This window comes from Lactuca sativa, chromosome 8, assembly GCF_002870075.4.
Source record: "Lactuca sativa cultivar Salinas chromosome 8, Lsat_Salinas_v11, whole genome shotgun sequence".
Taxonomy (NCBI): Eukaryota; Viridiplantae; Streptophyta; class Magnoliopsida; order Asterales; family Asteraceae; genus Lactuca; species Lactuca sativa.
Window position 1 is genome coordinate 26,103,930 of NC_056630.2, and position 72,089 is coordinate 26,176,018.

Here is a 72,089-nt window from a genome sequence, read left to right on the forward strand (position 1 = left end):
ATAAAGACATGGTTTAAGTTTAATTAAATTAAGAGTATAGTTTAATTAATAGATTAAACCACCAAGTATTTTAATTGTTTAAAATACACCCTTATACTATTATTATAATTTTATTATATAGATATGTATAAGAATATGTCGTTCTTACCGTTAGTAGGCCTCATTCACGAAGCCGGTCTATAAGGGGGGTATAAGGTTGTTGCCTATAAAATGGTGACTTAATGGGTGTCCACTCTCACCCACCGCTTCCTTGATCGGTGGAGGGTCGTTAGCCGAACGTGTAAGATACGACTTTAAATGCTCATTAAAAGTATAATGAATTATAAAGTAACTATACATTATAAATTCCTTACTTTAGGAAAACGTGAAATTGGTGCTAGCCCATAAAATTACACTTTGTACCTTACCAAGTCGTTAGTGGAGCGTGTGTGGTTAACCGGCACACTAACATGGACTAGTAAGAGTGGTAAAGGGTAACTTGACTTTATTATAGATCGGTGGAGCGTGTGTGGTTAACCGGCACATCGATTAGGTAATATTGTTGAGGGTTCCAAGTCAATTTGTATGGTTATTCACACCTTGTTTGTGATCCTCGGCATCCCAGTCACAAACTTGAGAGGGCACAATCGAGATTCAAACATGCCATTGAAAGTTCAATATATCTCAAAAGATCTAGGAGTTTCAAATCCAATTAAAACTTAATTATATTTTGTTTTTCATGGTGGAAATTGGTAAATCGTCATTTACTTACCTTTAACTATTTTATAATTTGGATTACGACATCCCTCTTCCAGTTATAAATAGGTTATTGGGTCCTAGCCTTAATATTTCATATTGGGTGTTATATTAAGGACTTTAAATCAACTAACTTGAATTTCTCCCATTATAGATGTCTAGTTTAGACAGCTATGGTCTTCCCAGATCTTTAGGAAGAAGCTTCCTAATGAAGATGATATCCCAAATGGCAATCAAGGTGAAAGATCAATCCCTTTGTTGTGCATTAGTGGGACTGAAAGTCATACTTCACTTCCTTCACCTACTCCAATAAATCTCCCTATCCCACAAGTTTCAAGACCTGATAAGTTCTAAGTCACTCAATCCCTATTGGAAAACAAAGTCTATATGTGCTTAGGTCTTGGAGATTAAGTCACATATTGATAAGCCGGGAGAGTCGGATGTCGAAGTCTCAAGGTAGCTGGTCGTTGACTTGGTCACTCCCTGATGACAGATCACGACATGACCCTTAATGATCTTACCTATTTGCTTGATGATGCTGAATCAGCAATGATTTGGAGCATTGGTAAAGCAAAATTTGATTGGAAGATCAACTTCCCAAACTTCCATGGACATTGACAATGGTAACATTGGAAGTCCAGAAAAACTTTCTTTTCCCAATTGAAAGGGATTGGCCATAGTCAACTCGGTTGACAAAATGGTAAAGAGAAAGGCTAAGTCTGTGATAATCCGGTGTACCGTTTCCAAAGAGTCCATATGTTTCTGTTGCCAAAGGGAGGGCATTGGTTGCGAAACTGCCAAATTTACCTAAAAAGTCCATAAGGATAGTGAAGTCAAATGTTTGACTCTACTTCAGGTAAAGTCCATTGTCTAACTCTATTAATTTTCTATTCTGAGATTCTTATTGCATGATGTGACTAGGTCACATGTTGATGTTTTAAGAATCAAAGAAGAGTGAAAAAACTTAAAGGAAGTATATGCTGATTCTGATCGTGAAGATGGATTTCGATCGGATGGTTCGGTGATCAGAATTTTGAGTTGTTACTCAAGAGTTAGATATATTGCTTAGGAATAGATAACAACAAGTTTTCCATATGGATTGTAAGGATAAGTTTTCCGCAAAGTTTTAGAATAAAAGAAAATGGTTTTGATTTTGTTTATTTTAAGTATCCTTACAATGGCATTTGTGAAAAAGGGTTGTTGCTTATATGTTTCCATTGATAAGCAATATGGGTAAATGGATTTGATTCTTTCATTAGTGGTAGTATCATAATTTACCAAATAAGGAAAGATTCTCATCACCCAAGTTTCAGTTGGATAGAAACTTGGAATCATGCAAGTTGTATTGCGTGATGAATGAGAAGTTTTCATCTTTGGAAAATTAAGACTAATTCCTTGTTCACATGTACATGTGAGTCAAGTGAAGGACTAAAAGATTGGGTACACTTGGTTGTGTGCTGGTCAGGTCCACCACAAAGGTTTATAAGATTATTCATTATGATTTACTAAAGTTTTGTAAATATGGTTATACTTACAAGTTTAAGTATAATTCTGGATCATTGAAGAGTTTCAATGATAGACAGAATGAGTAAGAAGAATCAAATAAGGAAGAAAGACAAAAACTTCTCCAATCTGAAGAGATGGGAGAGTACTTGAGTATTTTGTTTTATGATTATCTTAGTGATTATGAAACCATATCACAATTGATCCTCTAAGGACACCTTAGTTCATTTGTTTGGCTAAGGAGAGGAATCATGAGTTGTTGAAATGGTTAAATCAAAAGATAAATCATACATCAAAATCAAGTCTTAGAGTCATACTCCAAGATTGTAACTTGAGTGACATAGTCTTTAGAAAGTTCATAACACTTGTCAAATGTAGAGTAAGATGTTTCCTATTCTTGTACATTTGAGATTGGTAAGTTGTGATGTTTTGGATAAAACAAAGACCAGCTAAGACCAATAGTGAGAAGTGTTTAACTTGATAAGAATCCGCACTAACTCTTGAATATTTGTATTGTCAAGGAATGGTTCTTGACAAAGAGAAGTCTTATATGTCAAGAGGATAGTGGGAGTCTAAAAGATTCCGAAATAGTTTCAAGAACTAATCAAGAGTTTTGTTAATCACTAGCCCACGACTTGAGGTTTGTAACCTATCGTGTTGACATATTCTATGCTCATCCCAGTTAAGGTTGGCTTTGCATTGGAGTTATGAGAGTCCTCAACTGTTTGCATAACAACCTGGAAGCAATGGTAGGCCCTTGTGCTATCGGGTGGCAAGAAATTAAGACTACACAAGTTTAGTCCATATGAATTTGGAAGTGTCACTAACCTAGTCCTGTGATTATGGTTTTGACAAAATTCACATGGAAAAGAACACATACACCATAAAATTTAAGTGTCATAAGGTTTCTCTTCGATTCATGAAAATGATGGTAAGGAAACGCTTCCACTAAGAAGATTTTAAGTAGATAGCGGTTGTGATATTTGCATTCTCATATAGTTAGTGGAGCGTGTGTGGTTAACCGACACACTAACTAGTGAGAATTGCAAAGGTCTAGACAAACATGTGAGCTATCTAAGGAAATGTGTATGTTTTTTAATAAAGTCTTATCAAAGCAATCTGGTATCAGAAATATGAACTTTGGTAAGAAAGTCAATAAAATATTGATTTCTAGAAGTCCAGTTGATTTCTAAGTACATGTCAAAGCTAGTGGGAGCATAAAGTGTTATGCTGGTAATCATTATGCTAGTGGGAGCATGATGATTATGTTAAGTATTGCAAGTTAGCAATGTTAATTATAGAAAACAAAAGTTTCAATTTGCTTTGAAAAGTTGTTTTGCTATAATTAAGGGAGAGGATTTTATACTTCACTCCAATTCTACAAGCTTAGATTGATATTTTAATCTACTTTAGTCAAGAATATATATGAATGTTATGCTGGAACGGTTCCACATAAGGAAATTCTATATATGTTGCGTTCTCAAAATTCGATTATGATTACGACATACCTCTTCATAGTTCGAATTGTGAGAACATGGCAAATAAAAATTTTACAGCATGAATCGTGTCCCATATGCTTCAGATATAGGATCGATTGAATGTGCTATAATATTCATCCATTCTAAATTTTCCAAATGTCTAGGGCATTAAGATGGAAAAAGGAATAGAACTGGAAATGACTAAAATGATTAAGCAAAATTGTCGAGGACAATCTGAGGTTTACCAAAGATTGGTTGCTCATGGACAATTAGAAGTATAGAGTAAGGACCATATTGACATATTTTGAAAAGCGGCAACTCTTGTTCAGAAGTGATGGTAAAAATGGTAATATGGAATTGTCTCCATAGGTGGAAGTTATTCTTTGAATCTGTGTAAGATTAAAGAACTTAATGCTAAGAAGGATGTTCAAAGGAATGTACTTTGAATTTGAGACTTCATTTCCATGGAATTGTTTTTCATTAGAATGCTTTGTAATGTCTGTTGCCAAGTCTTTGTGAATTCCGTGCATAGTCATTACAAGGGGATCATTGCATATAAGTTTAGAATCTAACAGATTACAGTAAATGGCAAGAGTTTGGTATTCTTGCATTTACAACAAGGATTGGAATTGTGAGATGAGCATCATTGGAATATTGTCAATTGATCTATTTCACAAAGAGAGGACCATATGTAAACATAGTATGCATACTTGGAGTATGGCATAATTGTTGTTTGGAAAACCATAGTGTACATGCTTGGAGCATGGGACAACTAATGTTTTAATTCAAGCATAAAGTTGATTAATCGAAACATAAATAATGAGTAATCAATATGGTGCTTAAATAAAAGGTGTTTTATTTACACTCAAAATGTTGGGGCCATATAAGATTTGTATTATTCTTGTGTTTCACTTTGCATGTTTTGACTTCCAGAATAATTATGTTATGGTATATATCATATTATTCAAACCATCCACAGTTAGTCATATGTTGGAAGTAGATATGAATCAAGACTTTCATGAATTTGGCTTGTATGATTTGTCTAAAGTGCTTTAGACAATGCAATGGTTGCTACAACATTCATGAGTACTCATAAGGGCTGAGTATTGGATTCAACCCACACTCACTTGCATTACTTCATGGAATTTATCTCGAGTGATCGTGAGACGGTAATATCATATAAATCTTCAAACCTAGAGATATGAGTTGTTGACTATGAGTTGGTTATTCATTGATTGTACGAAAACGCATTGGTAACTCGATGTTATAAAACGTGCCTTTGTGAATAATTCAACAAGTAGTTAGTACAAGCATATCAGTCGAAGTTCATCTGTTCCTTCTAGAAATAGAAGCGATATCTGGGCCCCTCGATGATTTGGTTTTGACCTATGTACCAGGCCCGGTCAGAACCTAATTGATGTGTTCAATTTAGTTCTATGTCGAAACAAATTGGAGATCGAGAAACAAATGTTGGACAATAAGTAAGACCATGTTCCATGTGTTTGCCCGGCTGATATCATGAGAGCAGAGGATTATATGATCACTTATCTTAAATGGCGTATCATCATCATCTCAGTTCCGAGAGACTTTGAAAGAGCTACGATTGCTAGTCGGATTTTGAAGTCATATTTGAAAATATAGTTATTAGACTTATCCAAGTGGGAGACTGTTGGATATAGTGTCTAAGTCCATAACTTTATTTGGTATGTACTTGACCCGACCTGGCATGGTCCATTTGGGTTGCATGGCATTGCAATACTTGGATAGACTAAATGAGAGAATATGGCACTTATGATTATTAATATATTATAAGTTCTAATATATTAATAATAGTGTTATTTAATTAGTATTGATCAAGTATTAATCTAGTATTAATTTGGTGATCAAAGTGAGACTAATTAAATATATAGGGTTGATTATGACAGTCATCAATTATTTTATGGTGGATTAATGATCCATGGTTTATGGGTTATGGATGTAACCATTTGGAGCTCCATGGATAGTCCATGGGAGTTACAAACCCATGGGTCGTGAGAAATGAAGAGTCATGACAATTATGGGTCTTCTTAAATGAAACCCTAATTGTGACACCACTATAAAAGGAACCCTTTGGCTAGCAAAATCGTGACCTAGTGTTACTAGAGAGGGCATAACCGATTTTGAGTGCTAGAAGTATTCTCTCAAGTTATTCCAAGTTTTGTGGTGTTGTGTGAAGCATTTAAGGCACAACATTTGGGGTGCTAGGCTCACAAAGTCTTGAAGGAATCCAATCAACATCAAGGTATGTATTTCTACTAGTTTTATATTTTATTTATTCCCCATGCCATGCTAGTTAGGAAATAACCTTGAAAAATAAATTTGCATGTATATAGAGAAAACATAGATTCAAGGTTATTAGGGTTTCATGTACACTTAGGAAGTGTTAGAATGCTCAAAACCCATCAGGCTAAAAATCACCCGATCTAATATTCGAATTTCGGGCTGTACACCGCTAATCCGAAACTTCGAAAAATCATAACTTCTTCATACGAAGTCAGATTTGGGAGTTCCTTTTATCGATGTTCTTAGTTTAACATACTCTACGATTTTCGTTTATATCGCTAAGGCTAAAACTCGCTCTATCGTAAATTCACTATTTACGCTTCCCGGTGTCGTGTCGGTTTCGTCGCAAAACTTCGACGGGTCATAACTTCTTCGTTATAACTCGGATTTCGACGTTCTTTATATGTATGGAAACCTTGTGACATATACTACAACTTGGTTCAAATTATTTATTCTAAATAATCTTTTGTCGAAAATTCGTTTTCGACCCCTATTATCTCTAAATTGACTAGCCCGGATCTACGGGCGTTACAATTATCTCCCCCTTAGAATGATTACGTCCCAGAATCATCAACGAAACAGGGCTCACGTGATGACTCCATACGTTATCTCTTCATCCTAAGTAATAATCGTAACTTTGATGTTTCTTCGAACAAGTATCTAAATCTAAGACTTCCTGACTGCAAGCGGTGCCCGATATTAGACGCGCTCTCTATCTCATGTTAGACTTTCAGTCATGATCTTCATGTCATGATCTCGATCTTTATTGGAGACTCCTTCAAACTTGAGATAAGTTTCTTCCTTCGATTATCATAATAGACCGATGGGTCATGTTCTAATGACCTCTCATCGTATGATGTATTGCTTGGACTCAGGTCTTTTAGAGTCAAATACCTACCTTCATGTTCTAATCACATCTTAAAAGGTAGAATTTATAGCAACCGTCGCGATACTTCTACTGACCGCTTTGATTAATCCTTCCGGCTTAAGTCGGGTGCTACATCGAACTTAGTTCTCTGAACCACGTAACATACTTATGGTAGTCAGACTCAATTCGATATGACCACTAGGGTCGGAATAACAACAATCTTCTTAGTCATTATCGAAATGATGGTAACGACATGCTTGAATAAAACGGAATCAATTATTGGCTTCTTGGTAACCTTGTGACTTTCCCTGATCCAAGCGTGAGTCCTGTGCTTCCGGTAGTATATGCATCTACTACTTTTCACACCTACTCATACTCGTCCCAAGTATTGTCTCGCAGTTTTCCAAGTCATCATTGAAACAACCCAAAGATACGACCCAAAAATTTCATTTTTCAACATAACCAAAAAACCATAATCTGAGTGTCATATCATAAAACCATACATGATGTATCTCAAAATAAAAATAAAACACTGTGCGGAAAACTGTATCATATCCATATCATATAAAAATCAAGAACTAAATCAACTCCCAGGATAAAAGCTGAAGCTGTGGTGTGTGCGATGCCATCATCCCGAGCTCTTCCCTCTGCTGGCGGAAGTACCTGAAACCAAAACTGAAACCGTAAGCACGAAGCTTAGTGAGCTCCCCCAAATTACCACATACCATACAATAATATATCAAACACATACTGGGGCCTTGCCCCCCTCCATCGGACCGAAGTCCGAAGCTGACTGACTGGGACCTTGTCCCCTACATCGGGCCGGAGACCGAAGCTGACATCGGACCGAAGTCCGAAGCTGACTGGGACCGTCTCCCCTACATCGAACCAAAGTTCGAAGCTAACATCGGACCGAAGTCCGAAGCTGACTGGGACCTTGTCCCCTACATCGAACCAAAGTTCAAAGCTGACATCGGGCCGAAGTCCGAAGCTGACTGGGACCCTGTCCCCTACATCGAACCGAAGTCCGAAGCTGACATCGGACCGTTGTCCGAAGCTGACTGATCATAACATAAACGTATCACTTAACATGAACACACATAATCCTATCTGAGCCACGAAGGCATCAAACGTGCTAACTACTGCATCGGATAACAATCCGGATACTACTGCTAGCTAAACGGGCCGGCGTTGCGACCTTAGACCCGTTCCTACTGAGAAGGAACTCACCTCGTGAACTGGCTACTGAGTGAATTGCTCTGAGGGCTAACTGCTGCTGCTCCGGTATCTCCCCGGCTACAAGTCCATAAACACACTTAATCAAATACTAAACACTGCACTAGGTAAAATGACTCTTTTACCCTTGGTCAAAGTCAACTGTTGGTCAAGGTCAACTCTCAGACAAAGTCAACTCTCGGTCAAAGTCAACCCACAGTTGACCTGACTCGCCGAGTTGGGCCGCCAACTCGCCGAGTCCCTATTCTCACTCCTCGACCCTACTCGCTGATACTCGCCGAGTATGGCATCGACTCGACGAGTACTCATTCGATCCAAGAACTCAGACAATCTTCATCCGACTCGCCGAGTCATATGAACAACTCGACGAGTTGTTCTTGAGCTTAAGAAGATTGCCTTGGACTCGTCGAGTTGTATGAACAACTCGCCGAGTCCTTCCATCACTGAGTCTACCCTCAAACTCGCTGAGTCCATTCCACTACTCACTGGTCCCACTCGACACCGCTCAAAAGGGAGAAATCGGGGACTCGCGACTCGACTCGCCGAGTCGTTCTTCCGACTCGCCGAGTCACCGCCATGCAACTATTCTATACTCGATTCTGCTCGAATCCAATACATATAAATGATAGATCTGAGTCCAATAAGCTGATTTACCACGTAAAGTTTCCAACTTTACGTGTACAAACACATGAACAAGGGAATAAAGGCTAAAAGATGCTTAAAAGGGGTAGATCTAGGGTTAATATGCAAAATAGACCCATAAAGGCAATAGATCTGGGCTCTACAACTCCTAAATAAACAGATCTAAAGATATCTCGGCATAATAGGGCTACCATATCAACATAAGGCTTGAGAAAAGCATCAACTAGATCTAGGAAGGGTTTTTAAGCATAAAAAGGGAAGGGAATCTGAAGAATACCTCAAAGAGCTCTTGCTTTCCCTTGAATCTCTGCTCTACAATCCTTCTCCTTGCTCCTTTCTTCTTCTCCTTCTTCAAGCCTTCACAAATGCACACAAGATCACTAAAAACACTCAAGATCGAATTAGGGTTTTCTCACAGCTTAAGAGGGTGAAGGAGGCGAGATTGGGGCTATAAGGTGGCTTAAATAGTGGGCAACCCGGGGATTTAGGGTTTCTCCCAGACGGACAGACTCGCCGAGTCGCCAACTAATCACGTGCTCGAAATCCCGACCCTACTCGGCGAGTCAGGCTATGAACTCGCCGAGTCCCTCTTGCAAAAATTCAAAATAAATACCAAGAAATTATCATACCGGAGACGGGTCGTTATAATCATACAAGAAAATCACATAACAGTTTAACACATCAGATAACAAAACAAAGGTTTTGTTATTTCTTGAAACTATTACATAGGTGTTCAAGTTCACCCTATACTATGCCTCAAATAGGCTACATCATACGATACTATGGCTACTACATGACTTGATCTTCGGATATGAAGTCCTCATCCTTGATTCCTCGCACGGTTTTCTGCTTCGTCGAGGATCATGTGGAATGCCCTTGGCCTTGGTGGTGTGTGTGGCCTTGCTGCCTCGTTTTTCTTTGGGCAGTCCCTAGAAATATGCCCTTCTTTGTTACATCCATAACACACCTTCTTGTTGGACGCACACTTCCTGGCGTAATGCCCTGTCTTTCCACATTTGTAGCAAGTCACCTCCTCGCTACATTTCCCGAAGTGCTTCTTTTTACACTTCTCGCACCTCTTCGCTTCACCTCCTCCTCCTTCTTTAGTCTTTGAGAATTTCCTTTCTTTGTTGGATTTTGAAGATCCTTCATGCTTCCTTTTCTCGCCAACTTCAGCTCTCTCCAGACCCTTTTCCCTAATCTGGGTCTCAACATTCCTGGCTGCCCAGACGACTCCTTTCAAAGTGGTTGCTTGCTTGACCATTGGTCCAAAGTCTGCTTGTAATCCATGGGCAAACTTGTTGACCTTGGAGAGCTCAGTTGGAACTAGGTAAGGAACAAGCTTCATTTTCTCCGTAAAACTTGCAGCATACTCGATGACACTCGTCCTTCCCTTCTTTAGATTCTGGAACTCATTGTTGATCTCCAGAAGATCCTGCTCAGAGCAGTACTGCATCTTTAACTGCACTAGAAAATCTTCCCACGACATCTTGCTCGCTTCTCCTTTGGGCATCGAATCAGCTAATAGCTTCCACCAGTTTAGTACTCCATATTTCAACAGAGGAACCGCGAGAGCGGTCTTTTGCATGTTGCTACACTCGCAACTCTCAAACATCGTCTCCATCTCGGAGATTCAGTTCATGACTTCCACTGGCGTCGGGCTCCCGGATACACTCGGTGGTTTGGATGCCATGAAATCCTTTTATTTGCATCCACGTCCGTCATTTCCTCCATCCTGGTGGTTTCGCCTAACTATCAGTGGGTTGGCTTGACCAACAGTCCCACTGTAGTTTCCTCCTTCTGACTGCCCATCATTCAGCTCAGGCTGTTCAATTGGTACCGTAAGTTCTTCTCGATTCTGTTGAAGTAAACACATTGTTTCCTCCATTTGTCGGTCGAATATCATCTGGATCATCGCTTGCATTCCGGACATCGTGATTGGCTCAGGTGCTACTTCTTCGACAACATGTATTTGTTCAGCCACTGGGGGCCGTTGATTCCTATCTCCATTTGCGTTCTCGACTCCACTTCGGGTTCTAGCCATTTTGATCTATACACCAGATCAGATGTTCGATGCGAAATGGCAAGAATTAAGATAGGAAATATTTTATTTACGATTGACGTGTAAATCTCCTTATTACGCCGAAAAGTTACATGTCAGTTCTAATACCGTAATTAAACGTTTAGAAATCTGTACACATAAAATTTCCAGATCCGGTCGGAAACAGACCATAGATCCGATCAAACGATAGCATAAAGCATCACAAATCATTTAGCACATAAAAGCAATTTAGGCATCATTCCTAAAACAAGCCAGTGCTCACACCTCACAATCATTGCTTAGCATTCTAAGTTTAAGTCCAGAAATCCTACAAATTCCTAGTTCGCTTAAACTAATGCTCTGATACCAACTGTGACATCCCCATTTTCACGGCCATAAAATACCGATTTTGTTTATGCTTTATATAAATCAGAGTACCTCTTTTAATAAAAATGTTGCGGAATTTGTTCCCAGTAAAACATGATAAATACGTTATCAAAACATTTTCGAAGAAAAGTATTTTTATTCATTTTAAAACATTTGGGATCTCATTGTCAATACAGAAACATAAGCATAAACAGAACTTACATTCATTATCACTAGTGATTTACATCTTCTTAAACTCTCAGTGTAATGTGACATCATAACAACACCTGTGATATAATTAAACTGAGTGGGTCGGGTTGGGAAACCTGGTGAGTACATAGGGTTTTCAACCCACAATAATATAATTATTATGTTTAAACAATTAAGCAATAAAACCAATTACCCATCCCCATTATCTTCTTTATTCTTAAGGATCTACCCTAAAAATCAGCTTATTTCTCATTCACTCATTCCTAAGGATCATCCTAAGGAATCGGCACAAAGTCCATCGTTGCCACGGTTTACACAACGGGCACTAAGTCTGCATAGTTGCCAGGGTTTAGGCATCAAGTCTGCATGATCACCAAAGTTTAGGTATCAAGTCTACATGATCACTAGGGTTTAGGCATCAAGTCTGCATGATCACCAGGGTTTAGGCATTAAGTCTGCATGATCACCAGGGTTTAGAGTACACCGGGTGAACACATCGTTCACAACACCTACAGGTTGCGAGCCTGCTAGTGTTCCACTAGACTGTCTAGGATAGTCTGTGGTTGTCATCCATACTCTGCTGAATGACGGGGCCATCGTTTGGGAAAAGGCTTCTCACATCGTCCACCTCTCACCCTCACCTCGTGGTCTATAGCACCTCTCAACTCATCATCCAACTCATATTCCATCTACCCATGTTTTACCCCAACATTATCATAGATATAAATTACATATACAGTTTAAATCATTTAAAACATGTATAAAATCGTTCATCCAGCATAGACAGCAAGTATTCAAATAATATGCACACATAGCACGTAATTTATATAAAATACTTCATATCTATGTGTAAGATGAAAGTAACTATGCACTCACATAAGTTATGCTAAAGATAGGGTAGGCGTAGCTCACTTACAACGGGTTTTCTTGAAAATCGGGTTTCGCTGGAGCAGCGTTTCGAAACCGAAAGACCTTTTTTCTCGGGACTCCGGGAGCCTCGGGGCTTCCTTTGGGTGCTAGGGGTTCACCTAGACTTTAGGGAGGGTTAAAACCCTTAGAGAGAGAAAGTAGTGAGAGAAAGTGTGGAGAAAGGTGTGAGATTTCCGAGGGGTTCACATGGTGTTTATATTGTTGGAGCTGCTCGGATTACGCTGGGCGTACCGAGGGTACGCTGGGCGTACTCCTCAGATATGGATGCCAGCCGAAGCCAGCTGTCTCGCACTCATCTTGGAAGGATAGGGCCGAAGGTACGCTGGGCGTACCGGATTTCGTACGCAGGGCGTAATGCGAAGGGAGACGTGTCTGAATCCAAAGCGCGTTTCTTCATCAGCGATGGGTGGCCCAGATGCTGCCACGTCACCAGCTCCTCACCACGCTTCGCAAATTGCACACTCAACTTTAAAGATTCGTAACTTTCACATACGAGCTCTGTTTTCGACGTTCTTTATATCCATGCGAAGGCGGGAACGTACTCTACAACTTTCGTTTAGACTCCGTCGGCTAATTTTGATTATATTTTAAAATTTATATTATTAACAGGCCGGGACAAGATTGGTCTGTTAAATTCTCGTAACTTCTTCATCCGACGTCCGTTTTCGCCCATCTTTTTTCTCGTTACGCTACTCTTAACGAGATTTTCGATTTTCGTTTAGGTCGTGTCAGCTAAAAATCACCCGATCTAATATTCGAATTTCGGGCTGTACATCGCTAATCCAAAACTTCGAAAAATCATAACTTCTTCATACGAAGTCAAATTTGGGCGTTCTTTTTTTCGATGTTCTTAATTTAACATACTCTACGAATTTCCTTTTTATCGCTAAGGCTAAAACTCACTCTATCGTAAATTCACTATTTACGCTTCCCGATGCCGTGCCGGTTTCGTCACGAAACTTCGACGGGTCATAACTTCTTCGTTATAACTCGAATTTCGGCGTTCTTTATATGTATAGAAACCTTGTGACATATACTAAAACTTGGTTCAAATTATTTATTCTAAATAATCTTTTGCCGAAAAGTCATTTTCGACTCATATTATCTCTAAATTGACTAGCCCGGATCTACGGGCGTTACAAATATTAATGAAGAATTGTAATAGTATGACACTTGTCAATAGGAGAATAAACCTATTCTTTTATTAGCATAGGGATGAAGATTTATCTATCTACAAACTAATCTATTCTTAAATTATTAGCTACTTCTTTAACAATAGTTGAACTTATGATTTCTTAATTAAAAAAGACACGTTACCACTAGACCAAAGATCGTTTGAAAATTTAAGCCAATTGAACTATATAAATATTTTTTATATACATATTTGAATAAAATGATATATATATATATATATATATATATATATATATATATATATATATATATAGAGAGAGAGAGAGAGGCTAGGTTATAATGTGGATTGACAACTATCGTGCGGACGTGTGGACAATGTTATTCTATGAGAATTACATATAGAATATGTTGTTTTGTAATTTGAATATGTTCAACTTGACACAACTATCGTCATTTTCATGCATTTTCACTAACTCTTATTCATTTTTGTTCTCATGTATCGTTTTTTCACTCATTTTCATTCTTATAGAATACGAGTCAATAAACATTCTTACTAAATGAGAATAATAATAATAATAAGTATATAATAACCTTATAGACGACTTAATTAGTGAAATTGTGTGATAATGACAATAGTTATGTAAGATTAAACGTATTCATATTATCAAACAACATATTTTCTTTGTCATTCTCACAGAATATAATTGTTCATACGTCGTCACAATAGTTGTCATCTACATTTGAAATATATATATACAGAATCAATCATATATGCACACAATAGATAGTTAGAACACAATAACCTAACCCTATATATATATATATATATATATATATATATATATATATATATATATATATATATATATCTGCTTAGGGAATATGTGGTTGTTATATACCTAATATTAGGTATGGAACCATTAAAAATACATATTTTAACAAAATTCAATCAAATATCTCTACCATATTTCTTGTATCTTCTATTAGAGCTTATATTAGGCTTTTTATATATATATATATATTTTTATGGAGTTTTATAAATTTAATTTTGCACCACAAACCATGTATAAGAATATTTTATCAACTACATGTAGTTCGGTATATTGAAATTTATTATAGAAAACTATAGTAAAAGATTGAAATTGTTCATTAAAACCCAATCAACCTTTTCCCATAATCCATAAAAAAACAATGCAAGTATACATAAGGTAGGTATCGGAGAAAGTTATGAAGCTTCTCCTAGAGGTCTAATAAAAAAGACATTTAAACTATGTAGATGTTAGAGATGAATTACAAAATAAAAAATAGAAAAAACATCATAAATGGTCCCTGTGGTTTCCCCAAATCTGAAGTTTAGTCCCCGTGGTTTAAAAACCTCATAGATGGTCCCTGTGTTTTCAAAACTTTTGACGATTGGTCCTTATTGCTGACTCCGTTAAGTTTTGAATGTTAACTAAAGGGCATTTTCATCATTTCACTAACACAGGGACCGTTTATGATATTTTCTCTTATTTTTTAAATTAAAAATTATTATTTAATATATAAAATGTCTCACCCTCTCTCACTCAATCCACACCTCCATCTACTCTAGATCGTCTTCTTCAATTCCTTTTCTAATTCGCTACCTTAAGAAGTAGAAAGAACAAGGAGGATAGATGCATAGTAAATCGATTCTTTGATTAAGGAAGGTGTATTACCTTAATCATTTTTTTCTTTATCCACATCGACATCATGAAGTACCATCGATTTCATCTGTTTCATTACTTATGAAATCGAAATCCAACCCAAGCATTCAAGTAAACGAAACCCACCTTCAAGGAAGTGTTTTTTAAAATTGAATGTTACAGTTCTTTGAAATCGAAACCTGGAGGTTATGTGAATCAGAATTAAGGGGTGAGGGTGCTTTGTTTTTTTCGTGAGGTTACTGCAAGGTTGATGATTGATTCAGAATGAGTGGTTGATCGATTCAAGCATAAGGAGTATAGAGATGAGGGATTCTTGTTCCTCACTTGTTTTTTCAATTTAAGTTCATGGATAAATCGAGAATCGAGACCTACTAAAAGGCACTTGGATCATATCATGTCATTCATCAATGGTACTTCAAAATCCCCAAATTCTTCCATCCTTATATGTACCATGTACACGAATTCTATCTGAGGAATTAGGGTTTTAATTTTGGTTTTGAGGGCATTGAATGAAGCATTCAAGAGAGTGGTGATCTATGGATTGTTGCCAAACATGATATTCTATCTGATGGAAGTTTTGTAACGACCTGTCCCCGGTATGATGATTCCATAGTATTTAATTAGAAGTTTGCAAGAGGGACTCGGCGAGTTCATAGCCTGACTCGCCGAGTAGGGACGGTATTTCGAGCACGTGTTAGTCGGCGACTCGGCGAGTCCATATTCAGGACTCGGCGAGTCTGCCTACCTGGAAGAAACCCTAAATCCCCGGGTTGCTCACTATTTAATCCACCTTATAGCCCCCAACCTCGCCTCCTTCACCCTCAGAAAGCTGTGAGAAAACCCTAATCCATCCTTGAGTGATCTAAGTGTTCTTGTGTTAAATTTTTGAAGGCTTGAAGAAGGAGAAGAAGAAAGGAGCAAGGAGAACAGGTGTAGAGCAAAGATCCAAGGGCAAATCAGAGTTCTCTGAGGTATTCTTCGGATTCCCTCCTGTTTTATGCTTTTAACCTCCATTAGAACTCTTCTAGATCTAGTTTGATGCTTCTCTCAAGCCTTATGATTGTATGGATGCCCTATTATGTCGAGATATCCTTAGATCTGTTCATTTAGGAGTTGTAGAGCCCAGATCTATTGCCTTTTTGAAGTTACCTTGCATGAAAACCCTAGATCTAGCCTTTATTATGCTTTTTGAGCCATTTTAGCTTCATGGATGCATATGGGCACGTAAAGATAGAATCTTTACGTGCTAATCGAGTTAAGGGAGTCCAGATCTATTAGTTTTATACACTGGATTCAAGCATAATCGAGTTTTGAGTTGCTGCATGCAAGCGACTCGGCGAGTCGGAAGAACGACTCGGCCAGTCGAGTCGCGAGTCCCCGTTTTTCCCCTTTTTAGTGATGACGAGTGGAAGCCTGTGAGTATTAGAGTGGACTCAGTGAGTCGGAGAGCAGACTCAGTAATGGAGGGACTCGGCGAGTTGTTCATACAACTCGACGAGTCCAAGGCAATCTTCTTAAGCTCAAGAACAAGTCGTCGAGTTGTTCATATGACTCGGCGAGTCGGATGAAGATTGTCTGAGTTCTTGGATAGAGAGAGTACTCGTCGAGTCGATGCCATACTCGACGAGTAGCCACGAGTGGGGTTGTGAAATGAGATTAGAGACTCGGCGAGTTGGTAGCCCAACTCGGTGAGTCAGGTCAACTGTGGGTTGACTTTGACCGGGAGAGTTGACTTTGACCAAGGGTAAAAGAGTCATTTTACCCCAGTGCAGTGTTTAGTATTTGATTGAGTGCGTTTATGGCCTTGTAGCCAGGGAGATACCGGAGCAGCAGCAGTTAGCTTCCAGAGCCATTCACACAGCAGCCAGTTCACGAGGTGAGTGTTCCTTCCAGTAGTAACGGGTCTAAGGCCACAATGCCGGCCCGTTTAGCTAGCAGTCAGCTTCGGACCTCGGTCCGATGTAGTAGTTAGTATGTTTGATGCCTTCGTGGTTCAGACAGGGTTATGTGTTTATGCTAGATGATATGTTTATGCTATGTTCAGTCAGCTTCGGACTTCGATCCGATGTAGGGGCAAGGTCCCAGTCAGCTTCGGACTTCGGACCGATGTCAGCTTCGGACTCCGGTCCGATGTAGGGGACGTAGGTCCCAGTCAGCTTCGGACTTCGGTCCGATGTCTCAGTCAGCTTCGGACTTCGGTCTGATGTCCTAATTAGCTTCGGACTCGGTTTGATGTAGGGGACGAAGGTCCTAGTCAGCTTCAGACTTCGGTCCGATGTTTCAGCCAGCTTCGGACTTCGGTCCGATATAGGGGGCAAGGCCCCGGTTAGCCGGACTTCGGTCCGATGCAGTGGGCAAGGCCCAGTATGTGCTTTATATGTTATTATGTGGTATGTGGTAGTTTGGGGGAGCTCACTAAGCTTCGTGCTTACAGTTTCAGTTTTGGTTTCAGGTACTTCCGCAAGCAGAGGGAAGGGCTCGGGATGATGGCATCGCACACACCACAGCCACAGTTTTTATCCTGGGAGTTGATCAGTTATCTTATATATGTTTTGATACAGTCATGACACCGTTTTCTCATTTGTATTTTAGTATGGTTTTGAGATTTGCAACGCATGGTTTTATTATGATATACTCCGTTTTATGATTATGGTTATATTAAAAATGAAATTTCCGGGTCGTATTTTTGGGTCGTTTCAAGTTTATCACATGAAAGTTGATTGGAACAAGCATACTCTCCGTCTGGTTAGAACTTTCAAACGGTCTCTCTATTTTTGGAGCTTTCATTACTGATTCTTAATTGGGTTCGTTTCAGGGTTCTCTCCACCCTTGTCGTAATTCTTCCGCCTCCTATATTGATTCTGATTTTGGGGAAACATAGTAATGATCGATTAAGTTGTGAATATGTAATCAGAGAAATTGTTGTTTGCTTCGATGGTATTCTTTTCCATTTAGACGATGGAATGAGTGGAGGAAGAAGGAACGATGATGGGCTAATGGAGAGAGAGAGAGAGAGGGGTGGGACCCCTTGCATATTAAATTTCATTTTCTTTTTTTTCAAAAAAATAATAAAAAACATCATAAATTGTCCTTATGGTAGTGAAATGACGAAAATGTCCTTTAGTTAACGGACAAAACTTAACGGAGTCAGCAAAAAGGACCAAACTTCAAAAGTTTTGAAAACACAGGGACTATCTATGAGGTTTTTAAACCACGGGGACTAAACTTCAGATTTTGGGTAACCACAAAGACCATTTATGATGTTATTTCTAAAAAATAATATGAGTTCAAAAGTAATAGGAAAAAGCTAACAGTGAAAGAAAATTTTGTTTTTTAATCAAAATAAAATAAATTTAAATAGTTCTATATAGCCCTGTCGAAAATACCCGTTACCCGAATTACCCGCCCGATTTTTTCGGGTATCGGGTAAATCGGGTCGGGTAAATCGGGTATCGGGTTAGCTTTTTCGGGTATTCGGGTAACCCGGTTTTTTTTCAGGTCGGGTAAAGGGTATCTTAGTTGGGTTTCGGGTTTACCCGATTACCCGATTTTTCCTTAAAAATAATGGCCCAATACTAAAACCCATTTATGATCCCTGTATGGTATATGTCCGATTGTCTGTAATCCGCCTAATTCCCCTCCCAATCCCCTCATTCTATTCTCTTTACTCTCCACAACTAGATTTTTTTTTATTAAAAAAAACCCTCGTCCGTCATTCCTCGTATCGTCAACACCGGTCATCAATCGTTGTCGCTGGTCATCAGGTCATCGTCACCGGTCATCAGGTCGTCGCCGGTCAGCAGCTCGTCATCGCAGGTTAGTTCTCAGTCTTGTACCGGTCATCAATTCTCGCCATTTATTTTAGTTAATCATATGATATTAAGGTGTGCAATCTTGGTTTCTAAATCTGATTACTTCGATTTTAGCTATACACTTTGATTTAGTGTGAAAAATCGACCACCAAATATAACTAACGATTTCAATTTTGAAGTTAAGGTTTTGTAGTGTGCATCTATTTCTTTTTTATTTTTAATTCCTTTATGCTGTGTTGCTCTCCTGTTTGCATTCTGAATCTTGTTACCTGGTTATGTTCAACTTTTGGTGTTCTATTTGCATTCTTGAGTTTTTTTATGTCAAACAAATGAATGGTGGATCGGTGTACTGTAATGTAGTATAATAAATTTGTTATAAAGATACATTATGGGAATTAAACATCTTTTTTTAAAATAGATGTTTAGTAACGACAATTGGAATGTAGTATAACAAGGGTTGTTATAAAACTTCTCTCACAAAACCTATCACATATGATGGAAGAAGAATTACTGTGAGACACCAAGTTTGGCACAATAAGTTAAATGAGTTCTAGATATCACCTGCTCTATTTTTTTTTTCTTTTTGGGTAATGTAATAATAGTGAATAATGACGAATTGTTGTTTACTCTTTTCAAATTTATTCATCTTTAGACATGTAATAATTTTGTTTTCTACCGAAGTTTTTATTATCTTAAACAGGTAAGTTGGATAGATAATATGTTAAATGATCTTAGTCAAATTGTGTAATTTTTTATCATGATCTTATACCGATTTAGACAATAAACTATTATGATCTTTTTTTTCTTCATTATTATGTTTTTAACAGTTTTTTTGTTTTGATTTTTTTTTTTGTTTTAGATGTCAAAAACGGATGAATATATTGAAGTGGATGATGAGACGATTGAAGTTGAAAATCCAACCAATGATCAAGTTCCACAAGAAAATGTTAAAAAAACTAAAGAATTTAATCCAAGATCGAAAGTTTGGAAAGAATTTGAAAGGTATAAGGACGAAAATGGTGTGCAAAGATGCAAATGTAAGCATTGTGGTGGCGGGAAATACAAGTGCGAATCAAGTGGTTATGGGACCAAAAATCTAGGTTATCATTTGACTAAATGTAAAGCTTACTTGGATAAACTTAGTGGTGGGCAAACACAACTAGTTTTCCAATATGGTGATGAAAACAAATTGTCAACTTGGAAATTTGATCAAAATGATAGTCGGAAGGCTCTAGCCCACATGTTAGTAGTTGACGAACTTCCATTTAGCTTTGTAGAAGGTGCGGGCTTTAGGTATTACAATAGTGTTACTCAACCATTGTTTAAAGTTCCATGTAGAAGTACAAGTGCAACGGATGTCTACCAATTGTTTGTAGATGAAAAAGAAAAAATTCGTGAATTTATTAAAAAAAACATTGGTAGAATATGTTTGACCACTGATACGTGGACTTCTAAACAACAGTCATGTTATATGTGTCTCACCGCCCACTTTATTGATAACGAATGGAAATTGAAAAAAAAAGTGTTGTGTTTTTCTTCTCAAGAGAGTCACCGTGGGGTTGATATTGGAAAAATGGTTGAGAAATGTTTAATGGAGTGGGAAATAGAAAATGTTTTAACAATTTCTGTTGACAATGCAAGTGCAAATGATGTGGCAATTGACTTCTTGAAAAAAAGTTTTCAAAACTCCAACAAGTGTCTTCTAAATGGGAAATGGATGCACATTCGATGTGTTGCCCACATTTTAAATTTAGTGGTGCAAGATGGCATAAAAAAAGTTGATAAGGCGGTTGAGATAGTTCGATGGGCGGTTAAATGGATTAGACAATCACCTTCTAGAATTCATAAGTTTACCGAGTTTGCTAAGGTTGCTAATCCCGGTATAACAAAACACTTGAAGAGAGATGTTCCAACAAGATGGAACTCTACTTACCAGATGTTGGAAATTGCCCAAGCTTACGAAAAAACTTTTGAGAGATATGATCTTGAGGAATTTGATTTTCGGTGTGAAATTGAAAAGGCGGGTTTGTCAATTCCTTCATCAAGCGATTGGGAAAGGGTTAGGAATGTATGTCATTTTTTAAAACCTTTTCATGATGTTACATTGAGGATTTCTGGGACACTTTATGTGACATCAAACACATGCATTGAAGATATATATTCCATTCGTACGCTCTTGGATGATGCTATTTCCGATTCTAGTCTTTGTGATATTGCATTGGCCATGAAAATAAAGTTTGATAAGTATTTTGGCGACATAGAAAAAATGAATTTATTGCTCTACTTTGCTTTGATTCTTGATCCAAGGAACAAAGTAAAGTATTTGGTTATACTACTTGAGGATCGTTATGGAGAAAAGGGGGTGGAGGCCAAAAAGAAATATATCATGGATTCTATGTATGAATTATATAATGATTATATTAGAATTCATTCTCCAAGTTCTACTTCAAGTACCGCCGAGTCTACCACTTCATCATCGATACTAGGGAAACGCCAAAACCCGGAGTTTATGGCACCTAATCCCCCTTTGAGAAATAAACTAAGAGAAAAGATGAAGACGAACATAGTTGAATCAATTGGGGAGTTAGAAAAGTATTTGCAAGAGAGTGTTGAAGACGACTCAGAAATGTTTAGTATTCTAGATTGGTGGAAAGTGAATAGTCCAAGATTCCCGATTCTATCATTGATGGCAAGAGATGTGTTCGCCATTCCCGTCTCAACCGTGGCTTCGGAATCCGTTTTTAGCACTAGTGGGAGGGTTTTGGATCCGTTTAGGAGTTCTTTGACTCCTAAGATTGTTGAAAGTTTAATTTGTACACAAGATTGGATTCGGGGTAGCATAAGTGACACAATCGATTATGAAAAAGATTGGGAAGAAAATCAAAAAATTGACAAAGGTAAATGTTTATCGTTGATTATTTTAATGACTGTAAATTTAATATCTTTTCCTTTTAATACTAACACTATTTGACTTTTTTTTATATAGAATTGAGCAAGATGAAGTAGTGAAGGTGCAAGAAGAACGAGTAGTTGCAAGAAGAACAAGTATATTTATGAATGTCTTTTTGAACATGACATGTTATTATTTTTATAATATGTAATGGTTATCTATGTTTTCTAGATTTAAAACCTGAGTTTTTTGGTAAATGCAAAATACATGCATATACATTAATATCAAGTAATTTAAATGGTTGACTTTGGTTGTTATTATTTAATCAAAATGCATTTGTGTATATTTTTCTTTGTCATTCGATTTTGGCTTATTTCTAGTATTTTAGTTTACAAATCTTTCATCTAAAACAATGTATAATAAATCTAGTGTAAATATTAAACTATTTTTTTATTCTATTAGATTAGATTAAATTGACTAAAAAATCTCAATGTTCAAAGTTAGATCATGACATATTTTTTTCATTGAATTTATTTTTAGATGCCAATAAAATCTATTCAAAAAAAAAAAAATCGGGTAATACCCGAATTACCCGAACCCGACCCATTACCCGAATTACCCAAACCCGAATTACCCGAATTTAATTTGGGTCGGGTAACGGGTAATTTTCTTAACATGAAAAACCCGAATTACCCGACCCGAATTACCCGAAACCCGAAAATTTTACCCGATCAACACCCCTAGTTCTATACCTAATATTACATACATGACAGCTATATATATATATATATATATATATATATATATATATATATATATATATATATATATATATATATATATATATATATATATATATATTGAGAGAGAGAGAGAAAGAGAGAGAGGTTCTAAAATGTGGACCGGTTCATGTCTATCTTAATTGTTTTTGCTACTTCACTATTGAATAAATGTTCGTTGACTTGTTTTTTGTATTTTAGAAGAATTAGAAAATGGATATTTACAAAAATAACGATATTATATTGTAAAATTAATGTATTTTATCTTTTTTTTTCTTTTGTATTTTACATAACAATCACTGTCTTAGGAACAATGTATTCCATACTAAATTAAACGTATATATAATTTGTATTTTTTTCCTTATTTGCAATAAACCTTTTTAAAATTAAAGCATTGATATCATATCTAATTCGTAGTTTTAAGTTAAAATAACCTATCATAAAACATGATGATCTTTTTTTTATAAGTTAAAGTAGTTGGTCACTTCGTATTATCACTTTATTTATACTTTATTTAATATTTATAATGGTCATTTTCGCTAATATCCTATTATAAAATACAGCTAACATAAAGTATAACTTTCATGTTATAAGATACTTTGCATTATGGGGCACAATCAGTATAACAATAACTTATTGTTTTTCTTTTATACAGCCGTTGATTAATAAGAACATGTTGCTTCAGGGATATAATCAAGGCGCACAAAAGTCTTCTTCCATCACAAAATCTTTATAATAAGGTATTTATTAATCACATAATAGCTTTCACGAACACATAAAAAAAGTCTTCTTCCATTCAAAGCAACATGATAAATTAATAACTACCTAGCTTATTATATATTAATAAAAAAAAAAAAAAAATAGAAAGGAAATCAAAAGATCTTATTGATAAAAAAGTTACAACGTACACTGTTTTGAGTCATTACGATATGAAACATGCATGTATGAACAAAGAACTTAATTAGCTACTTAGATTTGGAATTCATGCACTCATGTAAAACTTCACACATAAGAAAACTAATTAGAAAAGGCAAGAAGCTCAGGATCACTTTGAACAACGGCCAAATCTTGCTTTCCCAAACACACGAGTACTTCAATGCCATCTCCGTCTGGAGCATCCATCATAATAAAGCTATTCTTCCTTAGATCTCCGGCCATGGTTGCTTTTACAGGCTTTCCCCACCCAAAATCAATCTCATATGTAGAATACCCACACAAGCTTGTAGAAAGATAAACACTATCAAATCTTCTTTGACCTTCTTTTACAGTAATTCCCGAAAGAATATCAAACGCGGTTTGGATATCTCTTATGCCTTGGAACATCTTCTTTTGCTTCCGGAGCTCGCTGAAGAAGGACTCCGGCTTCAGTTCACTTTCGTTGTGTGTTAGAGTATCCATTATCATGAAGTAATTTCCGATGCTCTTTTCAGGCAACTTCTCCATAAATCTGCTTCTCATGTTTGTTAGTTGACCAACACCGGTGGGTTTGAAACACCCTGAATTATTTTTGGTGGCTGCTGTCACTGCAGAATTATAAAGCAGCCAGTTCAAAACTTCAATGCGAGTAGGGTCTGTGATGGGTTGTCCAGCTTCTGCGGTCATGGCTTTGACTTTGAGTTTAAGCTCGTTTATCTTTGCTTTAGGGAAAATGAAACTCTTTGTAACACATTCATCGGATCCAAGTGTAAACCCATTATAATTTAGATTCATGTATTCATAAGGAATAAAGTGGGGGTCGTCGGGAAGTCCATGTTTCTGCTCTCTCGATGATAACAATTGTGTCGTTTTAGCCCAGTCGCTTAAAAAATGAACAAAACTGTTTCCATCTGCTATCTTGTGGGACAACGACATAGCCACCGCTACTCCTCCACATTCAAAATGGTTGACCTGAACAGCCAGCGGGATCACTCCGTTGCTTTGAAGATCATCATCATCTGGACGATTGGATCTTTGATTTACGAGACCATGTGGAAAGAATTGGTCCAGATCTTGATGCTGCGAGGTTTTAAGGAAATCAGAGAGCGAGCTATCAATGGAAGCTTCAAGAAACTCAGCTCCTTGGTCGTTGCAATCTACAAAGGATGGTGCTAACTTGGCGAACCTACCAGCAAAAGGGTAGTACTTGGTTAATGTTTGAGATAGCGACTTCTTCAGGTCAAGTGTTTTATCATGGGAACTTGGATAAATTCCTGTGTTAGGGTAGAATGTAACAAACGGGACAAACGTGCTTATGGTGGCTTGATCGATGAACGAGAGATTGTGAGTTTTGAGGTGTGAAGGGGTCGGGGAAGAGGGTTTAATGATTTCTTTAGAGATGATTGTGTGAAGCTGCCTTCTACCAGATCTTATCAGGTTGCCAATCATAGTCATCTTCACTGAGAAAGAGAGGGCTTTGAGCCTTTAATGATCTATTTTACCTCTTACTCACATTTTATATGGTCATTTGCCATATATATTAATGCACACACGATACACACACGTTGACTGTTTCTTTATACAAATTGCTACTTGTCGACCGTTTATATGAGTATTGTATTTTATATTATTCTATACAAATACGAGTATTGCATTTTATATCCTAGGTAGTTTTGTTATATGTATTTTTCTGGGACATTTGTTTTTTAATATGTTGACTATTATTTTTGTGTCGTCACATGGTCGTTAAATTATTGTAAATTTTAAATAATAGTTTTGATTCCTATTTATGTAGTTTTCACATTTAGTCAATTTTGAAATTAAGTCATAAATATTAATTATATTTTGTTAAAGTGATAACAATAATATAGGTTTCAAATTAGCGAATGTGATTAGACGACATTTGAATGAAAAGTGATTCATATATTGCTTTAAGCTTAAAAATATGTTCCAAATTTCATGTAGCATGTAAAAAAATATATATGTTTCAAATTATAATTATTTCAGATAGGTGAGGTTTATAATCTTGCAAAATACAAAAGCATTTATAGGTAAAATCTCAATCTTGTGGATATATATATATATATATATATATATATATATATATATATATATATATATATATATATATATATATATATATATATATATATATATATATATATATATATATATATATATATATATATATGGTATGTTTTTAAAGCCGTGCTTAGTACGGCCCACAAAGGGTCATCTAGTACCTAAAAAATAAAACTACAATGTTATAATTGTTCGAATTTTTCATCGTACAATGTCATAAAAAGTAAAACAATATATAAGTCCTAAATTAATAATATTTGAATAAAATTTTCAAAGATAAAGTACATTATTAAAAAATAATCAAGCTATTCATGAACTTAGTTGAAAGCCAATCAAACCTTCTACCAAACAAAATCATCTTGATTCCATATAAAAACCTCAACGCCTACAAAACCGTAAATCCTGAACTTTTCTGTAGAAAATAAAAGTTTTGTTTAGTGTTATCTCTAAATAACAGTAAACCATCTTTCTTCACCATTTTCAATATAAACAGGAAATAAATTAATCATTAATCGAAACCTATCTTGTAACCTTTGAAAAGTACTAATTAACCTAGATTTTAATTATCATGATTATTAAGAATTTGACATATACTGTATTTTCTTTCAGATCTACCAAACTAAATCATAAACAACAAAGACAGAAACACAAATATTTTCTTTCAGATCTACCAAACTAAATCATAAACAACAAAGACAGAAACACAAATAAATAGAGAAGTCGATTGAAAAAGAACCTCTAGTCTCATGTGGACCAACATACAACCAACTGCAAATTTATCAAAATCAAATAGAGTAAATTATAATTTTGGTACATGATTGTTGGTGTTTGCAATTATGTTGGTCCATGGGCCAAGTAAGATGACTTTACTGCTCTTAATATCTTTTAAATTTCTTTTTTTTCTTTATCTTTTTTTTTGTGATAGTACTATATTACTTTGGGACACAAAACGTTATAAAAAATCTCAAATAAGAACCAAATTTACAACTTGATGTCCCTGAAGTCCAAAACCGAAAAAATAAGGTAAACTCAACCACGAAAATTATAATTCCAAATAGATGATTAAGATGTCTCCTAATACTTGTGAAGAGAAACAATTTTTTAATCATCATTGGAGATAACTTCCCAACCACCTTTGCATCTGTAAGAAATGACAACTACATTACATATTCAAAGTAAAAATGTAACATCCCAAGTTCAGAAGCAAGAAGTTGGAGGGTGCAAAGTGTAAATTTAGGAAAGTGACTCGACGAGTAGGTCTGCTTCCTCGCCGAGTCAGAGCGGGATTCTGTCGCGATTTAAGTGGCCAACTCGCCGAGTCGGCGGCTTGGACTCGACGAGTTGGTGTTGAAGAAAGAAAACCCTAATCCCGAGGGTTGCACCCTATTTAAAGGACTTTATGTCCTTCTCCCAGCCTCCTAATCCCCCTGAGAGTTCCAGAAACCCTAATTTTCATGTGAGACTTCATTGTTGAGGAGATTGGAGCTTGGAAGAGGAATTTTGTAGCACCTGGTTCCTGGTATGTAAGATTTATCTGAGTATTTTGTATTATTGGCCTGGGACTCGGCGAGTTAGAGGCCCGACTCGCCGAGTAGAGACGAGACTTGGGACGCGGTTAAGATGGCGACTCGACGAGTCCGCGCTGTCTGATGAAACCCTAATTTCCACGGGTTTTGTAACACCCAAATTTTGGAAAGCCAAGAAAGGAAAGAAAACCCCAAATTTTAAGGGGAGACTCGGCGAGTCCAAGGAGGGACTCGGCGAGTCCGAGCGGGATCCGGGTTAAGGTGTAAGCGACTGACTCAGCAAGTCAGGCCTAAGCAAGGAAAACCCTAAATCCGGACTTGGAGCCTATTTAAACGTCTCATTCTCCTCCCTAGGGTTCCTTTACTGCCTCTCTACCCCGTAACACCAAACCCTAGCCACCATATCCGTTTTTGAGCTAGATCTTGCCTTGAAGAGTGCACTAAAGCTTGGAGAAGGAAGAAAGGCCTTGGAGGTGCAAGAAGGGACTGTAGATTCGGGATTGAGAAGACATTTCAGACCAATTGGAGGTAATAAGCTGTTGCTTGGACTCCCTTTGCACCTAGATCTATTCTTATGTGTGAGTTTTGGACATTTTTGGCATGATAAGTAACCATTTCGAGTTAGAGGTCTAGATCTGAGGTTGCTACCTCAGATCCATGCTTGTTTTGGTTTAGAATCCCCTAAAGTATCAGCCCTTGGTATGTTGAAGAAGTATGTTTGCCATAAACCCTAGTTTGAATGTGTTTTTAGCCTAGATCTCTTGATCTACACGTAAAGTTTGCCACTTTACGTGGGGGATAGGCCTTAGAAGTATGGATCTATGAGTTGGAAGCCCTGTTTGGCTCGAAAAGCCACTGCATGGATTAAGGACTGGATAGACTCGGTGAGTCCTTCGAGTGGACTCGGCGAGTAGCTTGAAGATGAGGAGGAACTCGACGAGTGGGATGAACAGCTCGTCGAGTCGGATGAAGTTAGGCATGAACTCGGCGAGTTGGAAGAACAACTTGACGAGTTGGTTGATGATTGCCTTGGGCTCGGCGAGTCTATTCTTGGACTCGGCGAGTCGGGTCGTGAAAACCCCAAACCCTTCGAGTTGAAACTCGAATCAGTGAGTCGGGTGGAGACTCAGCGAGTTGGACAGGTCAGGACTCGGGAATAGTTGACTCGGCGAGTCATGGACTGACTCGGCGAGTCGAGTCGCGAATAGAAGGACCCTGAGCATATGAACTCGGCGAGTTATTAGGTGGACTCGGCGAGTAGGGTTGACCTGGAAGGTTGACTTTGACCAGGATTTTGACCTTGACTAGAGTTGACCTAGTTGACCTTTTGGGAGGTCAGTTGGACTAAGTGTTATCTTGGCATTGGTAGCTCGAGGAGCTAGTGGAGCAGCTGTTTGGAGTCGGAGGTCAAGTAGCAGTCAAAGGATTAGCAGCATCAGTTCAGCAATCTCAGGTGAGTTTCCTTCCAGTAGGAACGGGTCTAAGGCCACAATGCTGGCCCGTTCAGTTAGCCGTAGTTTCTGGACTTCGGTCCGATGCAGTAGTTAGCATGTTTGATGCCTTCGTGGCTCAGACAGGATTTATGTGTTATGTGAGCCGGGCTACGGCCCGATGTAGTATATGTGTGTTCATGCTAGTGGATATGTTCATGCTATGTTCAGTCAGCTTCGGACTTCGGTCCGATGTAGGGGACAAGGTCCCAGTCAGCTTCGGACTTCGGTCCGATGTAGGGGACAAGGTCCTAGTCAGCTTCGGACTTCGGTCCGATGTAGGGGGCAAGGCCCCAGTTAGCCCGGACTTCGGTCCGATGCAGTGGGCAAGGCCCAGTATGTGCTTTATATGTTATTGTGTGGTATGTGGTAGATTGGGGGAGCTCACTAAGCTTCGTGCTTACGGTTTTCAGTTTTGGTTTCAGGTACTCGGTTTTCAAAAGAGGAGCTTGGGAAGATTGCAATGCACACACCATAGTCAGTTAGTCTGGGAACGTTTGACTCTGATAATGATGTTATGTTTTGATTTAATACTCGAGAAATTATGTTATGACTTATGATACGGTTTTTATAAATATGATTTTAGTAATGTTTTAAAAGAAATTTTTAGTCGTGATTTTTGGGTCGTTCCAGGTTTGCACCCTATTTAAACGACTATTTGCGCCCCAACTCCGCCCCCTTCACCCTTAGAAGCCCTCCATACGTTCTAGCCCTTGTTCTTGTGAGTTTGAGGCTTATTAGTGGGTTTCCTTGAAGATTTTGAGAAGGAAGAGGAGTAGATCAAGAGGAAGGGAAGGAAGCCAAGCATCTCTGTTTTTTCTCAGTAATTTCTTTGAGGTATAACTCGTTCTCCCTCTGTTTTTATGCTTATTACTCCATTAAAGTCCTTCTTGAACCATGTCCCAAGCTTGGTTGTGCATTGTTGGTTGATTCAAGTTGTTAGCCTTTAGATCTAGACCCCATTCAGTCCCTAGAGCTTGGATCTACTGCTTTTATGGAGTCATATTGCACACAAGTGTTGGATTAATGTCTAAGTCCATAACTATATTTGGTATGTACTTGACCCGACCCGGCATGGTCCATTTGGGTTGCACTTCACCGACACAATTTATATGGATAATCTTTTGAGAATAGTATGTTTATGATTAATATTAATATGTTATAAGTTCTAATATATTAATATGGAATCATATTATTTAATTAGTATTGATCAAGAATTAATTCATAATTAATTAAGTGATCAAAAGGAACTAATTAAATATGGACTCTTATATATATGGAATGGGCCAAGTTCATTTAGGTTGGGCTAAGCTTTCATGGATAGTCCATGGAGTGTTTAACCCATGGATCCTAGGAAATGAAAGGTCATGGGTATTAGGGTTTAACCCTAATCCTCCATACTATATAAAGATGTCTTTGGTTGGTGAAATAGGCACTAGTGTGGATACACTAAAGAAGGGCTAGCCAATTTCACTAGAGAGAACCAAGTAATCATATTCTCTAAAGTATTCCAAGGTGTCTTGGTGATTTGTGATTCCACTTGAGGCTTCCACACTATTGGGGCTAAGCTCTTAAAGCTTAAAGACATCAAGCTACATCAAGAGGTATGTATTCTATCTTGTTACATTCATAGTTTTTGTATGCTAGATTAGGATAATACCTTGGATGTTCTTATTTGCATGTATAATAGAGAAAACATAGATCCAAGGTATTTAGGGTTGCATGTACACTTAGGAAGTGTTAGAATGCTAAAAACCCAACAGTGGTATCAGAGCCACGGGTTGTTTTCTGTTATATTGATGCAAATATTTTATTTTCAAAGTTGAAAAAAAAAAAGAAAAAAAAACATGAAGTTCGTCAAATTTTAAGATAATTACTTGTTCTTGTGAAAAACTAATTATTTGTAAAATTTGAATAATTTGCTTTATGAGTTGAATTAGGTCAAATTTAATAAAAGATAAAATAATATGATTATTTTATTAGTTTTAAAAGTTTGATCTAAAGAGTTTTATTTTTTGAAACCTCCATAAGTTATGGATATGAAAAGGTTTTAAAAAAAAATTGATTCAAAGTTTTATGGAGTTACAAAAAATTTGGTGTTAATGTTTTAAAGGATTCCATAACTTAAGAATAAGTTATGGATCACCAAAAGTTTTTTGTGTTACTTTGTTTTATGAGTGAATTTAGATTAATGAATAAAATTATGTGATAGTTGGTTTTAATCCAAATTAATCTAAGAATTGATTCTAAAATGTGTTTTTGTAACTTGTCCTCAAGTTATATGAAAAGTCACATTTAAGAATCATAAAACTCATAAAAATTGGCAAAGGTTACAAAAATGAAGAGTCTAGTTCTAATTAAATGGTTTTATGACTCCATAACTTGTCCTCAAGTTATGGAGGACCAAGAGTCTCTTCATTTAATAAAATAAAATAAAATAAAAAAAAAGGTGTAACCTTAATTAATTCCATAAGTTATAAAATAAAGAAAAGTTAATTCTTTTATTAGTTTAAAGTCTTCCATAACTTGTCCTCAAGTTATGGAACTTGAAGAGTTTTTGGATTAAAACTACTTTAAACACATAAGTTATGGAATTAATTAGTTTTGAATAGTTTCAAAACTTGCCCTCAAGTTTTGGAATTTGTAAAGTTTTCACTTATGAATACTTTAATTCCAAGTTAGCCCTTAGAATTTTAAAAGTTAAAATTCAACCCTTATACTTTATAATATTATAAGTTAATAATATATATATATATATATATATATATGTATAAGAGTAAAGTCAGTCTTACCGCTAGTACGCCTCATTCACGAAGCCGGTCTATAAGGTGGGTATAAGGTTGTTGCCTATAAAATGGCAACTTAATGGGTGTCCACTCTCACCCACCGCTTGCTTGACTGGTGGAGGGTCGTTAGCCGAACGGGTTTGACAGGACTAGAATTCTCCCTTCATTAAAAGTATTAATGAAAAATACTAAGTAACTAAACTCTTAATAATACCCAATCTTAGTTACTTAGGAAAAATGTGAATAAGGTGCTAATCCATGAAATTACACTTTACACTTTGTCTAAGTCGTTAGTGGAGCGTGTGTGGTTAACCGGCACACTAACTTGGACTTAACAAGGTAGGTAAAGGGTGACTTAATATTTATCATAGTATCGATGGAGCGTGTGTGGTTAACCGGCACATCGATTGAGGGGTAATTTATTAAGGGTACCAAGTGATTTGCATGGTTACTTCACACCTTGTTTTGTGATCCTCGGCATCCCAGTCACAAAACCTGAAGGGCACACTCGAGATTGAAACATGCCTTTGAAAAGTTCAATGAATCTCAAAGATCTAGGAGTTTCAAAACCAATTAAAACCTAATAATTCATTTCGTTTATCTTGGTGGAAATTGGTGAATCGTCATTCACCTACCTTCAAATATTTTATAGCTTGGATTACGGCATACCTCTTCTAAGTTATAAAATAGTTTGTTGGGTCCTAGCCTTAATATTTCATATTGGGTGTCATATTAAGGACTTTAAATCAACTATCTTGAATATCTCCCAAAAGATGTCTGTAATAGACACCTATGATCTTCCCAAATCTAGTGAAACAAGGTTTCCTAAATGAAGATGATGTCCTTTGGAAATCATACTTCTTTCACCTCCTCCAATTATTCTCCCCAACCCACAAGTTCTTGAAAAGTTTATGGTCACTCAGGCCCTATTGGCAAGGCAAGGTCTAGGTGTGAGCACATCTTGGAGATGTAGTCACATATTGACAAGCCGGGAGAGTTGGGTGTCAAAGTCTTGAGAAAGTTGGTGGTTCAATCACTTTCTAAGTCACATAGTGAGTTCCTTTGGGACACCTATGAAACAGACTATGTCAAGACCCTTAATGATCTTATCTATTTGTTAAGATCAACTTCCTTAATACTTGATGGACATTGACAATAGTGACACAGGAAATCCAGTAAAGCATTCTCTTCCCAATGGAAAGGGATCGGCCATAGTCAATTCGGTTGACCAAATGGTAAAGAGAAAAGCTAAGTCTGTGATAGTCCTGTGTGTCTTTATCAAAGGGTCCATATGTTTATATTGCCAAAGAAAGGGCATTGGTTGCGAAGCTGCCAAATTTACCTAAGGATGTTAAAGTCAATAAGTTTGACTCTACTTCAGGTAAAGTCCACTATCTAACTCTGTTAAGTTTCTATTCTGAGATTCTTGATACATGATGTGACTGGGTCACATGGTGATGTTTTAAGAATGAAAGAAAAGTGAAGAAACTTAAAGAAAGAATATGCTGAATCTGATGGCGTAGATGGATTTCTATCGCGTAGTTTGAAGATCGGATTCTTGAGCTACTTCTTAGGAGTTATGAGATATTGCTTAGGAATAGATAACAACAAGTTTTCATATGGATTGTAAGGATAAGTTTTTCCGCAAAGTTTTAAAATAAAAGGAAAATTTTTGATTTTATTTATTTTAAAATATCCTTACAATGGCATTTGAGGAAAAATTGTTGCTTTTATGATTCCATTAATAGCAAGAGTGGAAATATGAAATTGATTCTTTCATTTGTGGTAATGTCTAAATTTACCAAATAAGGAAAGATTCTCATCACCCAAGTTTCAATTGGACCGAAACTTGGAATCATGCAAGTTGTATAGCATGATGAATGAGACTTTCAAGTTTTGGAAAAATTAAGACTAATTACTCGGCCACATGGATGTGTGAGTCAAGTAAAGGACTAAGGGATCGAGTACACATTCTTGTGCACTGATTAAGTCCACCACAAAAGATTGATAAGACTATTCGTTATAGTTTACTAAAGCTCAGTAAATATGATTATACTTACAAGCTTAAGTGTAACTCTGAGACATTGGAAAAAAGGTTCCAATGTAAGGCAGAGCGAATAAGAAGAATCAAATAAGGCAGAAGGATAAAAGTTTCTCAAATCTGAAAAGATGGGAGAGTACTTTAGTATCAGTTTTGTGATCATCTTAATGATTAAGAAACCATATCACAATTAGTTCTCTAAGGAAATCTTAGTGCATTCTTATGACTAAGAAGAGGAACTTGAATTGTTGAAATGGTTAAATCAAGAAGATGAGTCATACTTCGTTCCAATACAAGTCTTAGAGTCATACTCCAAGATTGTCATTTGAGTGACATGTCTTAAAGAAGGTTTAAAACACTTGTCAAATGTAAGAGTAAAAGTTTTCTACTCTTGTACATTTGAAATTGGTAAGTTGTGATGTTTTGGATAAAACAAAGACCAACTTAGGCCAATTGGGTAAAGTGTTTTTCTTGATTAGAATCCGCACTATCTCTTGGATGTTTGACAAGGGAGTCTTATATGTCAAGAGGACAGTGGGAGTCTTAAAGGTCTTGAAAGTCTCAAGAAATAATCAAGAATAAAACCTAAAGTTCTTCTCTAGCACACAATTTGAGGTTTATAATCTATTGTGTTGACATATTCTGTGCCCATTCCAGTTAAAGTTGGTTTTGCATATGAGTTCTTAGAGTTCTCAATTTGTTGCACAACAACTTGGAAGCAATGGCAGGCCCTTGAGCTGCCAGGTGGCAAGAAGTTAAGATTGAGTTCGGTCCATATGAGTTTGGATTTGTCATTATCTTTGTCTTGTGATTATGGTTTTGACAAATTCATATGGGTAGGAACTCATACACCATATAAATCTAAGTGTCATAAGGTTTCTCTCCGATTCATGAAAATGATGGTGAGGAAACACTTTCACTAAGTAGATTTTATCTAGATAGCAATTGTGATATTTGCATTCTCAAAGTCGTTAGTGGAGCGCGTGTGGTTAACCGGCACACTAACCTGGACTTGTGAGAAGTGGCAAAAAGGTCTAACCATTATGATTACGGCATACCTCTTCATAATTGTTTAGACTCACAAGTGTGCTATCTAAGGGAAGGTGTATGATTTTGATACAACTTTATCAAAACAATCTAGCATCAGAAATCTGAACTTTGGTAAGAAAGTCAATGAAGTATTGATTTCTAGAAGTCCAGCTGATTTCTGAGTACATGTCAAAGCTAGTGGGAGCATAAGTGTTATGCTAATAATCATCATGTTAGTGGGAGCATGATAATTATGATAAGTATTGCAAGTTAGCAATGTTAATTATAGAAAACAAAAGTTTCAATTGGGAAAGAGTTGTTTTGCTATAATTAAGGGAGAGGAAATTATACTTCATCTCAAATCTATAAGCTTAGATCGTGAGGTTTTAATCATTTAGTCAAGGATATATATGAATTTCATGTTGGAATGGCTCAACATAAGGAAATTTTGTATATGGGTCCATTATTTGCGTTCTAAAATTCGATTATGATTACGGCATCCCTTTTCATAATCTGAAATATGAGAACTTGGCAAATAGAAATGGAAATATTATAGCAAAAGACTAGTTTAGTCTTTATGTAAGACATCATGAATCGTGTCCCATATGCTTCGGATATAGGATCGATTACATGTGCTATAATCATCCGTTCTAAAATTTTCCAAATGCCTGGGGCATTAAGAAGGGAAAAGGTTTAGAACTGGATATGACTAAAAGGATTAAACAATTGTCGAGGACAATCTAAGGTTTACCAAAGATTGTTTACTCAAGGACAATTGGAAGTATAGTGATAATTCTGGAAGGACCATATTGACATAATCTGTAAGGAGGCAACTCTTGTTCAAAAGTGATAGTCAAAATGGAATCTGGAAATGTTTCAAAGTTAGAATTTTTCAATCTGTTTAAGATTAGGAAACTTAATGCAAGAAGGATGTTCCCAAGGAGCTGATCTCCTTTGGAATGGTCTGTAATGGTTGTTGTCAAGTCCTTCTGACTTTGTGCATAATCATTACAAGAGGTTCAATGCATGTAAGTTTAGAATCTAACAGATTTCAGTAAATGGCATGAATTTGGAATTCTTGCATTTGCAGTAAGGATTTGGGAGTGTGAAAAGAGAATCATTGAAGCTATGTTCAATTGATCTAGTTCACAAAGTAAAGATCATAGACAAACATAGTATGCATACTTGGTGTGTGGCATGACTAGTGTTTAAGAAAACATAGTGTACATGCTTGGAGCATGGGACAACTATTGTTTTAAATTCAAGAATAAAGTTGATAGCTGAAACAGTATACAATGAATAATGTGTAATCATATGGTGATAAATAAAAGGTGTTTTATTTATGTTCAAAGGGTTGATACCATATTGGATTCAATTATTATTGTGTTTTATTTTGCATGTTTTGACTTCCCGAATAAACTGGGTTATTCTTCCTGAATGACTAAGTTATTCAAACATCCACAGTCGGTCATATGTTGGAAGTAGATATGAATTAAGACTGTCATGGGTTGGCTTGTAGAGGTCTAAGGTGTTAGACAAAGGGCTACAACACTCATGAGTGCTCATAAGTTCTGAGTATTGGATTCAACCCGCGCTCATTGGAATCACTTCATGGATTTTATCACGAGTGATCATGAGACGATAATATCTTATATTCTTCAAACCTAGAGATATGAGTTGTTACTATGAGTTGATAGTACATTGATTGCACGAAAACGCATTTGGTAACTCGGTGCTATAAAACGTGCCTTTGTGTATGATTCAACAAGTAGTAGAACAAGCCATATGAGTCGAAGTTTATCCGTTCCTTTTACCTTCGGGATAAAAGCGATATCTGTGGGCCCCTCGATGATTTGATGATGACAAATGGAAGTGCTCGGCCGGGCCAGGACTGATTTGATTTGTTCAATTAGTCAGTCGTCATAAATCGGAAATCGGGAAACAACAAATGGACAGAGAGAATGATTATAATCCATGTCTCAGTCCATATGATATCTAGAATGGAGGAATATATGATCCCTTATCTAATGGACAAGTTCGTTGACAAGATCAGAGTTCGACAGCAGCTTTAAGAGCTACGATTGCCAGTTAGGTTTGAAGTCATACGCAATAATAGTTTTAGACTTATCCAAGTGGGAGACTGTTGGATTAATGTCTAAGTCCATAACTATATTTGGTATGTACTTGACCCGACCCGGCATGGTCCATTTGGGTTGCACTTCACCGACACAATTTATATGGATAATCTTTTGAGAATAGTATGTTTATGATTAATATTAATATGTTATAAGTTCTAATATATTAATATGGAATCATATTATTTAATTAGTATTGATCAAGAATTAATTCATAATTAATTAAGTGATCAAAAGGAACTAATTAAATATGGACTCTTATATATATGGAATGGGCCAAGTTCATTTAGGTTGGGCTAAGCTTTCATGGATAGTCCATGGAGTGTTTAACCCATGGATCCTAGGAAATGAAAGGTCATGGGTATTAGGGTTTAACCCTAATCCTCCATACTATATAAAGATGTCTTTGGTTGGTGAAATAGGCACTAGTGTGGATACACTAAAGAAGGGCTAGCCAATTTCACTAGAGAGAACCAAGTAATCATATTCTCTAAAGTATTCCAAGGTGTCTTGGTGATTTGTGATTCCACTTGAGGCTTCCACACTATTGGGGCTAAGCTCTTAAAGCTTAAAGACATCAAGCTACATCAAGAGGTATGTATTCTATCTTGTTACATTCATAGTTTTTGTATGCTAGATTAGGATAATACCTTGGATGTTCTTATTTGCATGTATAATAGAGAAAACATAGATCCAAGGTATTTAGGGTTGCATGTACACTTAGGAAGTGTTAGAATGCTAAAAACCCAACAACAAGCCCTAGATCTACCCCTTTTGGTGCACTTTAAGCCCTAGAACCTTTATTGGTGATGATCTACATGTAAAGTTCGAAACTTTACGTGTAAACCAGGCCCTAGGAGCCCATATCTATGAATGGCATGGACTGGATTCGAGCAAAATCGCGTATATGGCTTTTGCATGAAGCAGACTCGGCGAGTCGCTCATCTGACTCGACGAGTCTGGTCGCGAGTCTCCGAGTTTGTCCCCTTTTCGTTGTGTCGAGTTGAGTAGTGAGTCTTGGGTGGACTCAGTGAGTTGGTAGCCAAACTCACACATGAAGGAACTCGGCGAGTCAACGCCCTGACTCGGCGAGTTCAAGGCAATCTTCTTAGATCAAGATCAGACTCGGCGAGTTGTTCATACAACTCGGCGAGTCACAGCATAAATTTTTCATCGGATGAAGATGAACTCGGCGAGTTGTTCATACAATTCGGCGAGTAGGATGAAGGACTTGGGTATCGGTTTAGAAGGAAAACTCGTCGAGTCAGCGCCCAACTCGACGAGTAGAAACGGGGTGCAGGACAGTTGATTGGATAAGGAATCGGCGAGTTGGGGAGCCAACTCGGTGAGTCGGGTCAACTGAAAGATGACTTTGGCCTTGACTTTTAACTTGATCAAGGGTAAAATGGTCAATTTACTCGAGGGTCAGTTAGCGGTGTTTGATTGAGTGTTTTGGTGGGAATTATAGCTGGAGGATTTCCGGAGCAGCAGCAGTAGCAGACAGTCAATTCCCATACAGACCAGCAGCTATTTCGAGGTGAGTTTCCTTCCAGTAGGAACGGGTCTAAGGCACCAAGGCCGACCCGTGTAGACGAGATGTTAGTACTAGAGTGTGGGTCGAGCCCGTATCTCTTGGTTTAGTTAAGTATGATATATGTGCCAGTATGATAGAGTTGCCTATACTTGTTGTCTGTGTGATACTTGTATATTATGAGTTAGCGGTTGAGTGTGGGCAAGGCCTGTATCTCTCCGAGAGTGGAGTGTGGGCTAGGCCCGTATCTCCCAGATAGTAGAGTGTGGGCGAGGCCTGTATCTCCCGGCTACCGAAGTGTGGACAGGGGCCGTATCTTCACGAGTGTGGGCGGGGCCCGTATCTCCCGGCTAGCAAAGTGTGGGCAGGGCCCGTATCTTCCCGAGGGTGGGCGAGGCCCGTAACTCTTAGCTGAATGTTGTATGTTATATGCTTGCATGGTATGAGGTATTATGGGGAAACTCACTAAGCTTTGTGCTTACAGTTTACAGTTTTGGTTTTAGGTACCTCTTCATCGAAGGGGAAGGAGCTTTGTGCTTACAGTTTACAGTTTTGGTTTTAGGTATTATGGCTGCATGTTATAGGTGACATATAAATGATAAAGATATGAAATAAGCCAGATCATTTATTTTCAGTACAATCAAACTAAAAAAACGTGCAACATGGGATATAAAATGTTCTAGCGAGAAGTTTGCAATGTGAGATTAAAGCAAATAAGTGAGTACTGATTAACATAAAAAACATCAAAATCAATAACAGTGGTTATGATTAGAATAGTTGGTCAAATCTTGGTTATCATCAGTCTTATATTCGAAAAGATCTAAAAGAGATGTTAAAAAATAATGAATGAATGAATTATTTAAACGTATATATCGCGAGTGTCATGTATAAGTAGATAGATCAAAGTCATAAACACTAAAAAGGCATAAAAATATAGTAAAATGGACTAATTGATTAATCAACAACATTTATGGACTTACATCCTCAAGGTATATTTCACTCCATCACAGTGGCAGACGCAGAACATTTTCGTAGGGGTGATACTAAATTTTTTTCCAAATAAATCTATATTAGTAATGTCACTCGTGTTTTAAGCTGGTGCACCCAATAGAAAAAACATTAATTTTTTTTTTACACTACGTGCCGGCGTCGGAGCAATGGCCTGGGACCCCTGGGGCACCACTAAGGTCCGCCACTACTCCATCATCGTCCAACTCTTTTGCACTTATCAATATATACTAGATCGAGCAGCTGACATTCAAGATTTAATTTTTTCCATTGATTAATTAATGTAACGTCCTAAAAATTAGAGTAAATTTTTTCACTTTAAAATAAAAATCCATAAATCCACAAGTTACCAAAGCATTGTTTACAAATCATAATAAGACGAAATATTGAATCAGAGTATTAATCAACATAAATTGTGAGATGATGTGTATAATGACGCCTTCTTTTTTCCCCGCTCATCAGAAGTACCTGAAACATTAAAATCCAAACTGTAAGTCAAAGCTTACTGAGCTTCCGAAAATACCCCACAATACAAACAAATACATATACAATACAAGCATGCATACATGCTTTGTTGGTCCTTGACCTCAACCCAATTATATCGGTTTTGTTGGTTTACAACACATAGCAGTAAAACCTCAACATGTAACACCTCAAATAATAGACCAAAATTTTCGTTTTAAAATTTACCAAAAACAAGTTTCACAACCAAGTTATCAAACACATAATTATCCAAAACAACCATTATCACAAAATGTTAGAGTTTCTCAAACTGTCCCAATAGCAATCCTCCTAGCGAGTGTGTACAATCAGACCTTTGCCTTCTGATGGTCCTTAGAAGTACCTAAAACACATAAATTAACAATTTTAAGCATGAAGCTTAGTGAGTTCCCCAAGCTACCACATACATCACAACATGAATAAACATATTTTGTTATCAAATATCCGTATGGTATTTTGGGGTCTACTTACTAGCTCCGACTGATCGTACACTCTACATCCTCCTTTAGTATTTGGAAAACCATTTTGAAAACATTTTCCTTAGTTTGAGACTGGATTCATACGAGTGTTCATCTAATTCACTAAAACTAAGGCTCTGATACCAACTTGTAACATCCATAAAATTCATGAAAATTTAAAACTTTTTCAAGCATTCAAAAACCATTATTTATTACAAAATGTTTTCAAAATAGTTTCATATCAGAGTATCCCATAAATCAAAATCATAAAATGCGAGGAAGTGCACGATCAAGCCTTCTCCTTCCCGAGATCATCTGAAGTGCCTGAAACAAAATCCAAAACTGTAAGTCCGAAGCTTAGTGACTTCCCCAAAATACCAATGCCATACAAACCATAACCATATCATAACAAACAACATGAATATAGAGTCTGCAGTATGCTTGGACCGCCCTCACCGGGCCTTTAGTCTATCCGGCCCACTCTCAAAACCTCCAGCATGTCTGGTCCACCCTACCGGGCCTTCAGCCTGTCTGGACCGTTCTCTGGGCCTTTTACCTGACTGGTATGCCCCATTGGGCTTGCAGTCTATCCCGGCTTCCCTAGGTATGTTGGCCTACAACACAAAGCAGGTCCACCTCAACCCACCCCTAAGCATACAATCAACACATAGATAACAAATGCTAGCATATACAAACAGTCAGACCGATCTAAAAGATCACTAATCATAGCATCATCCTATAAACCAGGATACCGACTTAACATGTCACTAAAGATAACAACATCCTATATACCAGGATACCGACCTAACATGTCACTAAGCATATCATCATGCGATAACTAGGATAACAATCCAAAAGGGCCGACATTGGTGCCTTCGACCCTATCAGTATAGTGAAGAAAACTCACCTCAAAATGTCAAACAAAACTGAAAAGATCAAACTCCCAAAACACGACTCCAAACACCAACACCTACAACCACCATTGATCTAATTCCATAAATTCCCAAATCACCAAGATACCCTCAGAAGTCAATCTTGGTCAACCCTTTGTCAAAGTCAAAGTCAACGGTTAAGGTCAACAGTCCATGTTGACCTAACTCGTCGAGTTCAGCTTACAGACTCGTCGAGTTCCTTCGGAACTCAAAAAATCGTGAAAACCCCAGTCAACTCGCTGAGTTACCAGACAACTCGTCGAGTCAATGTAGTGTCCAGAAAATCGGGGAAACCCTAACCAACTCGTCGAGTTATCTCACTAACTCGCCGAGTTCACTCAGAATCCAGAAAACGGGAAACCCTCGTCCAACTCGTCGAGTTGACTATGCAACTCGTCGAGTTCTTTCAAACCTTTTCTCATTCAGACGATCTTAAGCTAAACCAAGGCTCCAAACTATAGATCTAGCCTCCTAGGGTGTAGTTACCACGTAAAGTTGCCAACTTTACGTCCATGCAAGGCTTCAAGAAGCTAAAACACTCAAAACTAGTCTTAGGAAGAGGTTTAGGGCATGGAAAAGGGCCAAAGCTTGATAAAGCTTGAGTCTTTATGTCCATGAGGGCCCAGAGGAGTCCATATTTGAACTCCTCACTTCAAGATGTGCTCAATACTAGATATGTCTCAAGAATAAGCTAGAAATGACCCTAAACTCTTGAATGAAGAGATCTAACAAGAAAATGATCAAGGTAATGACTTTTTACCTTCAAATGAATTCCAAAATGAAGTAGATGCTGGATCTATAAGTTCCTTCTTGTTCCAAGCTTCTCAACCTTCAAGTCTCTTCAACAAATGCACCAAACACACACTTTTAGCCTCGCACACACTCAAATAGTAGGTTAGCTCAATTAGGGTTTGATCCTGGACGTGAAAGGTGGTAAGGAGGCTGGAGGGAGGACTTAAGGTCCTTTAAATAGGGTGCAAACCCTAAAAATTAGGGTTTTCATGTCCAGCTTCAACTCGTCGAGTTGGGTCCTCTAACTCGTCGAGTTGGGTCCTCCAACTCATCGAGTAGGTTCTAGAATCCATGCGACTTTATCAGTTTCTACACGACGAGTTGGGGCAGCTAACTCGTCGAGTAGGTCTATAATTATGAATATATAGGCTTTAAAATTTATACCTGGGAGTCAGGATGTTACAAACACATATAATGTATCAACATGTAAGGGTATTTTGGGAATCACTTACTTGAGCTCCGAATGATTGCACATATCACTTCCTTATTTTTTTGTAAAATTTTTTCAGAAAATGTTTATGTAAAATGAAATCCTATAGTCCTCAGTTTGAGTTCAGACACATTGTAAAGTGCGCCATAATCCCTCAAACTAAGGCTCTGATGCCAACTTGTAACATAATAAATTTAAACAAAAATTTTCATTTAAAATTAAAAGCATTTGTTCTAGTTACAACTTCAAAGATCTAAATAAAAACCTATTGATTCAAAACATTTATCAGAGTATATACATGAGAGTTATTAAGTGCGAAGATCTCTAATGGGTGTGATGAAATCAAGACACACCCTTCCTTTAATATACAACAAACCTAAATCAATTTAAATATAAACCCGTAAGCACAAAGCTTAGTGAGTTTCCCACGATACCACATACCATACATACAATGGGCCCAATCCTAGGGGTATATTTTCAACCCATGTGAATGTTATGATCCAACCATAATCTTACAATTACTTCCATTGCTACAGCCTAGCTGCAGCCTTTCCTGTCGTGATCCAATCATGGTCTTTCATGCAAGTCACAAAGACAAACATACATACAATGACACATGTTGTGAATGCTATGATCCAACCATAGTCTTACAATCACTTTCGTTGCTACAACCCAACTACAGTCTTTCCTGGCATGATCCAACCATGGTCTTTCTTGCAAAAGTCAAAAAGACAATCTAGCATATCAAGACACCTAGTGTCCTACATAGTATAGTGAGAAAACTCACCTAAACTACTCAACATAAGCTTAACATCTACCTTATCATCAAAACAACTAATCCAAGCTAAATGCTAAAAACGAGACCATTTCTTAGCCAAACATTCAATCATAGCAAGGTTTGACCAAAATCCAAGCTGGTTAAAAAGTTAATAGTCAACGGTCAAAGGATTACCACGTCGTGGCCAAGATAAAAAAAATTAGACGTGGGGCCTTTCGTCCACTGCACCGTGGCCAACGACCCTCCATGTCACGGTTTCTCCGCTCAATAGTCTTTGCTTTTAAGGACTTAATCCTTTAAGTCCAAAGGCACAAATCTTAGATCTAATTATTCTAAGTGACTTAATGGATAAAGTTTCCAACTTTATCCATTCCCATGGTTTAAACAACCAAGATTTGGACTTTAAGTCCCAAAGATCCCAATAATGCATCTTTCTTGTCTTAATCTAATAAGTCCAAGTCTTCCACTTTCATATTTGAATCAACATGATGTCTAAATGGATAAAGTTTCCAACTTTATCCATTATAAGTCCACAAACTTCCAAGATCTAAAATTCTAAGTTGAGAAATGGCCAAAGATCCATCTTTTTTTTATGATTAAAGTAAAGATAGCTCTTGCATGCACCCTCTAATCCACCAAATGACCATATATCATCCCAAAAATCAATCAAATGCTCAAGAACTTTACAAAATATATGGAAAAAACCACCATGGGACCAAAACTCAATAAAATGGAATAAAAATTCCATATATTTATAGATATAAAGATAAAACACAATAAAGCTTAGAACTTTGTAACTTATAAAGGCCTAGAAGGTGAATGGAGGTTGAATACTTCAAATCCATAGCTTCAAAGACTAATCTTTATTTTTATTCTTCCTTTTCCAGAGCATTATACCACCAAAAGAAAACACCAAATGGACATTAAGAGAGTACCAAAATGGATTTAGGGGAGAGGATGAGTTCCAAAAACTTTAATGGAGGCTAGGGTGTAAAATCCTTAAAATTCATACCACATTAAAACTTTTTCAACGAATTAAAACCCATTAAGTTATTACAATTTGTTTTCAAAATAGTTTCCTATCAGAGTTCCCAGAAATCATAGTCATAATTCGAGGAAGTGTACGGTCACACCTTCGCCTTCCCGCAGTCCTCCGCTGCACCTTAAACAATAATCGATAAATATAGGCTCGAAGGCTTAGTGAGTTACCCCTAAAATACCAACCTCATATAACCATAATCATAACATATCATATAAACCAATACAAAACAGCCATGTATCTCGAGTCTAGAGTGTGACTGGTCCGCCTGCACCGGGCCTTCAGTCCACCTGATCCACTATTTGAGTCTACAGTATGACTGGAACGCCCGCACCGGACCTTCAGTCTATCTGGCCCACTCTCCGAGCCTCGGCACATCTGGACCGCCCTCTCGGGGCCTTCAGCCTATCCGGACCGCTCATCGGGCCTTCGACCTGACTAGGTGCCTTCATGGGCCTGCAGTTTATTCGGTCCGCCCTGGGTATGTTGGCCTACAACACAAAGCAGGACCCGCATCAACCCAAACCCCAATCAAACAACCATGTGCACATATAACATATAATCACATAACAGTCCATAGACAACAAACCTATCTAACAGATCATATAGCAAAGCAACATCCTAACCAGGATACCGACCTAACCGGTCACTAACATAGCATCATCCTATATACCAGGGTACCGACCTAAACCAGGTCCCTAACATAGCATCGTCCTATATACCAGGATACCGACCTAAACCAGGTCACTAACATAATACCATCCTAACTACCAGGATGCAGATCTATCAGATCAATAAACATATCAAACAACACCAGGATACAAATCCGATAAAGGGCCAACCTTGGTGCCTTAGACCCTGTTGATATAGTGAGGATAAATCACCTCATAATGCTGATCTGATATGAAGAAACGAACTCCCGAACCGCTAGCTCATTGGAAATCCCGAACTATCACACAATAAATACGAAGTCATTATACAACATAACAAACTTGGCAAAGAGGGTCCACTCAATCCATCATGTCCATTCCCTTATATTGGGTCAAGGACCAATTTCAAGTCCATAACCTTGATAGACCTTATGCAAGGCCCATTATTGGCCCAATTTACTAAATTGGGCCCAACCTCCTTATTGGGCTTAACCCCATGATCCATTATCACTAAAACTGCCCCAACACAATCTACTCAGAAAGTCCAGCAAGGCCTAAACCTTACTAGCCCAAAAAGTAGCCCAAACCCAAGGCCAAATCACCAAAAGTCCACAAAAAATGTACGTTGGGCATACCCCAAAGCTACGTGGGGCGTACGCGAGTCTCGCCTTGACTAGAAAACATGCCATTGACTTAGTACGCTGGGCGTATAGAACCTTATGTTGGGCGTACGCATGGTTTCACCAAAACCTTAATAAGTGCTTAATGACTTAAGCACTTAAGCCCAAACTCCATATCCATTGACCAAATGTGCCTAGGACTTATAAAGTCTCGAACTTTATCACTTTGGACGTCCAGAAAGCTTTTAATCCAAGGTCTTAATCTATTAAGACCTTTATACTACTTGCATGGGACCTCATTTTTATCACTCAACACCCCATCAAGAGTCTAGAAGGACAGATCAACTCGTCCAAACCACAACATACATCATCTTGGAACTTTTAGGACTAAAAATGGTTCCAAAATGCTAGAATGGCTAGATCAATGATATACAAGCATAAAGTTTGAAGGTTTTTTTTTTACCTTCTGGAGCTTCTAGGACACAAACTAACTTCAGATCTATAAGCCAATCTTCTTCTCCAACTTCTTAGTGCAATGTATTCACCTCCAAGAGCTCAAGATACCCACCAACTCACACTCTCACACAAGAACTAGGGTTTGGGACGTTTTTGGAGGATGGAGGCTGAGAAGGAAGAGAGAAAATGAGCCATAAGTATGTTTATATAGCCCCCAACCTGAGATATTAGGATTTTCATCCTTTATGAGTACGCCCAACGTACACAAGTATACGCCCAGCGTACTGGGGCGCGCCTTAGTACGCTCAGTGTACCCTTATGTATGCGCAACGTACTCCTCCTGGTCCCAAAATTACAATTTAGCCCTTAGGCTCTTCCTGGCTTTACCTTTCCATCCCCAGAGACTTCAAATGACAAACTTGGGATGTTACATAGGGTTTCATTAGAGGTGTTTTAGAGGAGGTGGAGGCTGAAATGATGAACCCTTAAGGTTAATGGCCTTTAAATACTCCAAAAACCCTAAAAAAAATATGTATCCCACTGGGTGGGGGGAGCCCCGCGCTTTTAAAGGGCCCTCCGCGCTTTCCGATAAATTCTTGATTTTTCGGTTTTTAGCTTTAACTTCAAACAATCATAACTTCTTCTTTCTAACTCCATTTTCATTGATTCTTATATGAGTGCAAAGTTATTGAAAGGCCCCACAACTCTCACCACTTACTTTTAGCTTAAATCATACATAAATTAATTTATTAATACACACAAAAGTACATAACATTACTTTTCCCATTTTACCCCTTTGGCTTCAACTCACAATTCAAGGGCTTAAATCACTTAACCAACATTATCAGCATCCAATAAGCTCTAAATTCTATTCCCTTGAATTCCAAGACATTTGCTCGATCAAATTACGGTCCACTATCTTGAAATCAAGAACATCCGAAATTGGATGTTACATGTTTTCATTTTATTATATATTTTATCTAAAATTACTATTTTATCCATAGTTTGATTTTTATAGTATTTGATTTATATTAATATCCTAACCCACGCCCCAATACTACCAACAAACACTACACCTATGAGGGTTACATCTCTTGGTTTTCTTCCTAGTAGTCACAGTTTAACGTTGTTTGTTAGATGCATGGGCACATGACATATTCTATTATCCTTATATGTAGATGACATGATTATGATCATTAATGACTATGATGGTATTAAGTCTTTGAAACATGATTTGTCTCATTATTTTGCTATAGACTTGGGGTTAGACATTACTTCATAGGTATTGAGGTTTCTCAATCTTAGAAGGGTTATATTATGTCTTAGAGAAATACATATATGACATTTTAAATGTGTATATTTTTCTGACAATAGGACCGTTGATATGATTCTTAAGATATATGGTTGATATTACCCGACTAATGGTGTTATGCAATTAGATTCATGCTTATATCGTACTACTATCAGTAATTTGGTTTATCTTACAATCACTCATTCGTATTCGGTGGTTTGGTTTATCTTATAGCTTATGTAGTTAATGTGATTATCAAGTTTCTTACTGCTCCTTCTATTGTTCACTATGGAGCTATTCCTTATATTTTTGAGATGTCTTTATGTCACTTAGTTTCAGAGTCTTTTGTTCCCTTTTACATATTATTTATGGTAGTGTGCCTACAGTGATGTTGATTGGGACAGTCATCCTAATGGTTACAAATCCATTACAAATCTTTTGTTGTAGTTGTAGGTGAGACTTTAATTTCCCGATGAGTTTCACAAGGGAGACATTGCAAATGTATTGTTGCTCGTTCGGAAATTTTCTCTCAATCTATTAGCTCATAATAAGATCGACCTCAAGGTGTGCAACGATTGTCATAGTCCTTTGTAGTTGATAGATATTATATGTTTGGAATGATCATCAAACTGAGTAAGAGTCATCTACTTATTAAACTTTCAAAAAAAAAGTGAAGATTCAGGAAACCATCAAGGATGGCATGGAGAATTAGAGAACGTTCCCAAATAAAAAATGTTTTTCCTTATTTCATGTTTTGAAAAAATGCACTAATGAGCAAACCATCGGGTATGGATCCAAGAAGTAGAATATGCTTTAGAACATACTTTCTGTCTAATTGAGTTACTAACCAAAACTATCAAACCGTGAAAAAGTCGAGGATGACCTGGAGGAGTAAAGGATGCTCTCAAAACTAAACCTCTTGGTAAATAGGGATTTTTTTTAATCTAAAACACCAAATCTAAGAAGTCATCGAGCATGGCTTAAAGCCATAATGACGCCTTCTTCTAAAATATAAAATTTTCAAAAAAAAATCATTTTAAGCTTGTATCATTGGTTTTGATGTTTAGGACCCTTGTCCTAACTTTAAGCTTTGCATCGTCCTCCATGCATTAAAAATAAAAAAATATAATAATTAAAAATTAAAATAATAAAATAAAAAGTAACTAGCCCTCTATTTTCTTTGGGATACTCAATTGCAATAAGCACGTGCAATAAGCCTTTTAAACACCTTGATTTACAGTGGACGAGTAAAGGCTTGTGAGGGATTGTAGTGAACATATCCACAGAGTTTAAGGGATTGCTATCGAGTCAAGATCATATCAATATCAATTTGGAAACGCATACTTATATATTTCTATATGGAAACATAATCGAATTGAGATTATTATGAAGGACCAACAGTTCGACTAATGTGAGTAATCACATGACAAATACTACTATACTAGACACTTATCTTAAGATATAAACTTCAAACCCTCAAAATAGATAAAATTAGGTCTCATTGCGACTCTTTAGCAATAACAAATTACGATTACATCCATGTATGCATTATTGAATGGTATGTTGAGAACCAGCAAAACATTAATACTCGGGAATCATATCGAGTTTTATTAGACGGAGACCATGAATCTATTATTAATATTTCTCACGAAGAATAAATTTGGACTTGCTGAACTTTATACGATGCTTTATATCAAAACATCAATATCCGTGAATCATATCGAGTGTCATTAGACAGTAACCGTGAATCTGTTATTAATATTTCTCACGAAGAATAAATTTGAACTTGCTGAACTTTATATGATGTTTTATATCAGGCCTAAGTTTTCCGCCGGCTACATTTTCATATTTTTACTATTGTTTTATGGTAACATGCTAGCACAAAATATGATTATTTTAATGAATAATTTCATAAAATTTGTATAAGATTCAAACTTTCTTAGACGAACTTTGTATAAGATTCCAGATTTTATTAACAAATTTAACTATATATGGGTTGAAAATATATTATTTCTTAACTATGATGGATGAATGTGAAGTTAAATACGAAAGCCTTGATGCGATTGACACTATAAAAGCAAGGAAACTAAAAATCCCCTTACCGAAAAACCCTCGTTTGACGTCCGGTCCCCGAGCTGTCACACCGCTACCAGTTCGCCACTAATCGCCTCCGCCTTCTACGTCTCCTTCATCTTCTACTCTCTACTGACTATCACCGCGAATTACTACAACTACAATCGCCCATTCCCAAAAACACAAGCTAATTCACCAAAAGAGCACGCACTTTTCAGGATCCCTAATCCTCGATTAATTAAAATTCACCGTCTCAGTCACCATTACAGTAAATTGCTATTTGATTAATCCGGTTAGTTACCTGAACTTGTGCCGCTCATTTGGAACAGAAGATTGAATAGAGATGGGTGATATCGTGCCCGAATACAAGGTAAATTTTCACTTGATTAAAAAGTTTATGGTGTTTTTATGATCAGTGTAGTCGTAATTGACGTTTACGGAGGTTAATTTTGATTGATTTGCTGCGGAATGTGAATGTTATGCCGTTGAATTTTCCCTTGTGATTGATTTTCGAATAAATTACAGCTATCGGGGATATTGTTATGTTTTTTGCCCATATTGTCTGAAATCACGCAGAGAAAAGTTGGTTTTCTTGGATCCCTACGGACTCGGTGCTCTTGAATCCCTACGGACGTGTCTGTGACTGTATATTATGTATGTATCTATGGGTGTATAAATGTCTGTCTGAGTGTGGGTAACAATCGGTGCACATTTTCCTTGCTTTGCTTAATTCTTCCATTGCTAGTATAATGCAAGATGTATAACTGTAGCACAGTGGACTATCAGTATCAATTTAGCATCCAGTGTTTGAACAAATGGTCGAACCATACTGCTATCTGTAAAAATTTCAGGGACTAAGTTCTGTAGTTAGATGTTGAGTGGGCTATCATGTATGTCTTTGTAATCAATCTTCATAGTGATGTGATTATTTTATAAGTTTCCAAAATTAGTAACTGCATTTCCCTAGATACTCTATTATTTATCTATCTTTTTGTGTTACTACTATTATTGACATTACTTTTTTTCTGGATTGTTCTATGTTCATGTGTTTTCTTTTTTCTTTTTACAGCATTAACTCTTTTCTTTTGTATATACATTTTTCATTTTTTAGAAAAGAATGGCACGTTTTAGAATCCAAGAACTCAAGGATGTCCTTGGCCAACTTGGTCTTGCAAGAACCGGGAGGAAGCAGGTATATCTAATTATTTATAATTTATACCTGTTTATTATTTTATAATATTCATTTGATTATACCTTCTATAATTTTTCCCATTTCCTCCACATATTTTTAAAAATTTGTGACATGTTTACTTTAATATAGGACCTCATGGATAGGATACTGACTTTGCTTTCTGATGAAGAAGGTATAGGATTAGGACCTCTTGTTTTTTAACCTTTTTTTTCTCTTCTTCTTCTCACATTCCTCCTGATTTTGTTTCTATTATTAGATATTCATGGTCCACAAAAGAATAAACTTATCCGAAAGGAAGATGTAACAAAGATAATTGATGACATTTACAGGTAAGTTTGTTTTTTTTTTTTTTTTAAATTTTTTCAAATAAGTCCACATCAGTTGTTCCTACTTCCTATTTATATGTTTTTATTGTTACAGAAAAATGCCACATACAGGGGCAACTGAACCAATAACAGGTGGACATTGTGTCTCTGATAGTAGTAGCATTACACAAAAAAAGGAGATTGTGGATCAAAAAGTTCGTTGTCCATGTGGCAGTTCTCTGAAAACAGAGTTCATGATTCAGTGTGCAGATCCACAATGTCATGTTTTACAACACATTCCATGTGTTATTATCCCATTAGAGTCTACTGAAGAAACTCCACCTGTTTCTTCTCAACATTATTGTGAAATCTGTAGAATCGATCGGTGTGACCCGTATGTATAATCTAATCTACCCTCTTATTTATCTGATCAATCTGATTATGTTATTCTGTTTTTCTGTATTTTATATGGGTTATGATTATATTAATATTTATGTAATGGGTTTTGTTTTGAATTTTTATTTGATCAGATTTTGGAAGAGTTTGGCTCACCCTTTATGTCCTGTAAAGCTCAGTGTCTCAAATGTTCTGGATGATGGGTAAGTTATATATATTTTTGATCTTCAATACAGTGATTTTACATATTTTGCTTAAATCTTGAAAAACTAAACTGTTTTCTTGTAATACAATATTTGTGTTTGTTAGTGAATCACAGTTACTACAGAATGTGGAAACAAGTTTCCAAATTACAAAAGCAAATGTACATTTACTTGAGAAATCTGGATATGATGTACAGGTTTGATTCTTTTATCATCATATTACATTTTCAAATAGGTTGGATCATTTTTTTTTTTATTTAATTAAAAAGTTTGTGTCACATTTCTTGAGCAGGCATGGTGCATTTTACTCAATGATAATGTTCCATTCAGAATGCAATGGCCTCAGTATCCTGATCTAAAAGTCAATGGTGTGTTAGCTTTTGTCATTATACTATTTGATTTTTATGCTTTGTATTTATAATTTATAATTTATAATTTGAAATTTAAAATTCCAAGTTGTGGATTTTCCAGGAATTCCTGTTAAGACAATTAATAGGCCTGGATCAAAGACACTTGGAGCCAATGGTCGTGATGATGGTCCTTCAGTAAGTTATTTTATGATTGATTCTTCTGTATGAAGGAATGGAATCACAAATGAATGAATGGAATTAACAACATAATACAATGAGGAATGGAATGGAATTAAAAATGTTTATGAAAATGAAAATAAAATGGAATTAATTTTATTTTCTTTTCAGATTTCGGTGTTTCTGGTGGAGGGACACAACACAATATCTTTATCTGGTTCTGATGGTCGACCTTTTTGCTTGGGTGTCAGATTAGTAAAACAACGTACTATTCAACAGGTACATTCTTTATAAAGTATACAAATTTATCTGAATAATTAATAATAATAATAATAATAATAATAATATTAAATGAAGGTTATCAGCATGATTCCTAATGAACAAGAAGGTGAATCATTTACTGAAGCTGTTTCCCGTGTGTGTCGTTGCATTGGTGGAGGAATGGCTGCTGCAAATGATGATAGTGACAGTGATTTGGAAGTTATTGCAGATAATGTCACAATTAATCTTCGTTGCCCTGTAACTATTCTGATAAAACCATTATTTAATTTGCATAATTTAGTAATTTAAGCTTATGTGGTGGTTTTATAATATATTTTTTTGTTGTTTTTTTTTATATGAATGGCAGATGAGTGGGTGTAGAATGAAAACTGCTGCTAGATTTAAAGGATGCATACACCTTGGATGTTTTGATCTTCATACCCTTGTCCAAATCAACCAAAGATCTAGAAAGGTAACTGTTATTATTTTTACAATCTGTATGATGGAATGGAATGATCTATTCCATTCCCTTTCCGATTGGTGTATACCTGTAATTTGCATAAATGATATGTTTTTGTTTGCAGTGGCAATGCCCTATTTGTCTGAAGAACTATTCCTTAGAAGACATCATCATCGATCCCTATTTAAATCGTATCGTGAAAATGGTATTATTTATTTATTTTTAATTATGTTACATTCTAGAGCAAATTAGATTTTTGCTCCCCAAGTATAACTGATTCTTTCATGTTTGATCCTAAAAGTTTTTCCCTTGCAGTTTTGGTCCCTGTTCCTTACTAAGGACCAAAAATATTCATTTTACTTGGAACAGGGACCAAAAGCTCTACAAGAACCAAAATTGCAAAAACCAGCTACACTCAGGGACCAAAAATGTAATTTATTCAAAATTCTAATTTAATTTTTGTATTTTTAAATAAAAGATGCAAGCTTGCGATGAAGACGTAACCGAGATTGAAGTTAAATCCGACGGATCATGGCGAACGAGACTGAGTCGTCCATTTATGGATCTTGAAAGATGGCATCTTCCGGAAGGATCTTTATCTACATCTAAATTTAATATTAATTCAAATTCAAATATGGAAATCTCTGAAGTGAAAAGCGAACATGAAGGAAATCAGTTAGAAGAATGTGTTACACCTTATGGGCATGAAGTAATATCAATGAGTAGTGGTTCTTCTGATAATAACATGAAAGAAGATGATAATAATGAGATGATGGATTCCATGCCATATAATAATAATTATAACCAAACATCCGGAATCACAAACAGAAGTTCTTCATCTTCAATCGGTGATCCAAGTGTGATTGTTCTTAGTGATTCCGACGAAGACAACTGCGATATAGCTTCTGCTACAGAAGATCCTGTAGTAGTTCCACCTGGTATGACTTTTTTACCCTTTTTTAAATATAATAAAATTAATATATCTTCTTTTTTTCTAAATATGTCACTATATCTTATTAATGAAGGTTCATTGGATGTTAAAGCGGAATCTAGCCAGATGAGTAATGGGAGAGGAGGAGGGTTAGGGTTAATTGGAGGCGACCCTTTTACATTTCCTCGGCAACCTAGGACTGTAAGAAACCATCATGGGACAAAAGATGTAGCAGCAGCCGACTAAAACCAAAAAGTAATAATAATGATAATAATAATAACAATAGTAATTATTATTATTATTATTTAACCTATTATAATATAATTATGCTTTAGTCTTTAGATGTAGTTATAAGTGAGACAAACAAGTGTGGTTTATAGATGATAGTGGAGTAGAAGTAGGTGGTAGGTAGGGTGGGTATAGGTTCTCATCGTTTTTGTAAATCGAAGGTTTGATCATCGGCCTCTTTTCACAAATCTTCGTATTTTTGTTTTTTGTTTTTGGGTTATCAAGAAAGAGCTTTGTAAATCGTAAGTAGTATCTGTTTTGTACATATGGCGAACTGGACCCTACCTTTTTTTATTTTATTTTATTTATTTGTGGCTATTTGCATATTCATTTTCCATTGATGATGCTATTTGTTACATGTTGCAACTGCTTTAAGCACGAAGGGTTGTGTAATTTTGTTCATCTGAATTCAGTGGTAAATCGATTCACTGTATGTAATGTAATCGAAAGGCTATGAAGATAAATGTGTAATTGCGTTTCTTCAATTGCTAATATAAATAGTCTATCCTTATAGCTACCATCACTTTAGATGCAACAAAACGGATAGGTCGACTAGATTGTGTAATTGCGTTTCCAATCCTATTCTAGTATTCATTTTCTTTGTTCTTTGTGCAACATCTCATGTTTGAGGCTATGACACTCGGGATTAAATACCACAAAACATGAGGTTTTTATTATGAGATACAACTAAGGCAACAAAAAGCACACACCAAAAGAATCCGTCCAATTTGACTTCATATGAGAGAGTTATGCGTGTTAAAGTTGAAAATTTATGGTAAGAAAGAAGTGTTAAAGTTGAAAATTTATGGTAAGAAAGAAGTATGACAATGTGGTGGCTTCCTTGAAATTTTAGGAATTCTATAATCTTTAATAGTCAAAATACTAGAAGAAATTCCTTAATCGAGAGATTAGTTGATTATTCATATAATTGGTTTGTAAATAGAAATAGGAAGTTAATGGAGTGTTTGAGATTACTTTTTGAACCCAAAAGTTTTTTTTTTTCTTAAAAGTTCTTTTAAAAAGTAAAGTTAAAAGTTGTTTTTAAAAAATGTTTGGATAATATTTCTTGACTTTTAAATGTTTTTTACCTTTTAAAAGGCCAAAAGTCACAAAACAATACAATTCCATGATTTTTGAAAAACCCTTTTTTTCTTTTTGACAAAAAGTTATTTTTTAATTTCAAAACATTTTTTGAATTTTTTTAACTTTTTGAAAAAGTTAAAAGTCAAAAAGTTATTTTAAAAGCAATTCCAAACACCCTCTAAGTCTTAGTAGAGGGTCTTGGTTAATAAACCCTATTTTATCGATTCCTATGTAATTTTTTATTAGCTTTTTGCTAATATATTTTTAATAAAATTAAGTTGTTCAAAAAAAATCCAAAGTCCAGAAAATTTAAATTTTATGTACCATGTTAAGGACTATGTAATTTAGGTTATTTTTATCAAAACCAGTTGATTCTTGAATGTAAAATCACTAAAATGTAGCCAAGAAAGAGAAAGAAGATGCAAGAAAAAGAATCAATCCAATCCAAGTTTATATGGGAGTTATAAGTGTCCAAACATGAGTAGAAAATTTGATTCGATTATGGTTGTTACCCAAACCTCGTGACACCGAAGTCGAAAGTCTCGAGATCTAAATTTCATGGTTTCGTGGAACCAAATATGAAATCGCTTGAAATTATACGGTATGGTTCGGTTTAGTACTATTGTTTTTTGCTCACCCATACATTAGGTCCCCTTATTGGTGGTTTTTTTTATAATTATTATGTATTAGGTTTTCATATTATTTTTTCCGAACAATATATTGTAATATATGTCTTTTTGAAACAATTTATTGTAATTTTTTTAGTTATTTAAAGTATGATATGTATTTAAAAAATGACTAATTAAATGAGAGTTTTATATAACATTTTAGATAGGGGTAAATTAGTTAACTTTTTAAAAAATATATATATTAAAAAAGGTCAACCATTTAAATATCATTTTATTAAAAATTAAAATTAATAAAATGACGAAGATGATAACAATCTTGAGTTATAATACAAATTGGCCATCAAAGATAAACCAAATAAAACATTGCAAGTAGTAATACAGGAACAAAGTGATTTTTGGATGAACACTTACAACGAAACTAAAGTGGAAATGGAACAAAATAATCAAGAAGGCGACTAAAACAAACATTTTCATTAACTAGGAGCTATAAATGTACTTCGAGTATAAGTAAAGGGGTAATTTACGTAATTTATGGGAAAAATTCTGACACGCCTGCGCTACATATATACGAGCATACAATCATCCCCGAGAACCTCTGTCATTCCCCTCCCACAAAAAGCCGTTACAAAAATGGAGGACCAAATCATCGCCACCAGCAAAACCGTCGGCGCCGTGAAGGCTAACAACGGCGGTGGACAACAATTGCTAGAGACGACCAAATCAGAGAGACACGTATGGCTCATGAAATGCCCTCCAATTGTGTCTCGTTCACTTACGCAACAACAGCAACAACAACAACCGCAATTATCGACGCCTCTCGATGCTTCTTCAGCTCCAATCGGCGCAAAGGTTGTCGTCACCGTTGATCCTCTCCTCCCTAACAACGATTTCTCATCTACACAGGTACATTGCCGTTTCGTTTTGTTACACGTTGTGAAAATGTCAACCCTATAATTGTATTTTTCCTCCTGTATATGTATCAAACGTATGTTGTTTAGTTTTGTGATCGCGATTGTGAATAAATCTAGGTTTCGATTGATTTCATTAGATCATATCTCCGTTTAGACGAGTAGAAGTTCAATTTTGCATTTATGTATGCATGCGACGTGTAAATGAAGCGCGGTGACAGTGCTAGAACAATAAATTCATGTTAATCTATAATCCTCAATGTTGCTGAATGATATCTGAATTTTACAAAGGGTTCTTATATGCGTTTATTCTTCTTGATGATTCATAGCAATTTGGGCCTCGTATCAATCAAAGATCTCGTGAGCTTCAGAGCTTGTTACTTCATTTCCTTCTAATTTATGCAATTCTTACATGATATGGTCAGTTTACCATGGAGTTGCTTGGCACTGAATCTGGGAGAATACCCAAATGTTACTCCATGGACATGTCAACAGATTTTATCCCAATGTCTGTATTTTCCGAATCCAAACAAGGTAAAAGCATTAGCATTCTTCAACTTTTTGTATAAATTAATTACAACTACAACTATCAATCAAGACATTGTATCTGGGACAACAATGGCAATGGTAATGACTAATGTGACACTTGTGGATTTCAGGAAGGCTTTCTGTTGAAGGGAAAATATATCATAAATTTGACATGAAACCTCATAATGAGAACATAGAGGAATATGGGAAGCTCTGTCGTGAAAGAACAAACAAGTATATGACTAAAACTCGACAAATACAGGTCTCTTTACTCTTTTCTTTTCTTTTCTCAAATGAAATGTAAATTAAAACAAAAATTTAGATATTTCTTGTAATCATTCATATCATTCTTCTTTCTTGTTTCAGGTTATTGACAATGATAATGGAGCACATATGAGACCCATGCCAGGGCTTATTGCATTCAGACCCCCCTCACAAACTGTAATCAATGCTGCTTTTTCTCTGTCTTAATTAATTATTACCATGTATTTAGAAGATTTGTTTCTTTTTAGTCTATTTTATAGTTTATACTGAGTTTCTGTATTATTCTGCCATTTTTACAGCAGAGGAAGAAAGCTCCAGTGAAAGGATCAGACACAAAAAGAACAAGAAGGGATCGTGGAGAGATGGAGGACATTATGTTTAAATTATTTGAGAGACAATCCAATTGGACATTAAAGCAGCTTATTTCTGAAACAGATCAACCTGAAGTATGTTGTTAACTTAATTTCCTATTCCTTTTTTTTTTTTTTTACAAAATTAGATTTTAATAAAGAAGCTAATTTTACAAATGATGGAAAATCATGAAAATGTGTTGTTTTGTGTTCAGCAATTCTTGAAAGATATGCTTAAGGATTTGTGCATCTATAACAACAAAGGATCAAACCAAGGGACTTATGAACTGAAGCCAGAATACAAGAGAACCACAGAGGAACAAGAACCTTCTTCAAAATAGCTCTCTATTTTATTGTTCTTGTGAAAATATTAAATTCCCACTACTTTTCATTTAGTTGAGTTTTGGTGCCACGTCAACAAACCAAAAAACTTAACAAACATTCATTGTAGTAGAACTTTTTGGTTGTGTTTCATTACTTTGGATTAATATTGGTAACACTTAATGTATGTTTTTTTTGGATTAAAAATCTTGAATTTTTGCTTAATTCTTGTTGGCCACTTAAATTAGGCAATTTTCTTGTAAAATTATTTAAATTCTAAAATCCATTATTGTTATAGGAATTAAAACTCAATAGCAAACAATAGATCAAACATGTTGGAAATACAATACATGTTGTAGGCCTTCATGCTTGTGAAATAGATCAAACATTGTTGGAAATACTTGTAAAAAACGTAATACTATCTTGGATAAATAGCACAAAAGACATTAAGTTTATATTAAAATTCTAATTTGACACTTTGTTTTTTTTGTCTCAAATTTGACACTGTGTTTTTTAATTTTTTACAATTCTTACCACTTGACCGGTCAACCCGGTTACCTGTTGACGTGGCATGATGACGTGGCATGCTGACATGACATGTTGACGTGTCAAAATTGAAATTTTTTTCCTACAAAAGACATTAAGATTTCACATTTTTATTTTTTTTTTTATTTTGACACTAAGTTTATTTTTTTCTTTCAATTTTGACATTCTGTTTTTTTGTTCCAAATCAAACATCATTTTTCCAATTTTATTTAGTTTTGACCATTTTTCATTTGAAACTGTATAAATATATTTTTTGTTACATTTTAAACCTATAAATACAATTTTTTCATATAAACACCACATTTTAATTTAAATACAAGGTGATTCTTTTTACATTCAAAGCATAATATAAATATGCATTATATATATATATATATATATATATATATATATATATATATATATATATATATATATATCATGAGAACCGAACTAATCATAAGCTTCGAATAAGATGTAAAAATTTCACGGGTTGCAAAGGTCCCATTTAGGCCTTGATCGACTATACGCCTCCAAACATTCAAAGTCATTTTAAAGTTGCGTATTCAATATAAAATACAATTTTTATATAACTAATACATATTTAAACATAAAATTATGGTTTGAATGTAAATAAGAAAAAAAAATCATTGTATTTATACAAAAATATGGTTCTTAAGTGAAAAAAATATATTTATATGGTTTAAAAAGTATTAAAAAATATTTATACAATTTCAAATGGAAAATTATCAAAATTGAACAAAATTGGAAAAATGATGTTCGGTTTGGAACAAAAAATCGAGTGTCAAAATTGAAATAAAAAATTAAACTTAGTGTCAAAATCGAAAAAAAGTGAAAACTTATTGTTTTTTGTGGAAAAAAAAATCAATTTTGACATATCAACATGTCACGTCATCAAAACTGACACGTCATCATGCCACATCAGTAGGTAACTGAGTTAACCGATCAAGTGGTTAGAATTGTAAAAATTGAAAAACACAGTGTTAAATTAAAATTTTTATGTAAACTTAATATCTTTTGTGCTATTTACGATACTATCTTTCAACTGAATTTAAGAGCTTATTTAAATAAGTAAGATTAGATGTAATTAAATAGTTTATTTTAGTTAAACATTTTGACAAGTAAAAGGGCAGTAGAGTTTGTTAACATCCTTTAATACTAAATTAAGTCACGATTTGACTCAAATGTTAGTCCAAGTTTAATACACAATTCAAGATTGAATGTACCATTGGATGTTTTCCCTATTTATCTTTCCTTTTACATATTCATTATATGCTTTTTTTTTCATACACCCACTTTTGTCATTTTTATGCCAAAATTCAATATCACATTATCCTTTAGGACACAAACCCTACTACAATTATATTATTTATTTTGTGTGCACCTCTTAAAATCTTAAAGCTTATTTTAACGTCCAAAATTATTTTATTCTTTTTATTTGTTGTTTGAGAACCTAACATTCATACCCAATTATAGGGCTGTTCACTATTTGGATAAAACCGAATTGTCCAATTGGACAATTTGGATTGGAGTATTTTGTTCGGATATTCGGATTTTTGGATTGGTTTTCTACAAAACCGAATTATTATTTTGGATTTTGGATTAGTTTTGGTTTATAAACTAAGAACCGAATAGTCCAAAAAAACCGAATAACAATTTGTTATGTTTTTATTTTCAATATATATATATAATTATTTATTAATTTTATAATTTTTTTAAATAAGTTCAAAAGGTTTTACCTAATAAAAGACATTAATATGTACTTTCTGTTAAAAAAAATTGATCTATTAAATAATAAACTATAATATTCCTTCTTAGTGGTTGTTTATAAATTTTAAATCACAAGTAAATAATATGTTTTTGCTTTTTCAGTAGAATTAGATCATATTATAATTCTATCCTTTTAAAATGTTATGGTTTTTGAAAACCAAATTATAAAAACCGATCCAACCGAATTGTAATTGGATCGGATCGGATCGGATTTGAATTTAGTTTGGACTATTTGGATTCATATTTTGAAAACCGAAATCCATTTGGATTTACTTAATTGGATCGGATCGAACCGATCCATCCAAACGACCACCCCTACCCAACTAGGTATAAGACTCATGTACTATATGAGTTAATAAAAAAAATTTTAATATAAAGATTTAAATATTTAAGAACTTTGGATTTATAAGAAAATAAGAAAAATTATGAATTATTAAAACTGAATTTTTTTATCTTTTAAATTTAAATAAATAAAAAAAGTAAACTAATGAGCTTTTAATTTAGAAATAAAAATGTAATTTCATTAATGAAATTGATATTCATTTATTAGTACATTTATTGTAATTATTACATTAAAGTATTATGTGGAATGTATTAAAATAGAAAAACCTATAAAATGACATGTAAAAAAAATTAATTCAAAATAACCACAAAATTTGGCAAATTGAATGACAATATGACATGTGACAAAATAAAATCTTCATTTATTATAGTAGATACTATCACTAAATTTCGTAAACTAGAGACAACATAATGTTTTAAAAATGTTTATAGTTTCAAACTCGTTCTAATGTGTTTCAGAATTTGTTTTTTGTTTGTATAAACAATAGAATTTCACTACATAGAAAATGATTACTTCATTAGTGCTATCCATTCGGAAAAATAATAATTCATAACCTTATTGGATATAATTCTTTTATAGTTTCAAAATACACAAGGGGAACACTATATATATTGTGCATGCCATTTATGAAAGTTTTTAACATTTTATATAGGGGCACCAGCAATCATGGAACTCGCAAACAATTAATTGCCAAAATGTTGGTAGTTATATTGGCAAATTTAAAAAAGATGGCTAAATTATTATATGTAATTTAAAATAATGGCTATTTTGATGTTAGTATATATAAATAAATTTTAGTATGTGTAAATAAAGGTTAATATACAAAAATAAACGCTAGTATAAAATATAGAAATTTATTAATAATCAATACCTTTTTCTAACCAACTGTTAGTTGAACCCGCTAGATAGTTGGTTATATTATGATTAAAATATCACGACCAAATTTATAAAACCACTCATGCTACCATAAATATATAAACAATAAATAAATATTGAGTCAGAACACCATTAAAGATTGCAACTTTGACAATGCGTTTCCAGTCGAAAATTGTCAAAGGAAGGCAGCAACTAAATCAACAAAGAAAGAATGGGTCTCGTCGTCGTTTTATATAATTAATGCATCTTCCATGCATATTCAGCCCCCAAGCTTTGACCAAGTGCGTGTGTACATCACGCTGTCGTTTTGGGGGTCTTCGAGAGTGTGGAATGCATATTACCCCCCTTCCCTCCTTTGTATTCAACGCATCTTCTTCCCTTCATTACTCTCCTTCAACATTTTTTTGATTCTTTCATCTGTTTTCTTCATCACATACACCAACTCGTTGATTTTTCCCTCAATCCATCTTCCCGCATCACCATCTTCTAAAGGTATATTACGGAATTACGCTTTTTATTTTTCCCTTTTGAATGCTTGATTTTGATTGTGTGATTCGTTTGAATTTAAGTTTCAGATTGAATTGTTGATGGGTTTTTGCTCAAATTGAGAATTATTAGGGTCGATTAAACTCTGTATTGTTGAAAACTATCTTTTTTTTTTTTTTTTTGAATTAAGCATTTTCTGTTCGTTTTAAGGAATTTGAGAATTAATTCACTATTATTTTTTTAGGTTCCGAAGGTCAAAATTCTATTTGCCAAAATTGTGATCATGATGTAATTTTTTCACAATTTGAACACAAATAGTTTCTGTTTATAGTAAATATTGTATCTTTATTATGGTAGAAAGTGAAACATATTCCTTAATCCATATGAAATTTCAAACGAATAATAGTTATTTGTCATTTGTATAACAATTTCAAAACATTATGATGTTTATTTACATTTTCTTTTTTCTCTTGCAGATCAAATTGCCATAAAAAATGAACTTTTTTGGTAGGAATATGACCGAGGAATCATCAACTTCTCAACGAGACACTCTTAGTTGCCCATTTTTGCATAACATTAACGAACCGACTAATTTCTCATTTTCATCTTCCATGGCTATCCCATTACCGGTAATTAAATATTTTGCTTATAATTGTTATTAATATAATTCAATGACTAAATCGCTAAAAAAACAATAATTCAATGACCAAATCGATAAAAAGATGAAGTTACATATTGTGTTTTCTGTATTTTGCATTGAATCAAAATTTGGTTAAATCATTACAAAAAACAATTATTGTATAAGATATGGAAAATTGGAAAGTTTGTTTTTTTGTTGTTGAAACCGTCCTCATAGTTTCTTTTATTGTGATTAGGCCCGAGGAAGGGGAGCAACAAAAGGTCCTATATTTGAAGATGGTCCCAATTTTGATAGAGCATTTAGGGTTTTCCATGGCCAAAATGGTGTGGTTCCACTTTCCGATTCTGAGCCATCATCACATGGGTCCGAACCGGGTCCACAACGGTTCAACCCGTTAGCGGCTAATGCGGCTACAATTAGTCTCTCAGGGTTTGGTGGGGCCTTTGGTTTTGATGCCTTTAACGAGATGTTCAAAAGTCAACAAAGAAAACATAAACCATCCAACAAGAAAAAGGTACATTAGCTAACAATAAACAACCTACTTTCACTTTTCTAAAAAAAACACAACATACTTTTTCAAACATATATAACGTAAAAAGATCTAACATGCCTTCTTATAATAATTTTTTTTAGAACAAAGACTCGAATCATGAAGCAATGGGTGAAGAATGGCTACAAAATGGGAATTGCCCGATAGCAAAATCGTATAGATCAGTGATTAACATCCTACCAATCATGGCCAAGGCACTTAAACCACCATCGGGCATAAACTACAGGTGCCCGCCGGTCATCGTGGCAGCCCGGGCAGCTCTAGCTAAAACTGCGTTTGCAAAAAACCTCCGGCCACAACCGCTGCCCGAAAAAGTACTGGTGATTGGAGTTATGGGCATGGCTGCTAATGTTCCATTAGGGATATGGAGAGAACATACCAAGAAATTTTCACCTTCTTGGTTTGCAGCTGTTCATGCAGCCGTTCCATTTATTGCCATGCTTAGAAAGTCGGTTTTGATGCCTAAATCAGCCATGGCTTTTACTATAGCGGCTTCTGTTTTAGGTCAGGTGATCGGGTCTAGGGCTGAACGGTATCGCCTGAAAACGATAGTCGGTAGGGATGGGCGGTGTGGGGAGACAATTGAGTGGGAACCTGCAACTCTGCAGGTCACTGGACCTGCAGTAGTAGCCTGAGTCCAATTGTCCAATTCCAGTATTGGACAACTGGAGTCATCCTTTATTGGATGAGTGGATTTTTTTTTGTTAAGTGGGTTGGAAATATTAGTCTTTTATAAGATTGTATTATAAGTGTTGGAGGGGGTTTATTAACGCAAACTAAATATGGGAGGTGATTGGAATTATCATTTTTTGTATTGACTTAAGTTGTATTTAAGCTAATAAAATGAGTCTTTGAATGAAAGATTAATTGTAAGAGGTTTGATTTTACTTTAATTTAAGTTGTTTTACAATAAAAGGTAATATTAACATTTTATTCCAAACCCCAAAAACAGTATAACACTCATCTTGTGAGGTAAATCAATTACTAACTGTTAGTAGAGATATTCATTATTTGGATAAAACCGAATTGTCCAATTGGACAATTTGGATTGGATTATTTGGTTCGGATATTCGGATTTTTGGATTGGATTTCATCAAAACCAAATAGTCCAAAAAACCGAATAACAATTTGTTATTTATTTATTTTTAATATATCTATAAGTATTTATTAATTATTTTATAATTTGTTTTTTTTTTAAAAAAAAAGGTCAAAAAGTTTCACTTAATAAACAATTTAATATGCATTTAATCTCAAAAGCTTTTTATCAATTAAATATTAAATTATAATATACCTTCTTAGGATTTGTTTATAAATTTTAAATCACAACTAAATAATTTGTTTTTGCTTTTTCAGTAAAAATTGGATAATATTATAATTATATGTTGTTTTAAAATGTTATGACTGTTGAAAACCGAATTACAAAAACCGATCCAACCGAATTGTAATTGGATTGGATCGGATCGGATTTGAATTTAATTTGGACAATTCGGATCCATATTTTGAAAACCGAAATTAGTTTGGATTTACTTAATTCGATCGGATTGAACCGATCCATCCAAACGAACACCGCAAGAAACTATCAAAGACAAGGGAAGTTACAATTGGCGAAACCTCCACTTGGGCTTGAACCGAGATGGTGTTTGGATGTGCTTCTTGAAGTGATTATTGGCTTATTGATTTTTCCGAAAAACTAATAAGTTAAAAAAATGTTTGATAAGGATAAAAGTGTTTTTTAAATTGCTTTTTGTAAATGGTTATAAAGCTCAAAATGAAAAACAAGGGGCATGTGACTTTTTAAATGGGTGTTTGGTTTTTTGGCATTCAAATTACATTTGTGCCATTAATAACCCTTTAAAGAAAAAAGGTCTTCCTCACATCGACGCACACATTTCCTCCAATTTACATCAACGCACGCCATAAGTACAAAACCTCTTCTTTCTTGTTCTTGAAACGGTCACGACAAGCTTCTCTCGTTCTTCTCCAGCGATTTCCCACATCGGTGACCGAAAGAAAATTTAACTATCGCCATTCATCATTGCGAAATATCATTGAACAAACTTTTTGGAGTGTGGAAAGCTAGGTGGACGTTATTAAGAGACATGCATGTTAAGTATAAAATATTATATGTAAAGTAGTAAATGCTTCTAAATATATAAGCATGTCATTTTTGTTCATTTTACATGTAAAAGCTAACCCAAATATTTTTTAAAAAACAACTTACTGATTTTTTGATTTTTGCCAACACAAAAGCTAATCCAAATATATATATATATATATATATATATATATATATATATATATATATATATATATATATATATATATATATATATATATATATATATATATATATATATATAAACTCCTTATAGGAAAAGCCATAAATCAATAAACATTTGTCAAAAAAACACTTTTGATAATAAAAGCATACCTAGACATCCTCATAATCTCTTTGTGAAATGCATCTTTTTTTATAAACTTATTTTTGTGGGTGTTCCAATCTAGTATAATCTTGACTATCTTTTTTCTGATTTAAGGTGATTTTAGATTCACAAATTCTTTTATGAAATTTATTGTTGTGAATTTTAAAGATTTTTACGAAGATATGTCTTGCGGTTCTATGGATATGAATCATTGTTTCGTAAGACTTGATATCTTAATCTTGGAGAATGATTTTTTTCGATGGAAATGAAATCACAAACACGAAAACTAACTTCTTTGTATCGAAAGGACGTGAGAGATTGAGAGCTTGTTAATGAGATTTTACACTACATATTGTTAGAACATCTCCAAACCAACGTCATTTTTGGTGTAAACATTATGTAAACCATTTGCATACAACATCATTTTTATTAAAAAGAATGATGTTATTAATGGTATGATTCCATATTTGGAGTATTATCGTTTTACTATTTATTTATATCCAACTTATTGTTGAAGTTTCACTTCTTATATTTGGTCATTTCAAGACTAAATTTATAGAGTTAGTTTTTAATTTGTTTTATTTTAAATATAATAATTATTTCTATAAATAAATGTGTATTATTTTAATTTAGTGTGTTATGAATATAAGTTTTTTTATATAATTAAATGTTTTTTTTATAATATGAGAATTAATTTGAATTATTTAAATATGAATTACTAGTTTTTTTGTTATATTTATTTACCAATATAATCCTAAATTTATTGTAGCAAAAAGATTTTAGAAAATTTTCTAAAAAACCGGGAAATAAAAGATGTATTCATGAAAAATCTAAAAAATTAAAAAAAGAAAATATACTTATAATATATTTCTTTTCTTGATTTAAAATGGTTTAGGATGGAAAACAAATCACTATATGTATAATGTTTTATGCCAAATTTATAATTCACTCATATACATATATAAATTTAGAAAAATAAAACTAAAAGTACTAAATGTGTATCCTAGAATAATCTCATTTTCTATTCCGACCTCTTCGTTTATCGACCCGCCGACACCTCTCATCCATCTCCGTTAACCAGATTGCCTCCATCAATGGACACTACAACTAAAACTCCCTTGCCTATCCTCTTCGGACACACCCCCTTCTCTTTCAACCACCGCCGCTAACCTTCCACATCTTCAGTTGCATCTCCATCTTCAATGTATCTCCGACAACCGCTCTCCTTCTCCACTACACCATTAAAACTCCACCACATTTCCTTCTCGGCCCAACACCACTAAACATATGACACCTATCCTTATTCTCTGATGCCGATGCCAGGTACAAAGATAATGAGGGGAAGTCTTGGGTTTTTCTTGCCATCTACCGCCCTAGTTCATCGTACCTCAAATATTTGCTCATCACGTTGTTAATAGGTCATTTCTAGACTATGGTGATGTTGGTAGCTTACTGAAGACAATGATAATGGTGGTGGTTGACGGATATGTTTAGAGACGATGGTTTGCATAGGGAGAGTTCTAGGATGTAGGTGGGGTAAGATAAGTTGGAACTATGTGTTTATTAATTAAAGGGTAAATTACACCAATCGTCGCTCGTGCATGTGCCAAAACGCACGTTTGGTACATATTTTCAAAAATTAATGTTGACTGTCCCTTATATCGTAAAAAGGTGCACGCTTCGTCCCTATAAACATAAAATGACTATATTGCCCTTTTTATTTCCTTTTCATTTAATTTTCTGGTTATTTATCATTTTTAGATTAAAAAAGAAAACAAACCACATCACCCACACCCAACCCACCCTCCTCCTTTTGTTTACCCTTTCCTTTTTCCTTCTACATTTTTTGAAACCAGCACCACCAGAACCACCATCTACCATCGGAAACCACAGTCCACCACCACTGGAACCCACCAGATAGCACCGCTTTTCTCCTTCCATCCCCCCTATCTCGCTCTTTCTATTTTATATCCTCTCTCTAAACTATGCCACCACCCTCTCTTCTATACACTATTTCTCAAATCTGACAGTGGAGCTCGATCTGAAACGTATGGAGGTTATTTGGAAACCTAGCGATGACGATCTTAGATCTAAGACCCTAGGTAGCGATGGCTTTCACGATCAGTCAAGCAGAGTAATTCGTGAGTGTGGCTTTCACAATCTATGCCCTTTGACGATGTAGTTGATGATCTTAAACCATTGATTCGAAACCCTCGACGGTTTGAAACCCTAAACAACGTCGATGGCGGCGCACATTTGACGAAACCCTAGCCGATGGAAAATGTGTTTAACTTACCTGGTTCCTTTTGTTGGAAAGATACTCATCGCCCCTTCTGCTCCGATCATCTTCTTTGTTGCCGCCACCTATAAATCCCTCAATCGTCGGAAAACTCTCGACCGATCTTTGTTTTTTGTCTATAGATTTCATTTTTTTGTGCGTGTGTGTTTCATATTGAGAGAGAGAGAGAGAGGTGGGTTGTGGTTTGTCGATGGTTGGCAACTCTCTTCTCTGGCGAGATAGTGTCTTCTCCGTTGGTGGTTTTTGGTTGCTTAGGGAAAATTGGGTTAGGATAAGGTGTGCAGGACACATTTTTTTTTTTTTTTTTTTTTTTTTTGTACTTTATAAATAATCATAGAAGGATAAAATAAATCCAAATAATAATAAAAAAGGCAAAATAGTCATTTCATGCCTCGCAAATGATGAAATGTACAAATTTCAACTAACGAGCAATAATATATGCAATTTTTAACTAATCGAAGGACGATCCGAGTTAATTTGTAAATTAAACATAATAAGAAAGACAAAATAATAGATACGAAAAGAGGGAAATTTTCTCAGGTGTTGTTTGTTTTTTTGAAAAAAACCTCTTCAGACCTCTTATTGCTGCTGCGGCGCAGCAAATGTGCAACACTTTTCATATCGCAACTGTTTGTTTTTCAGAAGTCTTCAGATTAAAAAACATCTGCATGTGTTCTTCTTGACGCTACACTTGTTTTACATCTTCCTACTTCTGCCAACCTCTTTTTCTTCTTTTTTTCTTGCTAAAATATTGATTATATATTGCTTAAATCTCATTTTACACTTTTTTTGTTTATTCTTGTTGAATTTTTTTATATTGAATAATAATAATTTGTTGATGAAATATCATTATTTTATGCTAAAGTATATTTATTTTTTGTTAAAATATCATTATTTTTTGCTGAAATATCATAAATTTTTGCCGAAATGTCATACATTATTAAATTTTCGGTATTAAAAAACTATTTTCGGATTATAAAATCAGTTTATTTTAATTTTTTAATATCTGCAGCAGCATGCAGATGTTAAAAAAACAAACATGCTTCTTATTATAGTCTGCAGCTATTTGGTCTACCTCTTCTACTGCAAAGGGTTACAAAGATAGTCCGCAGACTTTATGAATTTTTTCTTCAAAAAAACAAACATCACCTTAATCTCCCACATATCTAATGGAGCATCTTAGAACGTAACCATTAAGTTGAGCCATTTCAATCATTTCAAAGTTAAACTGAAACTTCAGATGAGTATAAACTATAAGGACTATAATTGTAACTTACGTTTAAACGATCGGTAAATGTCATTCTAGTCCAACCAACTTATGTGTTTTGGTTTAAAAGGTCATTCATGTTTTTTTTGGTGGTCTAAGTATCTAAACTTTCATTTTACCTGTTTAAAAAGGGAACCACCATATTTGTTTCCGGTTTACCGATTACAATTGGTATATTTGGCTTTTCTATATATTTTTTTTAAAGTTCAAAATTTAAAACAAATTCATGTGGATTTTTTCTTAATTTTTGGGGTATGTCGGTACAAAGAAACGAAAGGGAACACGACCCTCCTCTTCAAAGAACAGATTGCCAGACATCCTTCAACCTATGATATTCCGATTGAATTTGTGATCTGGAAAAAAAGAAGAACGTTCCCATCTTCTCCGTCTATAACCGGAACATCATTTCCTTTTGTGGTCACTACCAAGTTGGGTGGTGGCGTAGAGAAATAGATCTCAGATTTAGTTCCATGAGTTTGTCGGACCCGCCGATCTTTCTATGATATCTTCATCTGCATTTATACCAGGTTCATTTAATGAGTATTATACTCTTAAAATCCATGAACAAGGTGAAACAAAAATAGATCTCAGATTCAAATTTGGTGGTGTGTTATGATTCTCTCTGATTGATTAGATTTCTTGGTTGTATCTTCATGCTGGTAGGCCCTGCCACCACTCTGAAAGGGATGACACACTTGCTGACTTTGACTTTTGTGTGTGGCCATACGAGCATCATTGATTCCTTCAGGATCGGTGTTCGCCATCTCTATCGACATTTTGGGTCGCAAAAATGGAAGCTTTGTGTGTGTCTGTGTGTTTCTGCAGTTATTGGAATCGATGGGTCTATATGGATTTGGGCGAAATCTAAACGAGGTTAATTAGGTCTTGGAATCGGAATCACAGAAGTATGTGTGTGATGTACATATGCTTTTGAGTTGCAGGTATTACAGAGAAAGAATATATGTTGATTGAAGATGAGAGAGAGAGAGAGAGAGAGAGAGAGAGAGAGAGAGAGAGATTAACTGATGATGTGATAGTTACTAGCATAATTTGCTGATTAGGAAGAGGTTCATCGGGTGACCCTTCATTTTCTCAAAGGAACCTTTTGAACCCAAAAACATGAATCCATACCTTATAGAGCAAAAAAAATAACAAAATGGACTTTTAAGCCAAAACACGTAAGTTGTTTAGGCTAAGTGACATTTACCCTTAAACAATTAATGCTTGTTTTTGAGACGAAAGTTTTGATTGTTTGGCATAATGTCTACGAACACTGAAGATACACCCGACAATCCATCTCCGGCGACGTTTGGAAAGCCTTGGCCAGAGTTCAACGACGGCCTTACCTATCGTGACCTTGTCCGATCACCTGATTCCGGTCCTTCTCCCCCTTTCTAAACATATTCATACGCACGATTCTCTAATTGCACAGAAAACGAGTGAAGATGGTTTAAAACTCAAACCTCTAATTGTGCAGGTTTGACGCTGATTGACTTTTACTCTATCAAGCATCAGAGTTCAGCTCCTTTACTAGGGTAAGCTTGTGTTAAGAATAATTAAATCAAACCATTACTTAGATTGTTGTCGAGTGTCATAAGATCGCTACATTTCATGGATGTAGGTAAATCTGTGCTTTATTTAAACAAATTTGTTCAATAACAATAGAAAACCTCAATTGTTAGCGTAAGAAAGTTCAGACTCGATGAGCGAATAATTTCTTCAGTCTTTTTTTGGTTTCAAATTAGGGTTTTACTCTAGGATTTTAACGATTTCGCTCAATAAGATTCAGTTTTAATCGCAAACGCGAGGTGTGTCTTACTTCTTCATAGTACTAAACATTCAACAGTTGGTTGCAGAGAATCGAAAATGGGCAGATAACAGTTAATGGTACAGTTATCACTGATCCAAAGACTGTTCTAAGGTTACCCTTCCACCTATCAAGATTTTGTTTCATTTAAGCCAATAAATTTATTTATTCACTTATTCTGAGTTCTGACATTTTTGTATTTGTTAGGATTGGTAGTGAACTAGTATATCACAGACATCCATCGAAAGAACCATATGCACCACACTTGCTTGAAGTTCTGTTTGAAGATGATCATTTGGTACTTTGATCAAAAACTTGTGTTTGTTAATCATTCAAATTTGTTTATTTAAATATTGGCTTAGATGTTTATTCATTGTATTCAGATTGCTCTAAATAAACCCTCTGGTTTACAAGTTTTACCTGGTGGACAATTTCAACAAAGAACTGTTCTCACACAGCTTCAATGGCATATGAAGAATCAAGAATCATGTCCTGTTCCAGTTCATAGGCTTGGAAGAGGAACTTCAGGTAACACTTCTTAATGAACAATTGTTTATGATTTAGATAATGTGTAATATTTCTTCTTTTATAATCTTCTCTATTACAGGAATATTACTTTGTGCAAAAACAAAGCTTGCAAAAACTAAGCTTGCAGCTCTTTTTGCTGAAAAAACATCACAGGTTGTTGGTAACAGGTTAGCAAATAAACATCTTATGTTTTGGAAAATTAATAAATAATAATTTCATTTAATCTTTATATGGGCAGAAAAGTCAACAATGAGGTCAACAAGGTAGTCAAAATGTCAAAGATATACAGGGCACTAGTTTGTGGAATTATAAATGATGATGAGGTGAATCTTTGGACATAGCTCTTTTTTATGACATGTAACATTATTATTATTATTATTATTATTATTATTATTATTATTATTATTATTATTATTATTATTATTATTATTTTTTTTTTTAAAATCTTGAAATGTATTATTACAACATAAATACATTGTGTTACAGATTGTCATTGAAGAACCAATTGGAACATTGAAATATCCTGGAGTTGCTAAAGGGTTATATGTTGCTTCTTCTTCAGGTTCTCTCACTTTATAATTTATATCTCTGGTTATTAATGTAATTTTTTTTTAAAATTTTTATTATGCCTGTTTTTTATACAGGGAAACCGGCATTGAGCAGAGTTCATGTTTTGAAAAGAGATGTAAAAAATAACCACACAGTTGTTCAGGT

The 72,089-nt window shown here is 35.4% G+C and overlaps 5 protein-coding genes across 7 annotated transcripts in view; 4 read left to right on the top strand and 1 right to left on the bottom strand.

Moving 5' to 3' along the window:
* Positions 1 to 23,492: 23,492 nt before the first annotated feature.
* On the bottom strand, positions 23,493 to 25,063 carry LOC111877243 (acylsugar acyltransferase 3). The gene has a single exon (XM_023873769.3). It carries the CDS (start codon positions 24,999 to 25,001, stop codon positions 23,649 to 23,651), a length of 1,353 nt encoding a protein of 450 aa, XP_023729537.1. The 5' UTR covers positions 25,002 to 25,063; the 3' UTR covers positions 23,493 to 23,648.
* A 24,127-nt stretch (positions 25,064 to 49,190) lies between these two features.
* On the top strand, positions 49,191 to 54,087 carry LOC111877242 (E3 SUMO-protein ligase SIZ1). The gene is made up of 15 exons (XM_023873768.2): positions 49,191 to 49,564; positions 50,306 to 50,386; positions 50,516 to 50,558; positions 50,643 to 50,715; positions 50,807 to 51,085; positions 51,222 to 51,290; positions 51,397 to 51,487; positions 51,583 to 51,658; positions 51,762 to 51,835; positions 51,989 to 52,096; positions 52,175 to 52,336; positions 52,446 to 52,550; positions 52,663 to 52,743; positions 53,017 to 53,476; positions 53,564 to 54,087. Exons 1-15 carry the CDS (start codon positions 49,538 to 49,540, stop codon positions 53,713 to 53,715), a joined length of 1,881 nt encoding a protein of 626 aa, XP_023729536.1. The 5' UTR covers positions 49,191 to 49,537; the 3' UTR covers positions 53,716 to 54,087.
* A 1,988-nt stretch (positions 54,088 to 56,075) lies between these two features.
* Positions 56,076 to 58,065, top strand: LOC111877196 (uncharacterized). 2 transcript variants are annotated; one of them, XM_023873720.2, is made up of 6 exons: positions 56,076 to 56,372; positions 56,803 to 56,911; positions 57,037 to 57,167; positions 57,272 to 57,346; positions 57,469 to 57,615; positions 57,735 to 58,065. In XM_023873720.2, exons 1-6 carry the CDS (start codon positions 56,100 to 56,102, stop codon positions 57,858 to 57,860), a joined length of 861 nt encoding a protein of 286 aa, XP_023729488.1. In that variant the 5' UTR covers positions 56,076 to 56,099; the 3' UTR covers positions 57,861 to 58,065. The 2 variants fall into 2 exon arrangements, with proteins under 2 accessions (XP_023729488.1, XP_042753407.1); XM_042897473.1 differs by having other exon boundaries at positions 57,472 to 57,615.
* Positions 58,066 to 61,692: 3,627 nt separating this feature from the next.
* On the top strand, positions 61,693 to 63,912 carry LOC111877241 (uncharacterized). The gene is made up of 4 exons (XM_023873766.3): positions 61,693 to 61,867; positions 62,338 to 62,490; positions 62,737 to 63,015; positions 63,135 to 63,912. Exons 2-4 carry the CDS (start codon positions 62,356 to 62,358, stop codon positions 63,684 to 63,686), a joined length of 966 nt encoding a protein of 321 aa, XP_023729534.1. The 5' UTR covers positions 61,693 to 61,867; positions 62,338 to 62,355; the 3' UTR covers positions 63,687 to 63,912.
* Positions 63,913 to 70,212: 6,300 nt separating this feature from the next.
* The window catches only part of LOC111877240 (RNA pseudouridine synthase 5), a 2,821-nt gene continuing 944 nt past the window's right edge, over positions 70,213 to 72,089 (top strand). Inside the window, exons 1-9 of one of the 2 annotated variants that reach the window (XM_042897642.2) lie at positions 70,213 to 70,418; positions 70,518 to 70,575; positions 70,887 to 70,961; positions 71,055 to 71,145; positions 71,231 to 71,375; positions 71,455 to 71,542; positions 71,614 to 71,698; positions 71,862 to 71,937; positions 72,020 to 72,089. The exon at positions 72,020 to 72,089 is cut by the window's right edge and continues 16 nt beyond it. In XM_042897642.2, the coding sequence (XP_042753576.1) occupies positions 70,301 to 70,418; positions 70,518 to 70,575; positions 70,887 to 70,961; positions 71,055 to 71,145; positions 71,231 to 71,375; positions 71,455 to 71,542; positions 71,614 to 71,698; positions 71,862 to 71,937; positions 72,020 to 72,089 (806 nt within the window). In that variant the 5' untranslated portion in view covers positions 70,213 to 70,300. The remainder of the gene's footprint in view (positions 70,419 to 70,517; positions 70,576 to 70,886; positions 70,962 to 71,054; positions 71,146 to 71,230; positions 71,376 to 71,454; positions 71,543 to 71,613; positions 71,699 to 71,861; positions 71,938 to 72,019) is intronic. The other variant, XM_023873765.3, reaches the window with a different exon arrangement.

Bases quoted from the DNA above. Each gene is read 5' to 3' on its own strand.
- LOC111877243 (XM_023873769.3), bottom strand. From the start codon at position 25,001: ATGACTATGATTGGCAACCTGATAAGATCTGGTAGAAGGCAGCTTCAC.
- LOC111877242 (XM_023873768.2), top strand. From the start codon at position 49,538: ATGGGTGATATCGTGCCCGAATACAAG. The intron at 52,097-52,174 runs GTACATTCTTTA...TATTAAATGAAG, and splicing joins AACAACGTACTATTCAACAG to GTTATCAGCATGATTCCTAA. The intron at 52,337-52,445 runs GTAACTATTCTG...TATGAATGGCAG, and splicing joins CAATTAATCTTCGTTGCCCT to ATGAGTGGGTGTAGAATGAA.
- LOC111877196 (XM_023873720.2), top strand. From the start codon at position 56,100: ATGGAGGACCAAATCATCGCCACCAGCAAAACCGTCGGCGCCGTGAAG. The intron at 56,373-56,802 runs GTACATTGCCGT...TGATATGGTCAG, and splicing joins ACGATTTCTCATCTACACAG to TTTACCATGGAGTTGCTTGG. The intron at 57,347-57,468 runs GTAATCAATGCT...CCATTTTTACAG, and splicing joins TCAGACCCCCCTCACAAACT to CAGAGGAAGAAAGCTCCAGT.
- LOC111877241 (XM_023873766.3), top strand. From the start codon at position 62,356: ATGAACTTTTTTGGTAGGAATATGACCGAGGAATCATCAACTTCTCAA. The intron at 62,491-62,736 runs GTAATTAAATAT...TATTGTGATTAG, and splicing joins CCATGGCTATCCCATTACCG to GCCCGAGGAAGGGGAGCAAC. The intron at 63,016-63,134 runs GTACATTAGCTA...AATTTTTTTTAG, and splicing joins AACCATCCAACAAGAAAAAG to AACAAAGACTCGAATCATGA.